This window comes from Chrysochloris asiatica, unplaced genomic scaffold (assembly GCF_000296735.1).
Source record: "Chrysochloris asiatica unplaced genomic scaffold, ChrAsi1.0 scaffold00037, whole genome shotgun sequence".
Taxonomy (NCBI): domain Eukaryota; kingdom Metazoa; phylum Chordata; class Mammalia; order Afrosoricida; family Chrysochloridae; genus Chrysochloris; species Chrysochloris asiatica.
The window spans coordinates 22,853,627-22,925,256 of record NW_006408555.1 but is presented as its reverse complement, the minus strand read 5'-3'; the positions used below and the strand labels follow the sequence as shown (position 1 = coordinate 22,925,256).

The 71,630-nt window shown below is 44.5% G+C and overlaps 2 protein-coding genes across 2 annotated transcripts; one reads left to right on the top strand and one right to left on the bottom strand.

The window, feature by feature from the left end:
- Positions 1-14,981: 14,981 nt before the first annotated feature.
- Positions 14,982-16,604, bottom strand: DDX28 (DEAD (Asp-Glu-Ala-Asp) box polypeptide 28). Its single transcript, XM_006860329.1, has one exon. The coding sequence runs from the start codon at positions 16,602-16,604 to the stop codon at positions 14,982-14,984; it is 1,623 nt and encodes a 540-aa protein (XP_006860391.1).
- Positions 16,605-24,590: 7,986 nt separating this feature from the next.
- DUS2 (dihydrouridine synthase 2) lies at positions 24,591-66,159 on the top strand. The gene is made up of 15 exons (XM_006860226.1): positions 24,591-24,722; positions 34,165-34,210; positions 40,055-40,146; positions 40,847-40,890; positions 42,313-42,373; positions 46,345-46,392; positions 54,280-54,345; positions 54,528-54,598; positions 56,840-56,926; positions 59,464-59,632; positions 61,941-62,062; positions 63,333-63,482; positions 64,508-64,595; positions 65,617-65,690; positions 65,885-66,159. The coding sequence occupies exons 1-15, from the start codon at positions 24,597-24,599 to the stop codon at positions 66,120-66,122; spliced, it is 1,482 nt and encodes a 493-aa protein (XP_006860288.1). The 5' UTR covers positions 24,591-24,596; the 3' UTR covers positions 66,123-66,159.
- Positions 66,160-71,630: the final 5,471 nt, after the last annotated feature.

The window sequence follows — 71,630 nt, the reverse complement described above, 5'->3', positions numbered from 1 at the left end:
TGTGACTGGATACCCAGACTACTCGCTCCCCATGGCAAATGTCCATCCCTTGGGGACTCAAGCCAGAACCTGGGACCAGTGAGGAGCATTAAGTCTCAGTAAAGAGCGCTGCTCTGCCAAGGAGATGTTTCATCTTTACAGGGACATTTGGGACATAAACAGAGCACCTGGAGAAGGTCAGAGAACATTTACTCTACAAAGCAGAAACTCAGACATCTGGGCTATTTTTATTGTTATGTGCCATCAAGTCGGTTCCCACACATAGTAACCCTCTATAGGATTTCCAAGGAGTGCCTGGTGGGTTTGAACCACCAACCATGGGGTTAGCAGCCCAGTTACCCTACAACACCACACCAGGACTCCTGGACTGTTTAGAGGGAAAGAAATGAAGTTATGTCCCAAGCAAAAAAGACCCCCACTCCCTAGCACATTTTTCCTAGAGCTGCTGGCTTACCTGCTGGCCAGGATAACACCTACCTCAAGGTGGAAGCCCTGGTTGGTCAGAAGCCCTAGCAGGTGGGTAAAGTCCTGGCAAAGGGCTTCTGCAGCTACATCCACCTCTCAGGACTTTTGCTCTAGCAGAAAAGTCTAGGGCTGAGTTCCTTTCCTTGCTGGGTAGGCCCCACCCCATTCTTGGCTGATAGCCCTTACTCTATCTGCATTCTCCAGAAACCTCCCCTCCTCACCCACCACACACATTGCTGGGAACTCTGGAATCTCCCCAAGTGGCCCCAACTCCTTCATCCTTAGTGGCCTCTTCCTACTCCCCATAGCCCCTTAGCCTCTCAAAGTTCTGTCCTGAATCTTGGTACCTGCTGTTCCCCACTCTGGAGGCTTTCTCAGGTGACTGAGCTAAGGAGTACATGGGTTACATGGGTATGACCTGAGAAGCAGCTCCCCAAAATGAAAAGAGCAGATCTCTTGCAAAGGGACTGGGAGTGCTGAGTTACCAGGAGGGAACGGGATTCCCAGCCTGGTGGATCTGAGGGGTTGTATGCTTTGTGTTGATAGTGCCTGCTAACCAAGGGGAAGGAAAATCAATGGCACTGTGTGGGAGGTGGGTCATCTCCTGCATCCAACAAGAGTGTCTCTTTGTTGTTGTTAAGGGCCATGGAATCGGGTTTTGACTCATAGTGACCCTGTATGGGGTTTCTGAGGAGCAGCTAGTGAGTCTGAACCACTGGCCTTGTGGATCAAACTGAACTTAGGGTCCAGTGTTTTATCTCACAGTGTCACATCAGGACTTGCGACTGTTTCTAAGTGGACTCAAAGTGGAGTGTGAGTCCCCTAGGACTCTGCCTCAGAAAACAGCAGAAACAGGTTTGTCCCTGCCCAAAGTGGGTCAGGAGGCCCAACCTGGAGCTGGCTCCCTACCCCCCCCCCCACACCCCCAAGCCCACTATACTACTACAGTAGTCCCCTACACCCACCAGCGCAGCCAAGTGGAGAGAAAGGCAAGAAGCTCTTGGGTACGCTGTCTCCAGGGCAAGGATAAGGATTTAGCATGCCTGTTTCACTCTAGATAGCCCCCAGGAAGTAGGAGGGGTTATAGAATGGGGAAGAGGTGGGCAGGAAGTCCCAACAAATAAATAGCAGCTGCTCATAGAGAAGTAGGTCAGAAGAATGTTGATTTTTGAGCTTTTCTCCAAGGGCCAGATGTCTAATACCTAAAGTCACAGGAAAAATGAAACCAGCAGTGACAGGCTCAACTGCACCAGCAAAGGTGGGAATATCTCTGGAGAGTACTGGCCAGGTAGCATGATTGTCCACAACATCCAACTTTGTCAAACAGGCTAATATTGCTGACCAAGGCTTCATGGTATAACGTTCAGACTCTGACACACTCAGGATCCTCATGCCCAAGTGGAAAGCTGGTTGTAGAATTTTCTACAAAGAATCTCTGGTGGTGCCATGGTTAAGTGCTGGGCTGCTAACCAAAAGATTAGTGGTTTGAATCCACCAGCCACTCATCAGGAGAAAGATGTGGCAGTCTATTTCCATAGATTGTTGTTAAGTTCTGTTGAGTTGGTTCTAACTCATAGCGACCCTGTATAGTATTTCCAAGGAGCAGCTGGTGTCTTTGAACTGTCAACCTTATGGTTCAAACCTTGAAACTCCGAGGCAGTTCTACTCTATAGGGTCACTATGAGCCAGAATCAGCTTGATAGCAATGTGGTTGGTTTTTCTTCTTCAAACCCACCAGCTACTCCTTGGAAACTCTATATTGTGTTGCTATGAGTTGGAACCGACTCAACAGCACTTAACAACAACAACAACAAAACTTCCTCTCTAGAAGCCATCCCTGTGCCCTTTTTCTTACAGGGGACACAAGCATTGAAGAGATGAGTCAAGCCTTTCCCTTTAGGAGCTCCCACTATCAACGACACAGATCTGGATGCAGGGACAATTTTGGGGCAAAGGCTATGGATGACAAGTTATCTAGGTATTGGCAGTTGGCAAAAGTAGAAACAGGTGAAGGCAAGAAAGCTCCGGGCCTGGCTTCAGCCTGAAAGTCAGGCCAGATGCTTCTACCTCTTTACCCCCTCCCCACCTACAGCATCTCTAAATCCTGTTGGCCCAACCTCCAAACACCTCCCAGGCATGTCTCCTCTCCTCCCCACAACTTCTAACCCTTTATAGGCCATCCTCACAACTCTCACATATCCTCCTAGTCTACTCGCCTCCATTTCCCTCTTTTCAAAAAACTAATACCATCCCACTGGCTTCCCATTGATATTGTTGTTGTTGTCGTTGTCAAGTTGTTGTCAAGTCGAGTTGATTCCAACCATAGCGACCCTGCATAGGGTTTCCAAGGAGCAGCTGGTGAGCTTAAACCACAGACCTTGCAGTTCAAAAGGCTTTGCATTAACCAACCCAAGGCGCCACCCCAGGACTCCCATTGATATTAGGATAAGTCAAACTCCTGTCTTTGGTTTTCAAGTCCAGGGGAATCAGCTCCCACTGACCTTTCCAGGCTCAACAAATAGCACAAACTCCTTGTCCTTTAAATTCTGGCCAATACCAGCCAAGCTGCCTACAGCCACAGGACCTTGGCACATGCTGTGTCTTCAGCTTCCATTGGTGGGGCTGTTGAGGCAGAAACTCTTGTTGCCAGGGAGGGGTGGGTGAATGGACAGCTTTTCCCATGAATTACCCACATATGTTTAATGCATCAAATCTGTTCTTCAGATGATCTCCAAATTTAGGTGGGATAAATTCAAGGTCATATTTTGGCTCTCGTAGACTTGTTTTCATTTTCTTTAGCTTTAATTTGAATTTGCATATCAGTAATTGATGGTCTGTTCCACAGTCTGCCCCTGGCCTTGTCTTCACTGATGATATGGAGCTTTTCCATCTTTTCTTTCCACAGATGTAGTCAATTTGATTTCTATGTGTTCCATCTGGTGAGGTCCATGTATTTATGGACCTATTATGCTGTCTAAAGAAGGTATTTGAAATAAACAAATCATTTGTCTTGCAGAAATCTATCATTCATTCTCCAGCATCATTTCTATCACCAAGTCCAAATTTTCCAACTACTGGTCCCTCCTCTTTGCTCCCTACTTTTGCATTCCAATCACCAGTAATGAGCAATACATCTTGATTGCATAGTGTTTATATACATAAAGACCTGGAAGAGGCAGTGGAAGAATGAAACTTCTCTCAGGGATAAGTTTATCCTCATGGCAGAGCTGACCCACCTCCAGTGTCCTGTAAGAATATGGAGGGACCTAAGAAGTCAGGCTGCACCAGAGTTACATATAGGCTACTTCACACTTCAGTGTGCAGGGGTAGGGTGGAGATGGGGGATTACTCAGTACCTGGTATTACCCAAATTATGGCCATTTCCATTCAGGGCTTCTTGGTCCTGGACACTCATCCTGCTCCCACTCTTTTTTGGGTGGTGTTCTTCTGGCAGACTACCTCAGTCAAATCTCAAAAAACAACAGTCTCCACAGCCAGAAGGCAGCCTCCTGCAGTCACAAAGCCAAGGCCACACTTCTTGAAATGACGAACAGCTAGCACAATTTTCTTCCTCAAAAGGCAGTCCTGGTTTATCTTGCCAGGAATACAGTGTCAACTAACACGCCTCTGATTCCTGCTTCCAACCCGTTTTCTCCCCAATCCCTTCCTTCCCTTCTATACTGACTGCTTCTCCACCAACTGCTCCACTCGGGAGACATGTGATGGCTGGGGTTCCAAAAGCATGGCTGAGCCCCTCGTGCAGTCATTTCTGCCTGGTTGCAGGCCTTAAAGGAGGATCTGATACACAGTCATCTGGTACACAGTCTCTAGAGCCATCACATACAGGGCCTAGTATGCTTGGAGTGTCTGACTGGGCTGATTCTGGGAACCAGATGTTCTGGCAACTCAGGCGTGAGACCCACAGGGCTTGGCTCACATGTTGTCTGAGTTCCGAGGTAGTGCCGTCAACCCAGGCGTTAAGAGGGGCTTGTTGAGCAACAATTGGACCCAGGAAGGGTGTCCTTGGGATTCAGATAGCACTCCCTGAATTGTATTACTCAATTGCCAGGTGAGAGGCATGTCATGGAGATACAACTACATCCAAACCCTCTCTGGTGACTTACCCTCTCTTAAAATAGTGACAATGGGCAAAATTTGATGCTAGCTCAGGTTCAGGTTTTGCTAGGATTTAGCCTTCATCTGCCTCCTTCTAACATCAGTCCTAATGGTTACACCTTGCCATGACCACAATGTTGCAGCCCATCACCACATTTGTTGCAGGTTCAGAAGGCTGCTGCTTTCCCTCACCTCACAGAACAACCAGAGTTCTGTGTGCCTGGAACTGGGCTACCAATATGACATTGAATCCTCACACCACCTCACAAGGTAGGGTTTTTACCAGCCACATCTGTGGATTCGGAAACTGAGGGTTAGCTGACTGAACCAGGAGCTGTCAGATGGAACAGGAGCTGAAACCTCCAGGTTCTGAAGTCTCCTGGCCTCCAGCTTTTGGGTTGCTCCTACTTCTGTTCTCCAAGGCCACCCAGATAGAAAGCAGTTGCCCCAGGTTCTCATTCCTGACCTCTACACTCCTCTACCCAGAGACTAGATTAAGTCCAAATCCAGAACACAGGGCAGGGGAGTCCTGGTGTTTTGAGGCAGCTTGTGGGGACAAGATTGAGCGTTGGAAAATTTACTCAACCTCTTGTTGTCCTAGGCTCTTTGGGACCCCAGGCCCTACCCACCCAGAATCTCTCTCTCTTTTTGCTCCCTTTCTTTAGATGCTCCAGGCCCTGAGGGGGCTCCTCCTGAAACCAGAGCTTGCAGAGAATGTTTACAAGGTATTGGTAAGGTGCATCCAGTCTGCCCATGTTCCCTTACCTGTTTGTTCATCACTGCCAGGCTCACCAGAATTGGGTTGGACTGGCCCTATTTTCAGTAAGGATTCATGGGACACATGGAAGCCATTTGAGGAACCAACAGTGGTAGGGAGAGTGGCCCTGTCTGGACCTGGCTGGGAGGACAGGGGGCATGTAGAAGACTAACTCCAGGCCATCAGATGGGATCCTCAGAACCCTCAGAACCCTCCACTTCCAGCCTCTGCAACTCTCACTGGGAAAGGCCTCAATTTCCTTACCTGTTTGTCTAGACATCCTTTACTAATCACCCATGGGGTGCTAGCCCTTTGCTGGGAAGGAGCAGTACAGTGGTGGGACAAGCCAGTGATCATATGTGCTGAACATGGAAAGATAAGCTGGCTGGGCACCTGGTGTGGGCATCAGACTTGGCCAAATAAACATCTGTTTCCAGTATGTGATTTCTCAATGAGCCTCAAGTTCAGACTTGCTGCCTCTTTTGCTTAGTCTAGCCTGCCATTTCTGAGACCTGTCAGACATGATTTCTACAACTCACTGTTCCAGACACCCTGCTTCAAGGTTCTGCATGCTTCCTGTTTTCTGTGGGGAGCCAGCACCCCTCTACCTGGCTTCTAGAAGTTTCCACAAACTAGTTGACCCATAAAGCTGATCACCAGAGCCCTCACTGACTACAAACCTACCTGAACATCAGTCTGGAGCTGAGCAGCTTTTATTTTTATTAGGGAAAATTTGGAACATAGAAGAATGTATTGAACCCTTATTACCCAGCTTTACCAATTATCAACTGATAACCTTTCTTGTTTCATTTATACCTGCATCCATGCCCTTCTTCAGAATATTTGAAAAAACAAATCGCAGATATTTCATCCATAAATATTTACGTATGTATCTTTAAAAACACTGGACTGGTAACCACAAGGTCAGCAGTTCAAACCCACCAGCTACTTTTGGAAACTCTATGTAGCAGGGGTGGGGAACATCTGACCCATGGGTCACATAAGGTGAAATCATTTGGTCTGGCCCTGCCAAGGCAACCACAGTTCCAGCCATCACATTGGTATTGTTATGTGCTGCCAAGTCAGTTATGGCTCACAGCAACCCTGTATAGGGTTTCTGAGAGTGGCTAGTGAGGTTTGAACTGCCGACCTTGCGGTTCAAACTGACCTTGTGCATTATCCTGCAGTGCCATCACATCAGGGGTGAGTTAATTAAATGTTTGACCAAATGTAGCTGGCTAATTTTTAATTAGATAATATTGCATGACCTGTGAACGATGTTATAAATTTTGGCAGAAAAAAGGTTTCCCACTCCTGCGATACAGCGTCATTATGAGTAGGAACCAACTTAACAACATACAACATCTTTAAAAGATAAGAGCTCTTATTAATAGCTATAACTACCATATTATCATAAACACATTAACTTTCACTTCTTAATAAAATATCATGCTCACATATTCCTGTCTGCCTAATTTTTCTCAATTGATTTGTTTAAATTATAATGTAGATACGATTCTGATTATTTTTCGTTTTCTTCTTTGCAATTTATTTTGGGGAAAAAAAATCATGTCCTTTGTCTCGTAGTGGTGCTGTAGGATTAGCACTGAAATACTTACTGCAAGGTTGGCAGTTGAAATCCATTAACCGCTCCTCGGAAACCCTCAATCACTATGAATTGGAACCAACTTTACAACACTTTACAACAGGAATCCTAAAATCCTTAGTAGGAATTGGTGTGGGAGTTGGGGAATTCTTATCTTCCACAACTCCTTCCAGGTGAGTTTACTCTCTGCTGGCTGCTCCCCCATCCCCACTTCTCAGGACCAGTTCCTCACAGGCTGAGAGCTACTCCATGGTAACAGCCAGCTCCTCACTGCCATGGAACAGGGTGATCTTAACATCTAAGTCAGATCATATTCCTGCCATGGTTTCAGATCCCTTCCATGGTTTCTCATCACACTTAGAAAACAAGAACTACGCTTCTCATTGGGCTGACAAGGTTGTCCTGGCCCATGATAACTTTTCTAACCATGTTTCATGCTTCTCTTTCAATCATTCCGCCATAATCACACTGGCCTTTTTGCAGCTCCTAGAACCTACCAGGCTATTCCCACCTCAAGGTCTTGTTGTTAAGTGCTGTTGAGTCGGTTCTGACTCACAGTGACCCTATATAGGGTTTCCAAGGAGTGGCTGGTGAGCTTGAACCACTGATGCTGAGGTTCGAACAGAACTTGCAGTCCAGTGCATTAACCCGCAGCGCCACACCAGGACTCCCTGATATTTTCTCCACTAGAAATGTTCTGCCCACAGCTCTTCACATGGCTCCCCATCTCTGTCTTCCCTGACTACTTGTATGTTGGGGTACCTCATCACTCTGTCTTCTAATCCTGCTTGACTTTTTTTTCATAGCAATTACCACAACCTGAAACCATAGGATTTGTCTGCTGCTTCCTTAAGTTTGTGGAGAGGGGTTTAAATAAAATAATTCACCAATGTGTCCCAAGCAACTAGCACAATGATTGGTATGTATTAAGTACTCAGTAGATTAAATAATTTTTAAACTCAATAGATTAAATAAATGGACGGCTGGATAGATGGAACAGTATCTTCCCAGTTCCTCTTCTTATACACACATGGCACACACATACACACTCCCCTTTTCTTGAAGAATCTGCCTGTGTCATGTCCCTGTTTGCACAGGCATCAGTGAGGGAGACACATAATTGGAAACTGTTAGACACATAGTTAGAAATTCCCATAGGACCAAGTCTCCTATGTGGAGCTGTATTTCATGGAATAGGGAGTTTTGGGGCCTGGCCTCAGAAAGATTGAATTTAAAATAAAAAACCATTAACAGAAAAACATTTTATTGATCAATTGGCACCCCACAAGGACCAGAAAGAGCTAGAAGGTGAGTCTAGGGAGGTACTACTGGATTCTCTGGAGCCTCTGCCCGCTCCAGGTAGCAGGTCTCCCTGGGTGTCTGTACTATCTCCAGAGATCTGATGAGAGGTTCCTGGGGGGTAGCTAGAGATTGCTCCTTCCTGGTCTCCTCCAATGACCCAGAGCAGGAGCCCCCTGCTAAGCTACTCTGTACCTTCCCTCTGCACCTGGTTCTTCCTTGGTTAGCAGAGTACAGATTCTCTGTCTTCTGCCCAAGAAGGGACTCTAGAGGATTGAGCACAGGAGTTTCACGTTTCCTCCTAGCCAGCTTCAGCCCCTCATATGTTCATAGAAGCCTGTCATTTTAATCCTCAATTTCTGAGGCTCCTTGCCAGTGGCCAAATGGTATGGAAGGGGGTTTGGGACTTGGCAAGGTTCAAGCCCAATGGCTCAGGTTGTGAGCAGTGGAAATCATGCAAGAAGAAGTCCTCACTGTCTCAAGCAGTTCAATATTTGTCCTTCCATAGAGTGGCTTAGCGGGTGAGCTTCTGGGGAGTTGGCCTCCTGCCACTATGCTGCAAATGCCAAATTTTGGGTTTGGAGCCATCTGAGTCTTGGTCCGACTCTGTCACAGGTCGGCGTTTCTTGGAAGCCTGCCTGGGGGCTGGCTTCTCTTCTTCCACCTTTAGTGGGGTGGCCACTGGTGCATCCCCATAGGTCCGGTAGCCACCAACCAGGCAGTATGTCTCCCCATGCCAACCCACCTGGGTTTCTCCACATCCTCGGTAGAGGACATGGTAGTGACCAGGTGTAGGAAGGTAAGTGGGAGTCACTGTTACTGGGAAGAAAACCAGACTGATCAGTTGTGTTTGTTTTAGAGAGTTGGCTCACAAGACCTCCCCTCTGTTACAACTCCATTTCTGGCTATTGCTTGATATTCAAAACACAATGCTGGCCTATAGCCTCTACGGATTCCCTGCAGAAGGAAGATTGGCTGCAAAAGCCACTCCGTGGAGCCTATGGCAGCAGTAGACTTGGAAATCTATTTCCATTCCTAAAGAAAATTGGTGGTGGTGGTTATGGGCCGTGGAGTCGGTTCCAACTCATAGCGACACTATATAGGGTTTCTGAGGCTGTCAATCTTTACAGGAGCAGAAAGCCTCAGCCTTCTCCCACAGAGAGGCTGGTAGATTTGAACTGCTGACCTTGTGGTTTGCAGCCCAACTTATAACCCACTACGCTACCAGGGCTCCTTAAAGAAAATAGCAGAATCTCAAAATGATTGCAATTAGGGTCCCTCAATCTTTCCCTTCCACAACTCAGAAAACATTTCTTAAAAGTCTGTAACTTCTGAGGTACTAAGGGAAATGCTTTCCATGTTTTGGGGAAAAAAATCTAATATAAACCTGTAAAAAAAATTCCCAAGGAGTCCTGGAAGGGAAGTGGTGAAGCACTAAGCTGCTAAGTGAAAGGTCAGCAGCTTGAACTCACCCATCACTTCACAGAAGAAAGATGCAGCAATCTGTTTCTGTGAGATCTACAGCCTTGGAAACCCTATGTGGTGGTCCTATAGGGTTGCTATGAGTTGGAATCAATTTAATGGCAATGGGTTTGTTGGTTTTTTAAGAACTCCTCCTACCTTGGCTGTTTGGCTTGGGTCCCAATCATATGACCTGTTTCAACCATTTGAGCTCTAGTCTCCTGATACTTTTATGGAGATTAGAAAAAGACAAAGGTGCTGAGGCAGTGTGGCTAGGAGGTGGAGTCAGAGTATGGGTACCAAGTCTAAGTTTGAGGAGCCTCCTTACATCTACCCTGCCTCCAAGGACACTATTTCCTCAGATCCTCACTCTCAGTATTGCTTCATCTGCCCTTGGCTCTTTTGTTCTTTCCAGCTATGACATCACCCTTTCCCGGCACTCAACATCTCAGTTTGCGATGTGTCTGAGGGGACTCATGACAATATAGTGCAAGGGAAGGGTCTGGAGGTAGTTTCATGACAGGCCCTCAGTAGCCCTTCCTCATTGTCAACAAAAATATACTTGGCTTTTGCTGAGAGGCGAATCAGGAAATGGTTTGAAAGGAAGCATCTAGTAGCTTAAAGGCGGAAGACTAGCTTGATAAAGATTGTGTTGTGTGTTAAATGGCTTTGATCAGTTCCAACTCAAAGACCCTGTGTATGGCTTCCTAGGAGTGGCTGGTGGATTTGAACCTGATCTTGTGGTTAGCAGTCCTATACTACAGTGCCACACCGGCACCCTTGATAAAGAGTAGAATCTCATTTATCCACAGAAGATACCTCAATTGCAGTCATCAGTGAGTAGGTACATTGGAGGGCCCTGAAGGGAACTCAGACCATTGGTCCTACTTGTAGTTATAGTGGATAAGCCCAAAAGGAATGGGTGGCAGCCTGGTGAAAATGTACAAAATACCTCCTGTTACCGATGACCAGCCTAGACCTACCTGCTGCACTGCCTTCCCAGGGGACAGAAGACATATTAGAGTGAATATAGAAGATCCGGTCAGACATTCTCTCTCAAGCAACCAAACTAAACGCTGTATTGTAGAGAAATGGTAGGGAAGTATCCCCAGACACATCTGTGTATTTACCCTGCCATGGAAACAAACCTGTGAGGTCATCACTACGCAGTGATGTCACAAAAAGAATCTGTGACTAGAGAGGGCAGACTTTTAGCTGTCTGGGATTTGTGATCAGATTGGGTCAGAGGCACCCTGACTAGGCCCTCACACCAGGAAGTAGTTTCATGAGAGGCCTTCAGTAGCCCTTCCTCATTGTCAAATAGCCACTTCCTGTAGAGCCCACCTGTGGGGCTGGCACAGCCATTGTAAAAACAGGAAAGAAAGAGAAACCCAAATCCTGAGACTCCCTTGAGAGACAAGACCATCCTTAGAGACAGCCAGATTGTATGGCACTCAGCAGTTGAAGATAGACATTCTGACTTGTGTGGATGCGGGGAATCAAGGTTTCTTGGATGTGGGCCTTAAGGACAAATGAGATTTGGATATGTGGAAAAGAGGGAGGACATTCTAGTCAGGAAAAAACAAAAGCAGAGATATTCCATTCTTGGTCTTGTCCTGCTCCAAATGTAAATTTACAGCACCCTAACTTAACGGTGTCCTGGTGTGGTGCTGTGGGTTAATGTGCTAGACTGCAAAGTCAGTTTGAACTGTAAAGTTGGTGGTTCAAGCTCACCAGTCGCTCTTTGGAAACCCTCTACAGGGTCGCTATGGGTCGGAACCGACTCAACGGCACTTAACATTTTTAACAGCTGAGGACTCACGAAAACCCAGAGGTTAAGGGGCCACCCAAGGTCACACAGGTAGTGATGTTTCACTAATGCTAGGGGGGTCACTGATGCTTTATTTTTGGGCTTCAGATTTATAGCTCATAGAGAAGTGAGGATAACTTGATCTGACAAGGATGTTATAGGTGTTCAGAGGCAGAGTGAGGATCTTCAATAAATTCACAGCACAGAGTGGGGATAATCGGCCCATTTTAACATGACATTCAAAACAAACAGACCTTATTACCTTCCCCTCCACTCAAAAAGACAAAAAATGACAACTCCATTATCATGAAAGGATGCGATGGAAGCAAAACATCAGCTCAGGTGAAAACTAGTCAACATTGATGAGGTGCTACTGAAGCAGAGGAAGAAACAGGCAACCCTACTGTTAGTTTCAACAGTTCCACACTAGGGGATGACATTTGAGGCAGCCTTGGACTCACTGTGGCCAAGATTGCCCTGGAAATGTGAGATATCCAAAGATGGAACAGCCTTTCTTAGGAAGGAGCTCCCTGTTGCTTGCCTTGAGTGAGCAGAGATAGTACATTTGTTGACTGGGGTTGTAGAAGGAATGTGCCTAGGAGCTGGAGACTACTATTTTGGAGGTTGGGCAAACCTGGCTGAGATTCACAGCACTTTCTACTTCCTGTTGTTGTTGTTGTTAAGTGCCGTCCAGTCGGTTCCGACCCATAGTGACCCTGTACAGGGTTTCCGAGGGTGTAAATCTTTATGGGAGTAGAAAGCCTCATCTTTCTCCCGCGGAGCAGCTGGTAGTTTCGAACCGCTGACCTTAAGGTTCGCAGCCCGATTCGTAACCACTACGCTACCAGAGCTCCTTTCTAAGTTCCTTTAATTAGTGTGGTGCCTTTAAGGACAGAAGGAAGTCAGATCTAATTAGAATGGATTGCCTGTGGGGAGTGGTAGGAGGTAGTTGTGAAGGTTTGTTCTGGCAGGAGGGCCAGCATGAGACCTCTCAACCTTCTTAATGGCTCTGGAGAGAGAATTGTCTGGGAGTGTCCCAGTAACTTGGTAGGATACTGATCTCTCACCAGGATGTCGGGGAAGACAGCACAGCATGGACAAATGGCTTGTCAACTTAAAAGGCCCTGAGAATCACTCAGGAAACATGCAAAAATAGAGATTCTTGGGATGGTGCTCAGAGAACTTAATCTGACCTGGCGGCAGGCCAAGGAATCTGAATAACAGGCTCTGGACCAATCACTTGGGTAGTTCTGCAGCAGTGGCTCCTACATAGTGACCAAATTATTTGTCTAAATTAGAGTGCTCTTGAGAGTCAAAGTGGGTGGTAATAAAAACACCAGCAGGCAAAGATGTAAACAAGGAATATTGCAGAACAGAATTACAGTTATTCTCTGAATGAATTACATTTGAGAAAAACTGGCAAGTTAAGAATACAGCCCTTGTGAACATCGTATGTTGCTGGTGGGACTGTAAAATGTAGCTGTTGTGGAAAGAGTTTGTGGAGTTCTCAAAAGTGAAATGTAGAATTACCAAATGACAGGAATTTCATTCCTAGATCTATACCGAAAATAACTGAAAACTAGTAGTCAACAAATCCTTGTACATGTTCAAGAAGCATTGCTCACTACAGCCAAAAAGTGGAAACAGTCCAAATGCCCATCAATGGCAATGGGTGAATGGATAAACAAACTGAAATATGTGGGAGATTCAAAAAGTTCAAGGAAAAACTCCATTATTTTTCAATTCCATTTTCCCACTAACCTTATAAAAAAACTTTTATTGTAAATTGGTTGTAGGTTTACAGAGTGGATCAGTTTTCGATTGAACAATTCATACACATTTTGTTTCCTCTCATTGACTGCAATCCTTACAATGGAACATCCTTTAATTTACTTCCTCCCTATCCACAAACTTTTGAAGCCACCTGTATATAAAGTAGAATATTATTCTGCCATAAAAGGGATGATGGGCTACAATGTGGACGAACCTCAAAAATATTGTGCTAAGTTAAAGAAGCCAGATGCAAAAGGTCATACCTTTCATTATTCCATTTGTATGAAATATTCAGGAAAGGTAAATAGAAACAACACAGACTGGTGGTTGCCAAGGATTAAAAGGAAAGGGGGAGCAACTGCTTAGTGGGTAAAGGGTTTCTTTTTGTTTTTATAAGCGCTGTCAAGAGTCAGTTCCAACTCACAGAGAAGCAGCTGGTGGGTCTGAGTTTTTGACTTTGTGGTTAGCAGTCTAGTGCTTATCTTATAGGGCTACATCTTTTTGGAGTGATAAAAATGTTTTGGAACTAGATAGAGGTGGCCTTTGCACAACACTTGAATGTACTGTCACGAAATTGTTCACTTTCAGTTAACTTTTTATGTGACTTTCACCTGAAAGACGGTGTAGACAAACTAGGTTCTGCCCACTTACTTGTATGATCTAGAGCAAGCTTTTTTCTCTCTTTTTGAGCCTCAATTTCTTTACCTGGAAAAGAGAACTAAGATTGTACAATTTGGTCAAGGTTGCCCATGTGGTAATTGGTTGCCCAACTAAGTAGGCCCATTTCTGTTTTGTGCAATTTTACTTATCCATCCTTTTACAGTGTGGAAATATTTTAAGTTGCTCTCTGGAATATCCTATTTGATACATTTTTTGTTTATATAATGCTGCAGAGACTGAATCTAGGAGCTAATGAGGATACTTGTTTATTTAACCAGTTTTATAAAACAGTTTGGGAGTATGGTGACTCTGTATAACCACTAGATTGTGAACCACGAAGTCAGCATTTTGAGCCCACCAGCTGCTCTGTGGGAGAAAGATGAGGCTTTCTGCTCCCACAAAGATGTATAGCCTATGAAACCCTATGAGTCACTATCAGCTGGAACTGACTCAATGGCACTTAACAACATAAAACAGTTTAATCTTTCTCCTTTCTAAATGAAAGATGGGAAATGATTTTAAAGGGAACTCAGTTCCCTTTAAGTAAAACTTACTTCCCCATTATCTTCTGGTAACCAGAATATTTGTCTACAGATATTTGTCAATTCTAGAAATTTTAATGAATACTTTTCTGGTAGCACACACGCACACACATAAATAGTTACAAATTAAAATATCAACTGAAGAACCTTGTTCTACATATAGTTTGGGGTCTGATTCTGCTCAAAGTCCACAAAATTCTGACTCAATAGTCACTAGTATTATGGAAGACTCACAAATTACTACTCTTGAAATTATGTATTAGAAACCATGACATGATACAATTCCACTTTATTTTTTGTGTGTCATGTGAAAGACTACACATAGTTTAGCCTCCAATGCTGGTCAGCAGCAGCTTACCTTGCCAAGGCAGACAGCAGATCATCACATTGGCCCTCAGGGAGGTAAGAATTCCTCCTACTGGCCAATCTGCTCACCCACCCAGGGCACCGGGAAAGACCCTTGTTTTAGCATTACATTTAAGTCAGCCCAAATCACATTTTCTGGGGCAAAGGCTCTCTCACTGCTGACTCTAGTCCTGGAAGGCTTCTCCTCCGGCGAGCCGCCAGTTCAATCTTCTGAACTAGGCTCACATCCCAAGGATGGGTTACAAAGCTTATGACAGTGCCTGGCACCTCACTCCCCACACGGCCCACCCTCCCTGCTCTGTGAATATAGTCTTGCAGGGTGAGTGGGAAATCATAATTGACAACCAGCTTCACATGGGTGCTGTCAAGGCCCCGAGAGGCTATGTCTGTGCAGAGAAGTATGTCTTGGGAGCCCTTCTGGAAGCACTGGAAGATGCCTGCCCTCATTGAGGCTGGCATTTGTCCCTGCAGTCTCAAGTGTTGGATTTTGTGGTCATCCAGAATATATCCCAGCCAGTTCACGGTGGTGGAGCTATTACAGAACACTAGGATAGCTCCCGAGGGGCCAATCCTAGTTGCTCTGTTGTGCTGCTTGAAGATCTGCACCAACTCTGTCACTTTCTCTGCTCCCTTGAGCCTCAAAAATGTCTGTTTGACATGAGGCATGATGCAGTGGAGCTTGGAGCTCGTGATGGTGGCGAGAGAGTGAGGGCTGGCGAATTTACTCAGCAGCTGGCCCACACCTTCAGGAAATGTGGCTCCCACCAGCACCAACTGAGCTTTCGGATTGAAAGGATCTTCTAAGTCGGCTGGGGTTTCTGCTATGTGGCTCTTCTCCAAAATGTAGTCTACAAGTTCCAGGAAGCTTTCGTCCAGCAGTGTGTCTGCTTCATCCAACACCAAGAAGGAAAGCTGCTCCAGGCTAACCAGTTGACTTTTGAGGGCCTTCCACAGAGCCCCTGGAGTGGCCACTAGCACATCTGTTGGAGGCTGTTTGGTAAGCTGCACCCTGAGCTTACTCATACCATGGCCTCCCCCTAATTCCTGCACCTGCAGACCCAAAGAGCTGCCCAATGCCTGAGCCACGGTTCGCACCTGTTCCGCCAATTCTCGGGAAGGCACGAGGACTAGCCCTCGGGGGGCAGCAATACGGCAGGAGTTAAGGTTGGGCCGGGCCAAGAGTCGTTGAAACAGCGGTAGGAGGTAGCTGAGAGTCTTACCACTGCCAGTTTCCGCAGCGCAAAGGATATGGCGGCCTCGAAGTAGAGGAGGGATGGTGCTCAGCTGCACTGTCGTGGGCCGAATGACTTCGGGCGCAGACTCCTGCAGCGCGTTCAGCACCCGCGGCTCCAGGCCTAGGTTCGCGAAGCTGCTCTCCAAGGAGCCGTTGCGCAGCGCTGGCGCCTCCTGTTGAGCACGCTCGATGGAGAAGTGGTCTCCGCGTGCGCGCCGGCTCCTCCAGCCGCGCGAGGCGAGCGGCGCGCGCTCCCAACGGCCCAGCGTCAGGCGCGCCGGCTGGCTAAACTCCGGTCGCCGAGCCGAGACCAGTAGCGGACCAGGTCGCGCTAACACTAGCTGCGGACGACTCCGTCGCTCACTCTGCTGCTGTTCCTGCCGCCGCTGAAGGGCCCGGGGTATACGCACCACAGGCAGGGGATCGTCAGGACAGCGGACCGCTAGGTCCCGTCGGGGAACCAAGAGCTGCCGAACTGCGAGCAGTAAAAGTCGCATTGGCCGCGCCAGAGCCATTTTCCTTTTGGCGAAAGAGCGGCGCACGGCAATGACATCACGGAAGCACAGCGACCGTGCGTACGGTGGCCGACTCGGTGAGACTGGAGCGAGGAGTTGGCGAACCGTGAAGAGGGACGGAAGATCTGTGTGGAGTTCATTTGCGGCGAGGTCTGTCGGGCTGCATAGGGATGGTGACATCCAAATCCGGGTGGCTTTGGGGGAAGGGTGCGCAATAGAAGGACATGGGGAAGGACTGTGAAGCTCAGGTCTTATGGACCAGGAAGGCTTCGGGATACTGGGTGCCGGGACCCTGCGATTCTCCCTCATCGCACTCATTGCTTCTGTGACGGCGAGCCTAGTGCTTGCCTCGCTTCTGTAACCGACGAAGTTTCACCAGTTGTGGTCTCCGTACAACGTCTGGTGATGAATATTTATTGAGTCTTAATGAGTGGTTGGAGTCCTGGTGTGGCGCTGCGGGTTAGTGCGCTTTACTACAAGTAGGTTTGAATCGCAAGGTCGGCAGTTCAAGTTCACCAGCCGCTTCTCAGAAACCCTATACAAGATCGCTGTGAGTCGGAACTGACTCGACAGCACTTAACAACAATGAATAGGTCTGGGGACTAATAAAAGCCTGGGAGTAATAGAAATAGGCTCAAACCCAACTCTCCACCCCCCAGGACTGAAGAGTTCAGAAGGCAAATGGTGGCTTTCAGCATTTTCACTCTGTGAAGTGCAAAGTAAGGTCTACAGGCTTTATTTTAAGTGGACTCATTTCTTTTTTTCATTCAGCCAATTTTCGCTCTTCAGTCATCTGTCACCCCTCACGAATTCTAATCCTGAACCCACCATTCATGAGGCCCAGTCACTTCCATTAACTTCCGAATCAGGTATCTCAAGTTGCTTAAATAGTAGGACCGTTTTCTGCTGCTATTACATAGCCATTGGGAGGTTGATATGTTGTTGTTCTCATGGAGTCTTGGTCAGACAGCATATTTTACTTGAATTCAGATGTTCAAATTGCAAAAACACATAACAAAAACTACTTCATTCGTTCTTCTTGAACGAACAGATTAGGAAAATGGTGTCATCTTTTCTGTGGAGTTCTGGTGTAGCCCTGTGAGTTAAAGCACTGGACCACAAGGTCGGCGGTTCAAACTCACTAGTCTCTCCTTGGAGATCCTATATAGTGTCGCTATGAGTTGGAACCAACTCAACAGCACTTAACAACAATAACAGTTTTCTCTGGTCCCTAGTGCCTGGGATAGGAGGGAAGATAAATGTTTGTGAATTGACCAGTGAGAATTTTTTAAAAACATAAACAGTTTAGAGAAAGTGTTTTAATTTCATTAAATACTATTGAAAATACAAAAAGCTTAAAATTTTTCAAAAGCCATTTTGATACATGAGTAAGTAGACTTTCTGGAGAATCATCAGTTATATCAGGGGAAGAGAGAGTTTCGAGGAGTTACCAGTCTTTGGATAGAGCAGTAAATCTCAAAAGGGGGTGATTTTACCCCTCAGGGTACATTTGACAATGGCAGGAGGGAATTTTAGTTGTCCCAACTAGGGAGATTCTATTGGCATCTAGTAGGTAGAATTCAGAGAAATTGCTAAATACCCTACAATGCTCAGGACAACCCTCACAACAAAGAATTATAAGGCCCAAAATGTCAATTGTGTTCTGTTGATAAACCTTGGAACTAAGGAGGAGGAAGAAGGTGGAGATTCCTCCTAATTTTTGGGAGTATGGTGGCTCCATATGATAAACACAGGACTTCGAATCACAAGGCCTGCTATTTGAGCCCACCAGCCGCTCCGTGGGAGAAAGATCTCCACGGGAGAAAGATGAGACTTTCTCTCCCACTAAGATTTAAAGCCTCGGAAAACCTATGCAGGGTCACTATGAGTCGGAACTGACTTGATGGCACTGAACAACAACACTCACTCTTCAGCTGGACACATTTGCTAAACTCTAGAAGGGGTCGTTCAGGAGGGTGAAACGAGAGAAGACAAATCTAGGGAGAATAAAATTTGTCCTCGTGTTTGAAGAACGCATCCTATGGATGCCCTGTGGGGTGTGCCATTCCAGAAGGCAGTACTGGGACTCATGTGACAGGGAGGCAGATTTGGAACTTGATGTAAAGAACTGCTGCAGCAACTAGGATGACCCAGAGCTGTCTTTAGTTTCCTATCAAATCAAGGTTTATGTGCAGGCTGGATAGTTGCTGGATTTCCGACCTGATAGGCTTGTGCCACTATCTTTCATATGTAAAACAAATAATTGCTTTGCACCAAGCCAGCATAGATATATTGAAGGAATTATCAGAAAATAATACATAGGTATGTATTTGTATTTGTGTTATGTCCAAATATTTGCGGCAGGGTAACTGTAAAAGGCTGCTTTCTCATTATAATTGCGTCCTTATAATATGTTTACCTCAAAAGTCTTCTAGGGCTTAGAACCTGCCTGAACCTGTCTCTGACCATGGCCCCTAATTTCTTCTTGTCATTCCATTAGATACTACCTAGGACATCAGAAAATATCTCTTTTTCTCTGACCACAGTTGTTATTGACATGCACGTGTTTATAGTATTGTGGTTTGTTGTTAAATGCCATCAGTAGGTTCAGACTCACTGTGATCCTGTAAAGGAGGAACAGCTGGTGGGTTTGAACTGCCAACCTTGTGGTTTGCATGCTAGTGCTGATCCTACCAAAAAAAATTTTTTTTAAGCTCTTAGGGGTTAGTGACCTAACTTGGAGTGTTTTCCCGAGAGCTACCTTGGTGATTCCTGTTCCCTGGTGGTTCTGTAAGCTTTAAATAGTCTCGTTTCTTGTGTCTCAGCTGATAACAGTACAGATTCACTTAACAGGTATTGAGTACCATGTATGTACTTTTCAAACAGTGAGCAAAACAGACAAAATTCCCACTTTCATGGAGTTTACATTCTGATCTAATTAGTTGGGCTAAGCCCTGGATGCTAGTATTTTTAAAAACTTCTCTAGATGACTGTAATGTGCAGTCAGATTTGAGAACCTCAGTTATAAGTGATGCACTTTGAGAATTGTTTGTTGTTAAGTGCGCTTGAGTCTGTATGGGGTTTCCAAGGAGCAGCTAGTTGGTTTGAACTGCCTCCTTGTGGTTCACACCGACTTTGTGACCTAATGCTTATCCTTCAGCACCACATCAGGACTCCTTGAGAATTGTAAGACCTTGCAAAAATAAATGGTTATTAGTATTCCTGCTGCACAGGAACTTTTTAAAGTATTGAAGAGCAGAGATGTCAGCTTGAGGACTAAGGTGCGCCTGACCCAAGCCATGGTATTTTCAATAACCTCATATGGATGCGAAAGCTGGACAGTGAATAAGGAAGATCGTAGAAGAATTGATGCCTTTGAGTTGTGGTGTTGGAGGAGAATACTGAAAGTGCCATGGACTGCCAAAAGAACCAATAGATCTGTTTTGGAAGAAGTGCAGCCAGAGCTGCACTTGATGATGCACTTGGAGGCCAAGATGGCTAAGCTTCGTCTCTCATACTTTGGACATATTGTCTGGAGGGAACAGTCGCTGGAGAAGGATGTCATGCTGGGTAAGGTGGAAGGTCAGAGAAAAAGAGGAAGACCCCTAACGAGATGGATTGGTCAGGTGCCATCATTGATGGAGTCAAGTGTGGCAGCGGTAGTGAGGTTGGCCCAGGATCGCACATTGTTTCGTTCTGCTGTGCATGGGGTCGCTGTGAGTTGGTTCCGACTCGATGGCACCTGACAACAACAACAACAGTATTCCTTCACTGTCTCTCCATTTTCTTGTTTGCATCAGGGTTGTTGTGTAAGTGCTGGCAATTCATGTTTGCAGTATTCTGTCGTTACTTTGGTATACAAAGCCCCTGTCTTTGTATGCTTCGACCCTTTCACCATCTATCTAACCCAGCTCCCTACGTCCTTCCTGCCTGTCACCATCTACTCCTACAGCTGTCTCCTTAGTGATTTTATTAAAGCACAGCCGTGCCCCGTCACCTTTTGACTCAAAAGCCATTAATGAACCCCCATTGCCTACAGATTATCTCCTAATCATTGTCCAGAATCTGGCCCCAAGTGTATCTCCTTCTGCTTCCTTGTCTGCATATTGTTTTACTCAAGTGCTGGCTTCTTTGCAAGTTGGATGAAGAGCTTGTAGTCCTTTACTGGGAACTCAAGGAAATTGGGTAGTAATTCTGCTCTATAACCAAACCTGAGGTCTGACAATTTCATTGCAGTTTGACTGATCAGTTCTTCTATGCCTGAAGCACAAACCAGATTGTAGCTCTCACTACCATTTGACAGTTTACTTTCTTTTTATAACAGACACTAAGCCCCTACCAGATGCTGTGCTCTGGTGAGGATCTGGTGATGAGCAAGACCCAGTGCTTGCCCTCACCTTACAGTGGGAGAGGCAGGCTGACAGGATAGGAGTGAGCTTAGAGGAGGAGCATTGTGTTTGGGAAATGTGGGTCAGGGAAGGCTTCCTGGAGAAGGTAACATCTGTGATGAGTTCTGAAAAGCTAGTGGTAATCAGCCATGTGCAGGAATAGGGATGTGGCTCCTAAGTAGGGGCAGCTTGTTTAAAGTTTCCAGAGAGATCAGGCCAGTTTGGAGAGCTCTAAATGCTTCAGAGTAGCTGAAGTTTAGAGTTGGGGAGTTAAGAGGCAAGGGGCAAGTAATGAAAGATGAGCCTTCTATGGAAGGCAGGTCAAAAGCCTGTTTGTTATGTTAAGAAATTTGGACTTTTCAGGGCAGTGGAGGCTTCCAAGGATGAAAATGGCCTTGTTTGTACTTAGAAAGATACCTCTGGCTGTTGGAAGGAGCACAAATTGTAAGATATGAGCCTGGAAGCAAAATGACTGATTCAGAGACTATTGCCATAGCTCAGTTGAAAGGTGATAGAACTGGCAGAGCCAAGAGTTTAGTAATTTCCATTTCTTTGCCTCTAATGCTCCACAATCCCTTTATATTAAAAGAGCTAGTAGATGTTTGTTGGTCTATCAGTAGACTGGAGAGCATGTAGAAGATATAAAAACCTGTGATAGTGAAAACAGTTAACATTTTTAAGCCTTTACTGAGTGCCAGGAACTGTTGTGCTAAAAATGTGCATCATCAAGTTTACTCTCCAGAGCATCCCCTTGACCTAGATTCTGTTGTAGCCTCAAATCCCAGAGGGAGAAGCTGAGGCTTGGCTGGATAATCTGTTTAGGGAACAGAGCTAGGATTCAATTGCAGGCCTGTCTGATTCAAGAGTCCAGGATCTGTACCCTGATATGCTGTATTACCTCTTTGTCTTATAAATGTAATGTGTCATTTTAGTGTTTTCTCACACGTTTTAAGTAGGAAATAGAATACTCTAGAAATATTTAATGATGATTGACTTTTATTCTAATTCTAAATATGTATTTTATAAAACATACATGAATGTTCCCTACCCAGAGAAGCAGTGACGCCAGAGATGGAGGCAGAGATGATGACGTGGAGAGATGGAGCAGCTGGAGACTTTAGTTAGACCCAGAGAGGGAGAGGGGCTGTGTGCTGACAACCGGGGGTCAGGCTTGCAGAGTATACCCTGTGGTTGGTTGATGATGCATGGAGGGGATTATAACCATGGCAAGGAAACTATATATGATAGGATGAATATATAACTAATGTTCTCCCATGTAAACAGTCACGTAATTTACAATAAAACATTAAAAAAAAAAAGAAAATAACAAATGTTGGTGAGGATGTGGCAAATTGGGACTCTTATCCATTGCTGATGCTGTGGGTTAATGCACTAGACTGCAAAGTTGGTTTGAACTGCAAGGTCAGTGGTTCAAGCTCACCAGCTGCTCCTTGGAAACCTTATACAGGGTCTCTATGAGTTGGAACTGACTTGACGGCACTTAACAACAACAAATCCATTGTTGATGGGAATGTAAAATGGTAGTCACGGTGACAAATGTTGCGGTTCCTCAAAAGATTAAAAATACAAGGGAGCTTCAAATAGTTCATGAAAATGGAATGAAAAGATGAATTTTTTTCCATAAACGTTTTGAAGCCCCCTCATAGACTTGCTATATGACCCACTCAAAAGACTAGAAAGCAGAGACATAAATAAAGATACCAATGTTCATTGTAGCACTATTCACAATGGTCAGAAGATGGAAACAACACAAAATGTCCAGCAACAGATGAGTGGATAAACAAAATGTGTTGTACACATAAAATAGAATACCATTCAACCAGTAGGACAGGGCTGGAGAACTTTTTTTGCCAAAATTTATAATGTCATTCACGGCCATACAAAATTATTAACTTAAAAATTAGTCTGCTATGTTTGGTGTTTGAACAGAACATGGGAATACTGAATGGTTTAAAATTAAGAAAGGTGTGCGACAAGGTTGTAGTCTTTTACCATACTTATTCAACCTCTATGCTGAGCAAATAATCCAAGAAGCTGGGTTCTATGAAGAAAAAAAACATGCCATCTGGATTGGAGGAAGACTCATTAACAACCTGTGGTATGCAGATGATACAACCTTGCTTGCTGAAAGTGAAGAGGACTTAAAACATTTACTGACCAAGGTCAAAGAGCACAACCTTCAGTATGGATTACATCTCAATGTAAAGAAAAAAAAAAATAAATAAATAAATAAAAGAAAACAAAAATCCTCATCACTGGACCAATAAACAACATTCTTATCAATGGAGAAAAGATTGAAGTTGTCAAGGACTTCATTCTTCTTGGATCAACTATCAACACTCATGGAAGCAACAGTCAAGAAATCAAACTACGTATTGCATTAGGCAAATCTGCTGCACAAGACTTTTTTAAAGTGTTGAAGAGCAAAGATGTCAGTTTGAGGACTAAGATGCACCTGGCTGAAGCCATGGTATTTTAAATAACTTCATATGCATGTGAAAGCTGGACAGTGAATAAGGAAGACTGTTAGAAGAATTGATGCTTTTGAGTTATGGTGTTGAAGGAGAATATTGAAAGTGCCATGGATTGCCAAAAAGATCCAATAGATCTGTTTTGGACGAAGTGCAGCCAGAGTGCTCCTTGGAGTCCAAGATGGCCAAACTTAGTCTCTTATACTTGGGACATATTGTCAGGAGGGACCAGTCGCTGGAGAAGGATATCATGTTTGGTAAGGTGGAGGGTCAAAGAAAAAGAGGAAGACCCCCAACGAGATGGATTGGCTAAATGGCAGCATCCATGGACTCAAGCATGGCAACAGTAGTGAGGTTGGCCCAGGATCGGGCAATGTTTCGTTCTGTTGTGCATAAGGTCGCTATGAGTCGGTACCAACTCGATGGCACCTAACAACAACAACAACAATATATTTGGTCAAACAGTTAATGAACTCACCCCTAATGTGAGTTAAAGGCGTTCTGGTAGCGTAGTGGTTATGAATCGGGCTGTGAACCGCAAGGTCAGCAGTTCGAAACTACCAGCTGTTCCACAGGGGAAAGATGAGGCGTTCTGCTCCCGTAAAGATGTACAGCCTCGGAAACCCTGTGCAGGGTCGCTATGAGTCGGAATCGACTCCACAGCACATAACAACAACAACATATTTATTTATTTATTTATTTATTAATTATTCAGGAGCGTGGTGACTCTAGAGGATAAGCACTGGACTGCAAACCATAATAAGGTTAGTTTTTGAGCCCACCCACCAGCTACTCTGCAGGAGGCTTTCAGCTCTCATAACAATTAACAGCTTTGAAACTTTCTATACTATGTAATTTATTTATTTGTTAAATTTCTTAGTTTTTGTGTGTGTTCCCCTTTTAAAAATGAAAACTCTACCAGAGCAGGAATCTTTGTTTCGTTCTTTAATGTATTTCAAGAGGCTGGAACAGAACCTGGCACAGAGTAGGCATTTAAAGTAATCTGGATGTTGACAGGAAGAAGGAAAGCCTGCGTGGGTTGATAGATGAGATGGTCTCCAGGTGGATTTCTGACTCTTGTTTCCCCTTCCTCAGGCCAGAGCAGAGAAGGAATGATTGTGAATAATCTCTCACTGTGCTACCACAACAAACTCATCTTGGCTCCCATGGTTCGGGTAGGGACGCTTCCAATGCGGCTGTTGGCCCTGGATTATGGAGCAGACATTGTTTACTGTGAGGTAAGGGGCTCCTTGTTTTTATGGAGGGCTTTTCTATAAGTGCAGCTGCCACCTTTGCATGTGGGCGGTGCCAAGAGTTGGGGGAGTCAGGATGGGAACTCAGAGGGCATTGGCATATGGCCTTCTGTAACTTCAGGGGGAAGAAAGAGAATCACCACCAGCCTCAGCCCAAGTCTGATTCCCATGAGGTGGAGGTCATATTTAATCTCTGTCCTCCGCTTTCTAATGATTCTAACACCAATTCTCCCTCCCACACCACTCTACTTCTTTGTTTGATAATTTGTTGCTATCGCAACACCAAACTCACAGATTATACTCACTGTTATGAGGTTTATTAGGGAAGTAACATGTTGCAACTCAGGATTAGAATCAATAGGCTATGACTGGGAATCAGAATCAGGCAGCATGTAGGCATAGTTTCCTTTCTTCAGTGTAGGACAACGCTCAGCATCTCTTGGCTATTTAGGACTCCTCTTGCCAACTGAGGACAGGTTTCTCTGCTCCTTTGCTTGACTTTGGCCTTTGTGCTGTCTTACACTGTCCCATGAAATGGCTTCGGTTTCTCTGCCATTTCTTCTTACTGTCTTATGCTATCTCTAGTACTATAGCTCTCTCTGTCTCCTGGGGTCTAGGAGGTTCTTACCACAGGAACTCTGAGTCCAAAGGATGTACTCCATTCCTGGATTTTCTTTCTTGATAGTAGAGTTCCCCCTCTCTACATCCTTTAAGCCTAGCAGGATGATAAAACTGATCACTATTCTTGTTAGGGTTCCAGGTACCAGGGTTTTTGTGTGCATAATTCCTCTAAATCAATGTATGGGAATTATAAGACCATGCATGACTAAAAAGACATATTAAGTAAATGTTGTAGAGTAAACATTGGACTACTAACTGCAAAGTTGGCAGTTCAAATCCACCAGCCATTCTGTGAGAGAAAGTTGAGCCTTTCTGCTCCTGCAAAGATTTATAGTCTTGGAAACCCTATATACAGGTCACTATAAGTCAAAAATCGACTCAATGACAATGAAGGAGCACCTGCTAAGTTTTAGGAGCATGGAGAGGAGAGAAGCATCATGGGCTACCCTGGCCAGGTGGATGGATGAGTGTAGTTTCATGTCATTGCCCTGATCCCTAGAGTCAATATACATTCAACCTGTGAATGAACTCAGGGTCAGGGTGACAGGGCAGGCCGGGGGAACTAGGTGAATTTGGATGCGGTAGCTGTAAGATTTTGATGGTGGTAGCTATTGAGTCAGTAGACATACTTGCCTGCTGTTCTGGAGAATATTAGGGTTTTATACCCAGGTTTAGAAAACATCTGCTAGGAAAAATAGAATTATAGGAGTAAATATTAGTAGTAAGGGGGTGGGAGCAATGACTCTCAATTGGACTTTTATTGGAATTATTTGGATGTTCCTCTTCAATCCTGATACGTTCCCATAGTGGGTGGTGGTGGTGGTTATGTGCTGTGAAGTTGGTTCCGACTCATAGTGACCCTGTACAGGGTTTCTGAGGCTAGAAATCTTTATGGGAGCAGAAAGCCTCATCTTTCTCCCTAGGAACAGCTGGTAGTTTCAAACTGCTGACCTTAAGGTTCGCAGCCCGATTTGTAACCACTATGCTGGGTGGGAGTTTAAAAAGAAACTACCTAAGTCCTTCTGGTGTTTCTACTTCACTAAGTTTAAATGGCCAGGGGCTAGGGGTGGGATGAGGAAGAGAGCTTGGCTGTAGAGGGGCAACACAGGGGATCCTTGTGGTGAGGGGACTCTTCTGTGACTTCCCAGTCAGTGTCAACATCCTGGCTGTGAGGTTTTACTATATAGTTTCAACAAGATGTTACACTGGAGAAAACTGAGTAAAATGTACATGAGTTCTTTCTCTCTCATTAACAGCTTCGTGTGGATCTATAATTACCTCATAATAAAAGTTTAATGACAATCACTGGGGTAGAGAGAAGAAACTGCCTTGCTAAGGCAACTGCAGTTCCAGCCTTCACATTGTGTTGTTAAGTGCTGTTGAGTTGCTTCCTACCCATAGCAACCCTGTATAGGGTTTCTGAGGGATGACTGGTGAATTTGAACTGTTGACCTTGCATTTCAAACGGACCTTGTGGTCAAGTGCTTATCCTACAGCACCACACCAGGACTACAGCCATCGTGTTGTTAAGTGCTGTCGAGTTGGTTCTGACCCAGAGCAACCTGTGTATAGGGTTGACGATGAGTGGCTGGTGAGCTTGAACCACCAACCTTGTGGATCAAACTGACTTTGCAGTCAGCGCATTAACCTACGGCATCAAACATCAGGATTTCGAGTATCATGTTGTTATGTGTAATCGAATTGGTTCCTACCCCTAGCGACCTTGTATAGAGTTTCAGAGGAGCAGCTGGTGAGTTTGAACTGCTGATCTTGCGGTTCAAACCGATTTTGATGTCCAGAGCATTAACCCCCAGTGCCACGCCAGGATTTCAGTAAGTGCCGTCAAGTTGATTCTGACCCATAGCGACCCTATATAGGGTTTCCAAGGAGCTGCTGGTAAACTTGAACCACTGATTAGGGGGGTGAGTTAATGAAGTGTTTGACTAAATATAACAGGCTAATTTTTAAGTTGATAATTTTGTATGGCTGTGAATGATGTTATAAATTTTGGCAGAAAAACGTTCCCCACCCCTGCTTTAAACCTTCCACTGACCCCTTCTTTGGGAAGTCTTAGGGTGTTTTCAGGTGGAAGTAATTGGCCCAGGATTTATGCAGTGACCCTTCTAATGAACACGAACTCCAGAGGTCATCTTTCTTTTCAGTGTCTCTCGAGTTTGGAGCAGAAGAAATACTGATTCAAACCCTTTGGCATTAAGGCTCTCTTACTCTAAGAAGACCCTCAGTGAGATGAATTAACATAGTGACTGTAATAAGGGGCTCAAACAGGTGGTGTAGGACTGGGCAGTGTTTTATTCTGTTGTAACATAGGGTCTCATTAAGTCGGAACCTACCCAAAGGAACCTAACAACAATAACAAAAACAATACTTTCGGAGGTTTAGTGTGACTTATGATGAACAAAGGGACCTTTGCCTGAGGAGACCTAAGCCTGCCACCCAGACCTAGCCCTTGTGGAGAGCTTGTTGTTGTTGTTGTTGTTAAGTGCCATCGAGTCGGTTCCGACCCATAGCGACCCAGTACAGGGTTTCCAAGGGGTGTAAATCTTTACGGGAGTAGAAAGCCTCATCTTTCTCCCGCCAAGCGGCTGGTAGTGGAGAACTTGAGGAGGGAAGTATTTGGGGACTGGATCCTGAATGCAGGGCAAGGCACAGCCTGGTATCTAGTGCCCCCTAGTGGATCCATCATTGTCCTGCAAGGTGAAGCAGCTTGGCCTGCACTGGATGATCTTTTTCTGGTTCACCTGAGGTGGCCTTTGCGTGTGGAATTAGATAATCAAGCTGCCCCAGCAACCTCACAGGACCAAGCATAGGCTCTAGGGGCATATGAAAAGCACAGGCTTTTTTTCCCTTTATGTACCCATATTGTTGTCATGTGCGATTGAACTGATTGCAACTCATAGTAAATAGAAGAACTGCCCCATAGGGCTTTTTTTTTTCCTTTCCTTTCCTTTAAATTTATTTTATTTTTTTGAGGAAGGTGGTAGTATATGTAATTTGAAGTTTCATAACCAGTTTCAATTCCATTCATATTAAAACAGCCAAAATTGAAAGTTTTATTTTATGTACAAAGTGTTGGCATTGTTTTTATTGGGTAGATGTGCTTTGGAGAATCCATTCAAAGATGATCACTTAGTCCAACTTTATGAAGCCTAGAGCCTTCACATACTGACGGAATCACTGGTGGCACATATTGAGGCCGTATTTTTGGATGTGGCAAGAGTGGGCACCTGACTCCAGTAAGAGTTGCTGGTGACCCATCTTGCTTTGAGGAATACACCAAGGCAAAAGGTTTATTGTTGTTGTTGAGAATATACATAGCAAAACAGACACAGCAAAAACCATTTCTATAAGTATGTTTCAGTGATACGGACTCTATCCTTCGAGTTGTACAACCATTCTTACTCTCATTTTCTGAGTTGTGATAATTCTGAAAAGAGCAGAATACTCAAGACCGTTTTCAGTAGTTAAGCTAAGCTATTGTTTGTTTTTAAGACTCAGGGAATATTTTTGGTTTAAGTTTTAAAGATTATCTCAGGGAAATAGTTCCAAGAGTTCCATACGATTTAACAAATTTTAAATACACTCTTTTTTTTTTTTTTCTTTAAGAACGACTTAGGTTTACAACAGAAAAGCTGAGCAGAAAGTTGTTGCTGTTAGGTGTTTTTTGAGTTTGCTCCTACTCATAGTGACCTTGTGTACAACAAAACAAAACACTGCCCTGTTCTGTATTACCCTCAGAATTATTATTATGTTTGAGCCTGTTGTTGCAGCCACTGTGTCAATTCAGCTCATTGAGGGTCTTAGTTTTTTCACTGACCCTCTACTTTACCAAGCATGATGTCTGTTTCTAGGCATTGATCCCACCGACAACATGTTCAAAACAACACGTCCAAAATGCCTGAGATGAAGTTTCACTATCCTTGCCTCTAAGCAACATTCTGGCTGTACTTCCAAGACTGATTAGTTTGTTCTTGCGGCAGTCCATGGTACTTTCAATATTCTTTGCTAACACCATAATTCAGATGCATCAATTCTTCTCTATCTGTTGTCCAGCTTTCACATGCATATAAGGCAATTGAAAATACCATGGCTTATGTTAGTTTCAACTCAGTCCCCAAAGTGAAGTCTTTGCTCTTTAAGACATTAATGAGGCCTTTTATAGCACATTTGCCCAATATAGTATGTCATTTGATTTCTTTTATTTTTTAAGCTTTTTATTGTGAATTGAGTGAAGGTTTACACAGCAGATCATCAGTTTTACTTTTAACTAATCATATACTTTGTTTCATTACATGGTTGCAATCTGTTCCACGCACCAACACTTTAACCACTGCATTCCTCCCTGTGCCTCCCACCACCCCCATCTTTCCTCTGCCAATCTCCCTTTGGTTGAATATTGCCTGCCCCATCACCCGTGTCAATGTGTATCTACCCTCTAGCACATGTATCATTTCCTCCTCCCCCCAAAACCATCATAGATTATTTCTTTTATCAAGAAAACCCCCCATTTGTTTTGCTTTGTTCTTCTTTTATGTACAAATCAAAATAACACATGCAGGAATATATAATCGTTTAAAGAACCAAAGGGCATATTCTGGAAGCCAGCCTCCTGGCCACCAACACACAGCCTTTCTTGTCATTTGATTTCTTGACTGCCACTTCCAGGAGCATTGATTGTGAATCTAAGTAAAATGAAATCCCTGACGACTTCAGTCTTTCTTTGTTTATCATGCTATTTATTGGTCCAGTTGTAAGGGTTTTTGTTTTCTTTACATTGAGTTGTAATTCATATGAAAGGCTAGATCAGCAGAGCTTCAAGTCTTCGTTATTTTCAGCAGGCAAGGTCTTGTCATTTGCATATTGTATATTACAATGCTGATGATGTGTTCTTCTTCATATAGTCCAGGCTCTCCTGGATATTTGCTCATTATGCAGATTGAGTAAGTATGGTGAAAGAATACAACCCTAATGCACACCTTTCCTGATTTTAAGCATGCAGTATCTTCTTGTTCTGCTTGATCAATTGCCTTTAGGTTTATGTATAGGTTCCATATGAGCACAATGAAGTGTTCTGAGATTCCCACTTTTCATAATGTTATCCTTAGTTTTCCCACACAGTTGAATAACTTTGCATTCAATAAAATACAAACAAACATTTTTCTGGTATTTTCTGCTTTCAGCCAAAATCTATCTTATGGTCAGCAATGATATCCCTCATTTATGTCCTCTTCTGAATCCAACTTGAATATCTGGCAGTTTCCTGTTGATGTACTCCTGCAACTGTTTTTGAATTATCATCAACAAAATTTTACTTGCATATGGTATTAATTATATTGTTCAGTGATTTTCACATTCTGTTGGGTCACCTTTCTTTCGGGTGGGCACAATATGGATCTTTTCCAGTTGATTGACCAAGTAGCTGTCTTCCAAATTTCTTGGCATAGACTAATGTGTTTTTCCAGTGTTGCATCAGTTTGCTGAAACCTTCCTGTGATCTTTGATCTTCATCAGTAAGTATTTAAGTCCTTTTTGCTTTCAACAAGCAAGGTAGTATCATCTGCATATCATAGGTTGTTTAGGAGTCATCTTCCAATCCTGATGCCACATTCTTCTTCATATAATCCAGCTTCTTGGATTATTTGCTCAGTGTACAGATTGAGTAAGTATGGTGAAAGAATACAACCCTGGTGCATACCTTTCTTGATTTTAAACTTTTCAGGGTCCCTTTGTTCTGTTCGAAGACTGCCTCTTGATCCATGTACAGGTTCTTTATGAGCAAAATTAAGTGTTCCATGTTATCCATAGCTTGTCATGTTTCACATAGTCAAAAGCCTTTGAATAGTAAATAAAGCACAGGTAAACATTTTTCTGGTATTCTCTGCTTTCAGCCAAGATCCATCTGATATCAGCAATAATATCTCTGGTTCTATGTCCTCTTTTGAATCTGACTTGAGTTTCTGGCAGCTTCTTATTGATGTATTTCTGCAATTGTTTTTGAATTATCTTCAGCAAAATTTTACTTTTGTATGTGATATTCGTGATATTGCATTCCATTGGGTCACCTTTCTTTGCAATGGGAACAAATATGGATCTCTTCCAGTCAGTTGGCCAGGTATCTGTCTTCCAAATTTCTTGGCATACATGAGTGAGTGCCTCCAGTGCTGCATCAGTTTGTTGAAAGATTTCAACTTGTATTCCATCAGTTTCCAGAGCCTTGTTCTTTGCCAATGCCTTCAGTGTACCTTGGATTTCTTCCTTCAGTACCATTGGCTCTGGATCTTAAGCTATCTCTTGAAATGGACAAACATCAACCATTTCTTTTTGGTATAGTGACTGTATATTCTTCTCATCTTCTTTTAATGCTTTTGCATCATTCAACATTTTCCTCATAGAACCCTTCAATATTGCAAGTCAAGGCTTGAATTTTTTCTTCAGTTCTTTCAGCTTGAGAAATGCTGAGCGTGTTCTATTGGTTTTCTGACTCCAGGTCTTTTCACATTTCTTTATTATACTAGATTATGTTATCTCGAATCATCCCTTTGAAAATTTCTGTTCAACTCTTTTACTTCCTCATTTCTTATATTTGCTTTAGCATCTCTATACTGCAGAGCTAGTTTCAGAGTCTCTTCTGACATCCATTTTGGTCTTTTCCTTTTTTCTTGTCTTCATAATAACCTTTTGCTTTCTTCCTGTGTGATGTTCTTTGATGTCATCCCATAACTCTTCTGGTCTTTGGTCATTAGTGTCTAATGCATCAGATCTGTTCTTGAGATGTTCTTTGAATTCAGGTGAGATATGTTCAAGATCAAATTTTGGCTCTCGTGGACTTGTTTTCATTTTCTTCAGCCTCAGCCTGAACTTGCATATGAGCAACTGATGGTCTGTTTCACAGGCTGCTCCTGAGCTAGTTTTGGCTGATGATATGGAGCTTTTCCACTATCTCTTTCCACAGATGTAGTCAATTTGATTTCTCTGTATTCCATCTGGTGAGGTCTATGTGTATAGTCATCTTTTTTTTGTTGTTGTTCAAAAAGGTATTTGCAATGAAGAAGTCAGTGGTCTTGCCAAATTCTATTATTCTGTCTCCAGCATCGATCGCTTCTATCACTGAGGCCATACTTTCCAACTATTGATACTTCCTTTTGTTTCCAGCCTTTATATTCCATCTTGGTTGCACATTTGATCAATTTCAGACTGAAGAAGTCAGTAGAATTCTTAAATTTCATCACAACTGGTTTTATTAGTTTTAAGTTTTAATAAGTGTAGTAATTGGTTTTCCTTGGGCCAGTTACAAGAAAGACCAGTTGTGCCTTGATAGCGCATTCTTTTTATAGATGAATAATAATCCATTTTGTAGATAGACCATAGTTTGCTTATTTATTTATCTACTGAAGGATATTTCGGTTCTGTCAAATTTTTGGCATTTGTTAATGCTTTTGTACACATACATGTGCATATTTTTGTATGGACATACACTGTCAAATAATTTGATTCCTTTATTAAAAATTGCCTTTCAAAATGACTATACCATTTTTCACTCCTTCCAGCAATGAATGAAAATTCCTATAACTCCACGTCCTTGTCAGCACTTGGTGGCATCAGTGTTTTGAATTTTAGCTACTCTAATGAGTGGATCAGGAATCCTGCTAGCCTAATGGGTTACGTGTTGGACTGCTAACCTCAAGGTCAGCATTCAAATCCGCCAGTGGTTTAATGGGGAAAAAGATGTGGCTTTCTGCTCCGGGAAAGATTTACAGTCTTGGAAACTCTATAAAGGGTTCCTGTGAGTCGCAACTAACTTGACAGCATGCAGCAGCAGCAGCAATAAATGGGTAGTGGTATTTAATTTTTTTTTTTTCTTCTAAATTTATTTTTTATTGTTGAGAATCTACACAGCGAAACATACATGAACCCAGCAGTTTCTACTTGTACACTTTAGTGACAGTGATTACATCTTTCAAGAATGGTACAATCATTCCCACCTGTTTTTTGAAGTTGTTCCTCTTCCACTGACATATATTCACTGCCCCCTAAGGTTCCTAGCTAATCTTTCTAATTGCTGTTATCAGTTTGATCCCACATACATAGCTAAACCATTGTTTAGTTTTAGAATGATTCCAGGGGGTATATTTGGCTTAAGGTTTAAAGATTAACTCAGTTTCATTCATCCTCCATCGCTCCAGAAAGTGTAGAGGCCATGAAAATTTGAAATTCTGTTCTGCATTTTACCCCTTTTGTTTAGGGTTTTTCTACAGAAACTTTGATCAGAATATGCAGTAATGGTCACTGGGCACCATCTAGTTATTTCATGTAGGAAATTAGCTACACATTCAATATTCTTTTCCTATTTCTGACTCTTCTTCCTCTGTTGTTCCAGATCAGTAGAGACCAATTGTTACTACTTGGATGACTGCCTGCAAGCTTATACATGTCTCTCTGTACCTTACCTTTCCCTTTAAGTAGGATCACTCACTGGCTGCAGGCCATATGTGCTATGCCCTGTCTGCCTCTTGGAACACCACACTGGCTTTTGTTGCTTGGTTTTCTACCATCTTTCTAAACTACTTGGTAATAGTTTTTTCTTTTATTTCTCTGGTCAACCAAGAAGGTATCAGATATTTAATGACACAAGGGTAACTTGGGAAGAGTAGCCACAGAAACACCTAGACTGTGTATTAACTCCGAGAGTGGTAGTAAGGTTGCATACAGTCTTCATTCCCCATCAGTTGTGCAATGTAGATTCTCCCCTGTGCCCAGGACTGACTAATGTCCTCTTATTCTGCCCTAGGAACTGATCGACCTCAAGATGCTTCAGTGCAAGAGAGTTGTCAATGGTGAGTGCAGCTCTGGCCCTGGGATTGTGTGTGTGACTGGTCAGGCCCAAACAGCGCTGCCATTTCCCTTGCCCAGAAGTGACAAGTCCTGCTAAGGACTCTTCCTGCCTGGTGGCATCATGTGGTTTTGTGGATCACATGCTTCCTTAAGAGCAATCACTGCTCTCCAGAGACTATGACAAAAAACTGAATGTGAAACAGGCTAAGAATGCTTCCTTCCCATAGATTTTCTGGAGAATTAGTTGCCATCATGTTTATTGGTAGACTTGGAGCTTGGAAATCAGATGGCTCTTGCACCGGTCCTGACTCTGCTACTCACTAGCTGTGTGACTTTGGGCAAGCCACGTGACTTTTCTCTGCAAAATGAAAACTATAATCCTTGGTTCACTTAAATAATAGAGCTGGAGTTAGGATCAAATAAGATAAAGTATCTGCAAGTACTTTGCACACATTAAGCTTTGTGCAAAGGGAAGGTGATTATGATGAATTGTGGTTTTACTTATCCTTTATTGATGAGAATGATTCTGCTTCGGGTAAAGTTGTATTGTTTGAGGTTTTTGAAATATATATATATAATTGAAATCTTAATATAAGTTTACTGGAAGTTATGACTCAATTTTCTCTTTTTTAATTAAGGAAATTTTGCAACATATCTAAAAGTAGAGAGACTAGTATGCTCCTTCTACGTACCCATCACCCAGTTTCTACATGATCAGCACATGGCCAATCTTGTTTAGTCTAAACTCACTGGATTATTTTGAATCAGACCCTAGTCATATCACTGTATCAGTCTAAATTGCTGAGAAGAAACTGGGGTGGTGCTGTGGGTAACTGTGGGTAAGCATTTGGCTGCTCCTTGGGAGAAAGATATGTTTGTTCCTGAGAAGATCACAATTTCGGAAACCTTCTGGGGCAGTTCTACTGCTTTACATAGTTGCTGTAATTTGGAATTGACAAAATGCCAACAGATGATGTTAAAAGATAAGGACTCTTTGAAAAAACATAATCACAGTAACAGCATCATATCTCAAAAAAATCAATATTAAATCTTAATATGAACAGCTATCTGGTCAGTGTTCAAATTTTCTGCTATAATCTTTAATTTTGTCTTTTATTGTTTCCAATTTATGTTTCCCTTTTTAAAAAAATTTTTATTTTGAGTTGAGTAAAGGTTTACAGACAAGATCATCAGGTTTATAATCAACAAATTGTACACTTTGTTTCATCTCAATAATTACATTTCCCTACCTGCAACAACAGTTAGTGTATTTCCTCACTTTGGCTCCTCATTTACAGCTTGTATTTCACAAATGAACAAAGCAAACATATTTGATGTATACTTGTAAAACAAAAAAATATATATTCACTTAAATGTCCAGAGGGCACATTCTACAACCTAGCCTTCTGCCGGTAGGCACACAGCCTTACTCAGCCCATGGACCTAGACCCCGCAGCAGGTCAGTCTCTCCATGTCAATCCTCAGTTAGCCACCTTCTCTTTTGTCACTGTTTTTTTAGGTAGGGATCTTACTCTCCACTCATGTTCTTCCTTCTTGCTGGTCCAAAGATCATCTGTTCCTGAAATGAAAGATTTACTACTCCCCCTTTTAGTTGAACATCTTCCACAATTAAAGTTGTTATGTTTCCTTTTTCTTTATTAAATATTTATGTATTATAGATCTAGATAACCTAGAAAACGTGAAAACCCTTCCTTTTCCCACATTTCAAGAGGTAATCACAGAGAGAAATTATGTTGATTCCTTGAAATATTTTTAACATACATATTAGTGGGAGTATAAAAATATAACATGTTTATATATATTTTCTACCATTCATCTGTCAGATTGACGTACTGTGGTGGCTTGTGTGCTGCTGTGATTCTGAAAGCTATGCCACCAGTATTTTAAATACCAGCAGGGTCACAAGCTGGAATCAGAAGAGAACATGGAACAAGGAATATCATTACTGTTGTTAGAAGGATCTTGACAGAAAGCAGAGAATACCAGAAAGATGTTTACCCTGTGCTTCATTGACTGCACAAAGGCTTTGGATTGTGTAGATCATGAGAAGCTATGGACAGCATTACGAAGTATGCGTATTCCAGAGCACTTAATTGTGCTCATGAGGAACCTATACATAGACCAAGATGTAGTTGTTCGAACAGAACAAGAGAACACCGAATGGTTTAAAATTAGGAAGAGTGTGCGCCAGGGTTGTATTCTTTCACCATATTTATTCAATCTGAGAAGCTGGGTTATATGAAAAAATATGTGGCGTCAGGATGGAGGAAGACTCATGAACAACCTGCAATATGCAGATAATACAACCTTGCTTGCTGAAAGTGAAGAGGACTTAAAATACTTACTGATGGAGGTCAAAGACCACAGTCTTCAGTATGGGTTGCATCTCAATGCAAAGAACACAAAATTCCTTACCACCGGACCAATAAACAACATCCATATAAATGGAGAAAAGATTGAAGTTGTTAAAGACTTCGTTTTGCTCAGATCAACCATCAACACTCATGGAAGCAGTAGTCAACTAACATATTGCATTAGGCAAATCAGCACAAAACCTCTTTAAAGTGATGAAGAGCAAAGATGTCAATTTGAAGACTAAGGTGCTCCTGACTCAAGCCATAGTATTTTCATTTGCCTCATATGCATGTGAAAGTTGGACAGTGAATAAGGAAGACTGTAGAATTGATGCATTTGAGTTACGGTGTTGGAGGAGATTATTGAAAATATCATGGACTGCCAAAAGAACAAACATCTGTATTGGAGGAATTATAGTCAGATTGCTCCTTGGAAGCTAGGATGGCCAGACTTTGTCACATACTTCGGACATATCAGGAGAGACCAGACACTGGAGGATGTCATGTTTGGTAAAGTTATAGGTCGGAGAAAAAGAGGAAGACTCCTAGCGAGATGGATTGGCACAGTGGTGGCAGCAATTGGCTCAGGCATAGCCACAATTGTGTAATTGGCCCAGGACTGGGCAGTGTTTTGTTCTGTTGTGCATAGGGTCGCTATGAGTTGGTACTGACTTGATGACACCTAACAACCTAACAATAAGGGTCACCCATGGTGGAATGGTATTAGCTGAGCTAAAACAGACTAGGAAGAAGGCACTCACTCACTCATCTGTGCAAGGCATTTGGAAGAAAGCTACCTGGCCAACTGACTGGAAGAAATCCATATTTGTGCCCATTCCAAAGAGAGGTGATCTAATGGAATGCAGATGTCAGGACAATATAATTAATATTTCATCAAGTTAAATTTTGCTAAACATAATTAAAAAGTTGCTACAATAGTACATGGAGTCCTGGTGTGGTGCTGTGGGTTAATGCGCCAGACTGCAAAGCCTTTTGAACTACAAGGTCGGTAGTTCAAGCTCACCAGTTGCACCTTGGTAACCCTATACAGGGTCGCGATGGGTCGGAACTGACTTGATGGAACTTAACAACAATAGTACCTTGGCAGAAAACTGCCAGAGCTTCAGGCCAGATTCAGATGAGGATGGGCAGTGAGGGATATCATTATTGATGTCAAATTGATCTTGACTGAAAACAAAATAACAGAAAGATGTTTACCTGTGCTTTATTGACTATGCAAAGGCTTTCAACTACGTGGATCATGACAAGCTATCAACAACATTGCGAAGTATTTGAAACACTTAATTGTGCTTTTGGGGAAAATATACATAGATAAAGAGACAGTTGTTAGAACGGAACAAGTGAACACTGAATGGTTTAAAATTTGGAAAGGTGTGGCCAGGGTTGTATTCTTTCACCATACTTATTCAATATGTATGCTGAGTACATAATTCAAGAAAATGGATTATATGAAGAAAAATATGGCATCAGGATTGGAGGAAGACTCATTAACAACCTGCGATATGCAGATGATTCAACTTTGCTTGCTGAAAATGAAGAGGACTTAAAATACTTACTGATGAAGATCAAAGACCACAGCGTTCATTATGAATTGTACCTCAATATAAAGAGAACAGAAATCCTCACCACTGGACCAATAAACAACATCCATATAAATGGAGGAAAGATTGAAGTTGTCAGAGATTTCATTTTGCTCAGATAACCATCAACACATATGGAAGCAGTAATCAAGAAATAAAATTGCATTAAGCAGATCTACTGTACAAGACCTCTTTAAAGAGTTCAAGAGCAAAGATGTCAGTTTGAGCGACTTTAAGGTGTGCCTGACCCAAGCCATGGTAGTTTCAGTAACTTCATATGCATGTGAAAGTTGAACAGTGAGCAAGGAAGACTATAGAAGAATTGACGTATTTGAGTTATGGTGTTGGAGGAGAATATTGAAAGTATCATGGACTGCCAAAAGAACAGATCTGTACTTGAAGAATTACAGTCAGATTGGTCCTTGGAAGTCAGGATGGCCAGACTTCCTCGCTCATATTTTTGGACATATTATCAGGCAAAGTAGAGGGTCAAGAGGAATACCCCCAAGGAGATGAATTGGCACGGTGGCAGCAACAATGGACTCAAGTGTGGCAATGATTTTGGGGTTGGCGCAGGACTAAAGCAATATTTTGTTGTGCGTAGGGTCACTATAGATTGGTACTGACTTGATGGCACTTATCAACAACAACACCATACATATATTTTGCCTCTAAGTGGGATCGTATTGTTTACATTTTAAAGAAGTTATTATTATTGTGATATGTAAACTGAAACATTTATAACTTCAACTAATTTAGTGACATTATATCCATTATTCGGTACAACTATCCATTTACACATACTGGTTTGCCACTTCCTTTTCTATTAGGACATATTTCTGTGTCAGTAGCTATAGATGTTTGTATTTGAATTCATTTCATCAGTGCCGTAAAGGTGGTTTCCAATATTATGCTTCATACATAAAACTGTGCTAAAGCACAGCATGTTTTTGTGGTTCTTCTCTCAGACTCTTTACTGCCGGCCACAAGTCCACTCAGGGGTCACTTCTGTTACCCTTACAACATGTCATTGTCTTTGCCCTACACTTTTTAACCTTTTCTAATCGCTTCAGTGCTAGTATAATAATAACTGTTTCCATTTATGGAAGTTCTCATGTGCATTAAATGTCTAATTTATTTCTCAAAACAGCTTTTGAGGTAGGAATATTCTCCATCTGCCCTCTGGATTCTCTTTCACATAGTCTGATACTCATCTTTTAAAACTATCATAGAACTTCATTATGAATGTTATTGTTGTTGTTAAGTGCCATCAAATCGGTTCTGACCCATAGCAATCCTGTATAGGGTTTCCAAGGAGCAGCTGGTGAGCTTGAACCGGTAACCTTGTGGTTCAAACTAACTTTGTAGTCCAGTGCATTAACCCACAGCGCCACACCAGGACTCCACTCGTTGTGAATAGCAGATGAGATAGCATAGTAAATCTCTGTTCCTGGTACCTGGCATGTGGTAAGTAATTAAGAAACAATACCTTTGTTGAACTTCAGAGTAACATCTTGGAAAATTGGGGTAAAATCTGAAACACAAAGTTTGATGTATATACTCTTTTTTTCCAACATTTAAAAATAATAAAGTGTAACAAGCATACAGAAAAAAATACATAAAACACAAACATGTAGTTGAACAAATAACTGTAAAGCAAACAGTCATGTAGCCCTCATCCCGGTAGGAAATAGACCGTCTGCAGCACCAAAGAAGACTTCTTTACGCACACTTTTTCTTTAAGAACGGGTACACTTCTAGGATCCTTTTTTTGTTAAGGTGATACTTTGATTGTGCTATTTTCCAGGGGTTAGGCTAGGTTGAACTTGCTTCTTTATTGGGTGGTTACATGTTTTGTGTTTTCTTGCAGAGGTGCTCAGCACAGTGGACTTTGTCGCCCCTGATGACCGAGTTGTCTTCCGAACTTGTGCGAGAGAACAGAATAAGGTTGTCTTCCAGTTGGTAAGAGAGTCTATGACTGGAAGTTATACTCTAGGAGTCTACTGCGTGGCTCTCATCTCAAATTTAATTCACTTAGTTTTAGCATTTTCTTGTTTGGCACAATTTATATGTATTTTTTAAATCCCTGGTATCATTATTCAGATCATGGTCTTTGTTTTTATGTAGTTTGTATATGTTTCCTTTAAAAAGAAATTAGCTTTTCCTTCAAGACTATTTAGGTTATATGCTAGAAGTGTAATGACCATCTAATCCTCTTCCTTCTATCCTTTTCTTAACCCTTTGCTTTGGGCATTTCTTGGTCATTTTTTAGACGTAGCTCCTGTATAATGTTTAGATTTTTAAAATGGATAACAATGGGTAGATATGTGATAAGGCACATAGAGCAAAATCTTAATTCTAGAATCTAAATGGTGGCCATATGAATGTTCATGATAAAATTCTTTGAACTTTTCTGAAATGTACATTTCCATAATGAAATGATGAAGGGAAATCAGTCATTACAGCATTGGTTTTCTAGGCCCTCAGTGTCTACTACTTCTCTCTGGTAGTGAGCTAGCCCAGTGGGCTCACTGTTGAAGAGAACACCAGGCCAACTGTATTGTTTTGTGCACATGTGTGTGTGTGTGTAGTGTGCTTGGGTGAGTCTGTGCATGGGAACCTATGTTAGGGTGGTGGTTGATGCAGCCTCTTGTGTTCCCAGGGTACTTCAGATGCAGAGCGAGCCCTTGCTGTGGCCAGGCTGGTGTAAGTTCTTCCACTTTGCCTCTTCTGTGGACCGTGAGGCCTAATGTCACTGGTGACCTTGGAGGTGACTCACCCTTCTGCCACTCTTCAGCCCATGACCTCTGACTCCAGATGCCGAGTGTCTGCTTCTTTCTTTGTGGCATTCAAGGACTGGTCTGGGTCTCATATACCCACTGTGCCCAGATCTCCAAGAACCTCTGTATGGGACGTTTTTTAGTGTTTATTCATGAAGCTCCCTTTTCAGGGACTCATGATTATAAATCTGAGGGTGTAAATCATGAAGTGTTATTAAGACTTATTGTTTCCAAAGTGAAGGAAAGGAGCTCTGGTAGTGTAGTGGTTACGAGTTGGGCTGCCAGCCTCAAGGTCAGCAGTTTGAAACTACCAGCGGTTCCGTGGGAGAAAGATGAGGCGTTCTGTTCCCGTAGAGATTTACAGCCTTAGACTAAAGATTACAGCCTTAGGCATTCTGTACCTGTAAAGATTTACAGCCTCAGAAACCCTGTGCAGGGTGATTATGAGTCGGAACTGACTCCGCGGTACTTACCAACAACAACAACAAATTAAGGAAGGCAGGATAGTACAGTGGTGAAAGAGATGGATTTGAAATTAGACTGGGCTGGAATTCTGACTTTCCAACATGTTAATTGTGGTTCCTTAGTCAAGTTACTTAAACTTGCTGAGAACTTAGTTTCCTTGTTGATAAAATGAGACCAATAGCTAGCTAGTAAGGGACTCAGGAGCATAGCTCCATAGCTCTGGTATTGTGGAGAAGGGAGACTGAGAGAATGCATGTCGGTGTCTTGACAGTGTGTGGCACATAGTAAGTGCTTTGTAAGTAGCAGCTATTTTATGTATACAGTAAGGGTAAGGAGGAACTCGGCCAGTAGTTGCTGCTGATCACATAGTGTACATAGCACAGGATAAGGTGAGGGTGCTTTATACATGAATTGTTTGGAGTAAGCCAACTGTGCAGCTCAGCAAGCAGGCAACCCTGGGAACTTTAGCCAGAAGCAATCCTCTTGGAAAAAGCACTAGTGTTCATGTCACTTTTCTGCATTGACAAATGACTCTCATCACCCAAGTCAGAGCTCTGGGGCGGAGTTTAGCATGCCGGCCACTCAGTAGTTGATCGAGTTATTTGATACAGCTCTAAAATAGCCAAGTCCTCTCTGACCAGCCCTTTATATTCTAGCACAGAAAGGAGCTGATTGGAGAGATTTGTCCTTTTGAGCTCTGCTCAGATGAGCAGTTGCACATGATTGGGAGAGGTTTCTTTTCAGCTTTCGTCATTGAGGGTTGATGTTTCTCATTGGGTCAGGGACACAGGGAGGGGTTTATGAGCATCGCTCCATGCATTTGACTCTGTCTTCTCCCTTCAAGGTGAATATGCATTACCTTTCCGCCTTCATATTTTTCCAGAGAAAATGATGTAGCTGGTATTGATGTCAACATGGGCTGTCCAAAAGAGTATTCCACCAAGGTAAAGTAACTTCTTTATACTCTTCACAAATATATGTTCCAGCCTGAAGAGGCTAATAAGACATGACTGCTAAGTGCAGTGCATGACCCTGGACTGATCCTGTCTTGGGTGGTGAAAAGTGCTCGAAAGGACAATGTTAAAGCAACTCGCCAAATTGAAACATGGACCACAGTAGATTAGATCAAAGTAAGTACTAATGTAAATTTATGAAGTTGAAAATTGCTCTTTGGTTATGTAAAAGAATATCCTTATTCTTTGGAAATACAATGAGGGGTAAGGGCTATGAAGTATTTACCAAAAATAACCCAGGCTCACTGCCATTAAATTGATTCTGACATACAGTAACCCTGCAGGTCAGAAGAGAACTGCCTTGTAGCGTTTTCAAGGCAGTAAAACTTTACAGAAGCAGACTGCCACATCTTTCTCCTGTTGATGTATATAACTTGTTGTTGTTAAGGGCTGTTGAGTGAGTTCCGACTCATAACGATACTGTATAGGGTTTCAGAGGAGAAGCTGGTGGGTTTGAACCACTGACCTTGCAGTTAGCAGTCTAATGCTTATCCTACGATGCCACACCAGGTAATTTCCTCATACAGTTCAGGAAATATTATCCACACTCACAGAGAGTGAAAGTGCACTCACACACAGTTATTAAACATTTTAAATCAAAAAGTCACCCAGGCTTTTTTTTTCTTGAGTGAAATTGGGATAAAAATCAAGAACAAATAAAGGATGCTATGTGTATGTCCCCTTTGTCATATCAGAAGAGATCAGACAGTGGTGCGGAAACCTGAGAAAGGAGAGGTAAGGCAGTTCTGAAACATGGGATCTTGTAGAGGTGTGCCCTTGATGGGATTTGGGACCCTGCAGGCTGAGGGGATGGTGCATCAGAGGCCTAGAGGCCAACATGAAGGTGGAAACAACTGTGAGTAACAAGAGTTGACCAGAGAGTTGGGCAGTGGGAGATGAAGAAGAAGCAGTGGAGTACCAGATGGAAAACCTTGGTGGGAACACATCACTGGATGTGGACTTTTGCTGTCTTTTGCTTTTTTTGAGCTGAGAAATGAGCTATAATCAGACTTGATTAGGATATACTAAATTGGTGGGTGACGGGGAAGAGACTTGAGGTTGGATCACAGATCTGGGAGATGAGTATTCTGGACTTCAGGAGAGAAAGAGAAGCCAAACTGCAGCAGAAATTGACAACACTTAACTGGCAAATGACTGGCTAAAGTGTATGATGGGAGCAGAGAGAGGAAAGATTGACAACTTTTGGGGGATAGTTGGTCTTCAGCCATTATCGAGACTATTGGAGGATGAACTTGGGTGGAGCAGATAGCAAAGGCAGTTTAGGGGATTCTAAGTGTTAGGCACTGGGGGACTCCTGCTAAGCCTGCCCATGGGAACCTTGTCATAGGGTGAAAGGTCATGGTCCTCAGTGTAAACTTGCAAATGTCCCTCAGGGCCCACTCTGTTCTCTGGAATTACTTAGCCTTGAGACTTTGGCTGTGGACCAGGAGGTTGTGAGCTGACTTATGACCTGAGGGAATAAGCCCTCTGATGCTTGAAAACCACAGGGCCTTGCAGGCAGCTGCTTCAGGGAACTGAGAAGGTTTTCAGTTGCCTAGGAGGAGCTCTGGTAGAGTAGTAGTTACAAGTTGGGCTGCTCATCTCACGGTCAGCAGTTATAAACTACCAGCAGTTCCACGGGAAAAAGATGAGGCTTTCTGTTCCCATAAGGATTTACAGCCTCGTAAACCCTGTACAGGGTCTCTGTGAGTCAGAACCGACTCCATGGCATATAACAACAACAACAATTATACCTTTGGAACTGCTGACCTGCTAACCACAAGGTTGGCTAGTCAAACCCAACAGCTGCTCCTCTATACAGGGTTGCTATGAGTCAGAACTGACTTTTGATGGCACTTAGCAACAACAATTACACCTTTAGAATCCGAATCCGATGTGGTGCTGTAGGATAAGCATTTGGCCACAAGGTTGGATGAAATGCAAGGTCAGCAGTTCAAACTCACCAGCTGCTATGAGTCAGGATAGGGTTGCTGTGAGTTGGAACTAACTCAGTGGCACAGAACAACAACAAAAACAATTACATCTTTATGTTCCTGAGTTAAGTAAGAAGCAGAGTTAAATTATTTGTAGTAATGTCCCTGATACATTGTAGAGCAGAACTGTGTATTGTGAGTCTCCATTTATATTAAGGCAAAATTAGTATTTATATATAGGTTTACTACTTTATTCATAAAATATATCTGGAAAGTCATATAGGAAACTAATAACACTGATTTTCTTTGAGGAGTAAAATTAAGTTGATTAGTGAGACAGAGGTGATAGACTTTGTTTTGCATTTTTATTTGATTTTGCACAGTTAGTAAATTCTCATTGCAGAGGTTTTATTTACAGCAATTAACAGTTGGTAATTGCCCACTTAATTGCACATCAACCTGTCAGATGCCAACCAATAGGCCATACTGGTACATACCAACCTGATTTGTTCTCTTGGTTCAAAAATTGAAACCATAGAAAAAATATAGATTGAAAATCTGCCATTTCTTCAGGAGGAAGTTTTTAGTTTTTACCTTTAGAGCCTCTTAAATTTTGATCAGTGTTAATATATTACATATTCAAAAAAAGGTCAATGAGTGAAAGATAGAAAAAAAAAAAAAAGGAAAGGAGAAAGAAGGGGAAGGAGGGCAGAAAGGGGGGAAGTAAGGAGGAAACATCTGTTGAGGAATGGGCAGTGAGGCTAGATTTTTAGATCCTGTAACCCATCAGCTGCTCCTTGGAAACCCTATACATGGTTGTTATGAGTTAGAACCACTCATCAGCACTTAGTAACAACTCCACAAGGAAGGGTTGGCTAGTGTCATGGAGCCAAGATGATTGTCAAGGCTTTCTCAAGACCTCCATACTATCTGTGGGCAAGGTAGTCCAGGACTAAGGGTTTTACCACCCTTCCCATTCTCCTCTAAGATGTAACCTCAGCCTGGTCAAGTCTATGGTGGTTTTTAATGTTTTCTCTGATTTTTACTCTTTCATCCTTAAACATGAAATTAAACTGTAACTACTGACCTTAAGCCTAAGCCTTTGAATCCCTGTAGATTCATTCAGTCTGAATACTAACAACATAAATTTATTGAATTTGTTTTTTTCCTTTACCTCATTCTTAAAAAAGAGGAAGTGTACATAATGCCTCTGACAAATGAATTCAAATAAGATTTTAAAATAATATTTTTAAGGATTTCCCCCTGATTATTCAAGTAATTCATAATATCATCCCAAATTTAGAAAATATAGAAACACAAAAAAACAACAGGAAAATCACTAGTAAATTGCACCATCAAGAGACAGCCACTGTTAATAGTCAGATTTAAGTGGCTGCACAGGTTGGTGATCTCTGAGCTGGTTTTCTCTTAGAGTTTGGCAGTGGTCTGGGTACTCAGCACTGGCTTGTTGCTGGCTGGAGAGAAGGACAAGATTTGCAGGTTGGGTGCCTCTTGAGTGCCTTTGCTGGTGGTGGTGGTACTAAGCCAAGTGTTGTGTAGGATAAGGGAGAGGGTACATGTGATCTCATTACAAAGGGAGCATGAGTAATTGTTTTGTTTTGTTTTTTTTACAATCCCCTCCATAGTAATTGTTTTTTAAGAGCATGGGAGATGGTAAGATTTCATTTATTAAGATCCTGAGATCCTGGGGAGCGAGTGGGAAAACCTGAAAAATAACTTTAGATAAGTCCGTGGGTTCTGCTAAAAGGATCAGAGTGATGATATGTAGAACTTCTCCAACACTGATTCCTGATATTGTGGGTACTGATGCTGCTTCCTTCTGACTTGTAAGGAGCAGTGCTGATTGCCAGCAAATGATGGTCCTTTAGAGGCAGATGTGTCCCTCCAGGATGCCATGGAATGGGGCCATCCTCAAATACTAAAACAAATCTTTGTACTTTTTCTTAGGGAGGAATGGGAGCTGCTCTGCTGTCAGACCCTGACAAGATTGAGAAGGTAAGTCCTTCGGGGGTCAAAAACCATCTGCCAACCTTTGCTGTTGAGTTGATTCTGACTCACAGTGACCCTATAGAACAGAGTACAACTGCTCTATCTGGGTTTCTGAGACTGTAAATTTTTGTGGGACCAGACAGCCTCATCTTTTTCCTGTGGATCATTTGGTGGGTTTGAACTACTGACCTTGCAGTTAGCAGCCCAATGCATAATTCACAACACCACCTGAGTGCTTTTGGGTAAAAGCAGGGATCTTAAACCAGCAGGATTTCTAACCTCTTGAGTCCAGTTCAATCATGGCTGATGAAGTGACACTGAAATGGACCCAAATTTTTGAAATTGGGTGAATGAGAACATAACCAGTATGAGAAATTACTGGTCAGAACCCTGCTAGAAATTTAATCTCCCTCTCAGGAAACAACACAGCATAGCAACCAAATCTCTTGACCAACTGAGTGGAACACAATAGTGCTTGGCTCAAAGATGGCTGCTGACTGTACCACTTAGAATGTGAGTCGTTTTCTGCAGTCCTGGTCATAATCCGGTCTCTGGCTTCAGACCCTCCTCAAAGGAAGCCTTTCTTTTCCCATTGCAGGGTTTCAACCTGTAATTTTTCCTGTTCCAATTCACGTTCCAGGCCACCCAATTTTTAAGAACTTAGGTCTGTTCTGGTTTTGCTTCTTCAGCCGTGACTCTGAACTGGTTTGTAGCCTTCCTTTAAACATGGTTGTGAACTAGAGGCACTTGAAACATCCTCAACTCCTACTTCAGATTTGCTGTATCATTCTCTACACTTGGGGCCTGGAACTTTGTGAAAAACTTCCCAGTGGTGTGACATGCAACTAGGTTGGGGAACCTGAGCTAGCTGATAGCATTCTTGGAGTCCCTGACTAAACCAGGGCTGGGGACTATACTTAGCTGAGAGCCAGGGAGACCTGCAGATTCCTTTACAGCCCCCTCTATATTGCCCTAGGTCTGTCTGGGATGATCCTGAGAGAAGAGGTCAGACTGTTTGTGGATTGTAACAGATTCTGTGACTATGGAGGTGGTGAACTGGTGTCTCTGGAGCTGGATGAGAGCAGTTGTGGGTCCTCTGCATGCTGTAGTCTGCCACCAGTCCTTGGAGAGCAGGCTGGGCCAGGGTTAAATGAGGCAAGCTGAAGTTATACTCCCTCTGTGCCCCTTCCCTGAGTGATTCTGCAGGCCAAGCTAACGAGGCTCCAGGGGCAGGTTGGCGTTCGATGCCTAGTACTTTGAGCTGCCAGGGCATGTGGGGTGACATTTGTTGCTATACCATATGCATTCTTTGCTTTCCTGCCTGTCCACCAGCTTTCTCCTTGTTATTCTTCTTAGCTCCATTGTTTTCCTTTGCAGTCTTTATCCCTACTTTATGGACTTTCAGGCTAGGGTAATTTGGGGGTAAGGTGCTGCCAAGAGAAGTCGTTGTTATTTGGGCTGGCTGCTGTATTTTGCGTCTAGGAAAACCACCATGATAATTAGGTCCCTTCTCATTTTTTCCAGGTAGTCACAGATGATGTTCTTTTGTTTTTGTTGTTGTGTGTTGTTGAGCCAATTCCAACTCCTAGTGACCCCATATGACAGAATAAAACTACTCTGGTGTGGCACTGTAAAATCAGCACTGGATTGCTAGCCACAAGGTCAGTGGTTCAAACCCATCAGCCTCTCTTTGGAAATCTGATACAGGATCGCTATAAGTCAGAACTGACACGAAGGCATTTAGTGTAGTGGTTACGAATCTGGCTGCTAACCTCAGGGTCATCAGTTTGAAACTACCAGCTATTCCATGGGAGAAAGATGAGGCTTACTGCTCCCATAAAGATTTACAGCCTCGGAAACCCTGTACAGGGTCGCTGTGAGTTGGAACCGACTCCACAGCACATAACAACAACATATGGACTGCAGGTGTGGTGCTGTAGGATCAGCACTGGACTGTGAACTATAGGGTCAGCATTTCAAACCCACCAGCTGCTCCTTGGAAACCCTATACAGGACCACTATGAGTCGGAACCAACTTGCTGGCACTTAACAATAACAACATATGGAAGAAGCATGGTGGCTCTATAGCATAAGTACTGGACTGAGAACCACAGGTTTGGTGGTTTGAACTCACCCGTATGCTCTACAGGAGAAAGATAAAGCTGTCTGCTCCTGCAAAGATTTACAGCCCAAGAACTCCTTACAGAATTGCTATGAGTTGGAATCAACGCAGTGGTACAGCGACAGCAGATGGCCAGGTCTTTTTTCCTGCAGAGCTACCGGGTAAGTTTGAACTACCAACGTTTCCATTAGCAGCCAGCACTGAGCCATTGCCCCACCAGGTTCTTTAATGCTTGTATCTACCTATACAGGAGGCTTACATTTCATAAAAAGTAATGGAATTTTTCCATAAGCTTTTTAAAGTCCTCTTATATGTTTGTATATATGTATGGTGCTGTGAGCTAATGTACTGGACTGCAAAGTTAGTTTTGTACCGCAATATTGGCAGTTCAAGCTCACCAGCTACTCCTCAGAAACCCTCTACAGGGTTGCTATGTGTTAGAACAGACTTGATGGTACTTAACAACAATAACAATATATATCTATATTGTAATGGTTATGAGTTGGGCTGCCATCCTCAAGGTCAGCAGTTCGAAATTACCAGCCGTTATGCACGAGAAAGTTGAGGCTTTCTGATCCTGTAAAGATTTACAGCCTCCAAAACCCTGTACAGATTCACTATGAGTTAGAGCCGACTCCATGGCACATCACCACCACCAACCATATGCATTTATATAGTATACAGATGTGTGTGTGTGTGTGTATGTTGTTGTTGTTAAGTACCATGGAGTTGGTTTCGATTCATAGTGACTCTGTACAGGGCTTCTGAGGCTGTAAATCTTTATGGGAGCTGAAAGCCTTCTTTCTCCTGTGGAACAGCTGGTAGTTTCAAACTGCCGACTTTGGGGTTAGCAGCCCGATTCGTAACCACTACACTACCAAAGCTCCTTTTATATATATTGTATGTATATATATATATATATATATATATATATATGTATGTGGTGTTGGAGGAGAATACTTAAAGTGCCATGGACTGCCAAAAGAACCAATAGATCTGTTTTGGAAGAAGTGCAGCCAGAGTGCTCCTTAGAAGCCAAGATGGCTAAGCTTCATCTCTCATACTTTGGACATATTGTCTGGAGGGAACAGTAGCTGGAGAAGGATATCATGCTGGGTAAGGTGGAGGGTCAGAGAAAAAGAGGAAGACCCCCAACAAGATGGATTGGCCAGGTGGCATCATTGATGAACTCAAGTGTGGCAGCGGTGGTGAGGTTGGCCCAGGATCGAACATTGTTTCGTTCTGCTGTGCATGGGGTCGCTATGAGTTGGTTCCGACTCGATGGCACCTGACAACAACGTATATATATACTAAAAAAATTGTTTTTAAAAAGTACCTATGTTGTTGTTACATGCCATCCAGTTGGTTCTGGCCCATAGCAACCCAGTATAGGATTTCCAAGGAACAGCTGGTGATTTGAACCACCAACCTTTTCGATCCAGTTCATTATCCTGCAGCACCACACCAGGACTCCTATAATGTGCTCTTACCATTTGTAGAATAACTTCCTTTTTCAAAGTATGCATATTATAATAGTCAATTTGTTCCAAAACCTCTTGGGATAGATGGTGCAGGTATTTATTTATTATTGCCATTTGATCAAGGGCAGGAAAAGAAAAGCACAGTGCTGAGAATAATTGACTTCAGCTGCCCTTTGCTCTCAGTGTGCTGCTGTTCAGGTGACTCGGGCTTTCAGTTACCAAATTGCTTTCCTGGACCTGAGAATGCACATGAAATAAAGAGAAGTACTAAAAGAAGTACTTAGAGACATTTGAATACAGTGCATCAGAAGGAATTTCTGTAAAACAGTTAGATCACACTAGCTGGTGTTGCTCTTTGTTGTCATTGTTAGGTACCATTGAGTCAGTTCCGACGCATAGAGACCCTGTGTACAACAGAAAGAAACACTGCCTGGTCCTGTGCCATGCTCCGTGTACTTGCTGTGTTTGAGCCTGTTGTTGCAGCCATTGTGTTTGTCTATTTGAGGATCTTCCTCTTTTTCCCTGATCCTGTACTGTGCCCAGCCTAATGACCTCTCCAGGGACAGGGCCTTCCTAATAATGTGTCCAGCAGTCCATGGTATATTGAATATTCTTCACCAACACCATAATTTGAAGGCATCACTTCTTCTTTCAGGCTTCTTTATTAATTTTCCAGTGTCATATGTATATGAGATGATAGAAATACTGTGGCTTGGGTCATGGGCACCTTTGTCCTAAAGTGGCATCTTTGCTTTTAACACTTTAAAGAAATCTTTTGCACCAGGATTTGCTCATTGCCATATGTCTTTTGATTTATTGACTGCAGCTTCTATGGGCATTGACCGTGTATCCATCCAAGTAAATCCTTGACAACTTCAATCTTTAGTGCATCCATCATGATGTTGTGAGGATTTTTTTTTTCTTTATGTTGAGGTGTAAGCCATTTTAAAGGCTGTATTTTTTCATCTTCATCAGTAACTGCTTCAGATTCTTTATGCTTTCACCAAGGAAGGTTGTGTTATCTGCATATTGCAGGTTGTTAATGAGTCTTCCTCTAATCCTGAATCTCCTCTTCTTCATATAGTCCACTTTCTTGGATTATTTGCTCAGCATGCAGATTGAATAAGTATGGTGAAAGGTTACAAGATTGCTGGCACACAACCCTCCTGAAGGTTGCATAAATCACTAAAAATCACTAAGTCTGCACTTGCAAGGGAACCTTCCAGAGACAGTATTCTTTTTTTATTTTAATGTTTTATTGTGAATTATATGATAGTGTACATGGGAGAATATTAGCTTTACATTCACCTATCATATATCGGTATATCATTTCATTGCCATGATTATAATCCCCTCCGTGCATCATCAACTAACCAAAGGGTATACCCTGCAAGCCTTCCCCCTGGTCGTCAGCACACAGCCCCTCTCCTTCTCTGGGTCTAGAGTTCCTAGTCGTTCCCTCTTTCCATGTCATCATCTCTGCCTCCATCTCTGGCATCACTGTTTCTCTGGGTAGGGTCCTGTACTCTGCTCTTCTCCCTTGATGGTCCCAAGGACCTCCTCTCCTGGATTGCAAAGTCAATCACTCCCCTCCTTTTGCTACAAAATGTTTACCTTTACATTTCCAACCCTCACAGTCAGTCCTGATAACAATTATTCACTGTTGTACCATATGAGTGCTATCTCCATCTCCTTTCATCAGCCCTGCCCAGACAGATTGGATACTACTCAGTGGAGAGTCTACCTTCCTCCGTGCCCTCTGGATCTAGGCTCCCTCTTGAAAGCTTGTAAGCCAGTCACTTCTTGCCTTTGTAACCCCCCACTTTGGGTAGCCAATGTCCAAGTTGCCCATCCCTGTGTCTACCCTGTGTATCAAGGGGGTGGGAATGATTCTTGCTGTGAAGATTTGTTCCCTCTTTTGAGCTACTGCATCCATAGGTGTAGGTCAAGTTCATCAAATTGTATCAGATTATTCTTTGTTTTCCTCTGTCTTCTCCTAGTTGAGCTCTGATCATCCAGTCATTGAAGCCAGGTCAAGTGGATATTATCTGCAAGTGTGGGTGTTCTTGTGTATATGCCTTCACTTCTTATCAGCTGGATGCTTCACTCTCCACTCCAGTCCTCTGTGGTTATGTCACTGACTCTGGGCTCAGGAATCCCCATGTCTTGCCACACTGCTGGCCAACCAGATCTCCACCTGGGTTCACAGGAGTGTGTTGAACGTAGTAGGGCTTAGCTTGCTGCTTCATTGCTGTTTTTCCCTCACTTCCCCTTATCGGTCTGCTCATGTATTCCCCTGAGTCTTAGTCCAGTGATGGTATTCTTAGCCTGAGGGCTAGGAGTAGAGTAATAATTTTTGCTACCGGTCTTAATGGATCTTAAAGCTCACCTTAAGGGTTTGTTGTTGTTAAGTACCATCGAGTCGGTTCTGACCCATAGTGACCCATATAGGGTTTCTGAGGAGTGGCTGGTGAGTTTGAACTGCCGACCTTGTGGTTCAAGTTGTCTTTGCAGTCCAGTGCACTAACCCACAGCACCATACCAGGATTCCACCTTAAAGGGTAGGTTTCCTTTTAAGTCCTACCAGGAAGAAGGATGAGGCTTTCTGCTCCTGTAAATATTTGCAGCCTTGGAAACCCTATACAGGGTCAGAACTGACTCCATGGCACATCATCATTATCACCACCAGGGTGACCCTAGAGCCTCAGGCCCAGCTCCTGAGGACTACTTTTCCCAGCTATCCCCACTAACTTGTGCCTGGACAAGCAGGCCCTGTCTTGCTCATGACCTGCCCACGTGCCTGTTAACCCAATTCCTTGATCTGATGTATTCTGGGGTGGCCTGAGTGGTCCTGCCCAGCATTAGCCTGTTCATGAGAAAAAGGCCACCTCCACTTACTCCTGCAACTCAGCTCTCTGCTGCCCCCACGTGCTTAGAATCTAGATGGGCAGCAGCTGCCTGGGTATCCCATCTGTTTTGCTCACTAGGAACCCAGTTCTTATAGGAAGACTCTGGGGAGTACCTTTCCTCTATTTTGCCTGGCCTGAAAGAATTCTGATGTGTGAAGAAGATAAAACCGCCACTGCTTAGATAAGCCATTTCCATTACCCCTGTGAATAACTCTCTTAAGGAGTCCTGATAGCATAGTAGATTATAAGCTGGTTGCTAACTGCAAGGTCAATAGTTCGAATCTGCTAGTCACTCTGCTAGAGAAAGAGGTCTTCTGCTACAACAAAGATTTACAGCCTCAGAAACCCTCTATAGGGTCACTATGAGTTGACATTGACTGGATGGCATACAACCACCACCACCATCACCATAGCTCTCCTGATGTCTGATTTCCACATAGATGGGTTTTGCTACCTCCCTGAAACTTTCCCATATAACTTATAGATCTTTCTTTGAGGTCTTTTGGCAATTACTTTCCAAATAAGCACTTTCTAATATGTTGACTGAGGAGCAAGATGAGGTTTTCTGCTCCTTCAAAACTGTGTTGTTGTTGTTAGGTGCCGTCTAGTTGGCTCCAGCTCCTAACAGCCTTATGCACATCAGAACGAAACACTGCCTGGTCCTGTGCCAATCTCACAATTGTTGCTATGCTTGAACCCATTGCTGCTGCCACTCTGCCTTGGAAACCCTATACAGGGTCTCTGGGAGTTGGAACTGACACGATGGGACTTAACAACAACAACAACATGTTTACTATGTTTGCCAATTTTCCTTCTGTGTATTGGAGTCCTCTAAAGAGGGGCACATGAGGACAGGGCCCAGAACCTGTAAGACCTTCTTGCTTTCTCATTGGGCAGTTCCTGGGACAACACTCAGGGAGCTTTCCTTCAGCCTGGAAGGAAGCTGCTGTTCAAGTGTTCTTCACTAGGCCTCAGAATCATCTCAGGGAGAATGGCGGGTAGAGCCTTTTGAAAACACAATCCTAAGCCCCACTCCTAGTAGTTGTTTCAGGAAATGAGGGTGGCATGCAAGATTCTGTTTCTGAAGCTCTCCAGCTGATTTTGATGTTTCCCCTGCAAAGGATGACTGGTCCACACAAGGTGCACACAGATCCACACAGGCGTTCTCATTCTTCACTCAGCTTATTTCTGCGACCCACCATGGACTAGGCAGGGAGCCCCAGTAGAGAACAAAGGAAAACTTGCCTTGTGGAGCTCACACATACAGGCATACAATACATGCACACGCACTGAACTACCCATGCCACCGTAGTAGTGCTAATTAGTTTGAGCTATTGTGGTTGGTTGTTCTAGATGAGGCCCTATGTTCTCTTCCCTGCAGATTCTCAGCACTCTGGTTAAAGGAACACATAGACCAGTGACCTGCAAGATCCGCATTCTGCCATCGGTAAGGACAGTGTGCTACATTTGAAGGCACATTCTCTCTGTGATGTTGAGTTTTGGGGTATGCCTGATTCTTGAGGAGTGGAAGTAGGTTTGGAGGAGAGGGTGGAGCCAAGCCCACTTTAGGAGCTGGCAGCTGCTCCTTCTGGTGCTTCGTTAACCACCCAGGGTGGTCCTTTTCCTCAGCTGGAGGATACCCTAAGCCTCGTGAAGCGGATCGAGAGGACTGGCATTGCTGCCATCGCAGTTCATGGGAGGTGAGTGAGTGGTCGCCTTTCTAGTGACTGACTTTCTGGGTAAATGATAATGTGTCTCTTTAACAGGTGAAGAACAAACTTACTTTCCCCATATTCAACCAACTCAGCCTAACTCGTTGAAATTCTGTAAGGCATGAATCCTATCAAATCATCTCTCTGAGCTTGCATTTATTTGCTTTTGCTTCATTCATTGAGCACTTATTGGGTGTAGATACTGTGCTGAGCTTTAGAAGTACAGAGCGAACAGAAGAAATGCCTCTATGCTTAGGTTGTGTAAGTGGTGGAGACTGAGTGTTTTGCTCAAAGTTGTATCGTGCTGCCAAGACGTAGTGGAACTAGAACTATGACTCTGAATCTCATTTACTCTCTAAATTTTATTTATTTTGTTGGTGTGAAGAAAACACACAGCAAAACATACCAATCCAACAGTTTGTGCATGTACCATTTAGTGACATTGATTACGTTCTTTGAGTTGTACAGCCATTCTTACTGTCCTTTTCTGAGTCATTCTTCCCTCATTACTATAAACTAATGGTTCCCTAAGGTTCTTATCTAATCTTTGATGCTGTAGAGAGAGTTCTTTAAAAAAAAAAAAATGCTCAAGACAGACTTCTTTTTACTAATTAAAATAAACTATGGATTAGTTTTAAGATTATTTCAGAAGATATTTTTGGTTTAAGGTTTAAAGATGATCTTGGGGCAATAGATGATCTTGGGTCCATCCATGCTTCATGGCTCGAAGTCTAAAGTCCTTGATAATTTGAAATTTTGTTCTGCATTTCCCCCTTTTGTGAATCTCATTTACTTTTCACAACATTGAGCACTGACTTCTCAATGGCCCCAGGCATTCTGCTGTTCTTGTAAAGGCACTGTCCCTTTTGTCTGCCCTTGTTGGACTGCCAGCTGTCACAACACTGCACAGTTTTTTTCTCTGTAGGTAATGTGCTCTCTGCTGAGAGCTGAGGTGTGGCTGAAGACTACCCCTGGTGTCCAAGTCAGATTCCCTCCCTGTGTCTAGGACATCTCTCTGTGAAGAAGAATATCAAGTCACCAGGCTCTAGCCAGAGTGACCTCTTTTCTCTAAGTGATGTTCCTTTTGGCCTCAAGGGTCTTGTGGGGCCAGTCCAGGTTGCTGTGTCTCTTATAGCCAGAACCTAGAACCTCAATATGGAAAACAGGGAAAAGCAGAGCTTTTCTGATCAAAGCCGGGAATGGGAGGTGAAGGCCACGTGCACGTGCTCCTCCCTCCCAAGGCAGCAGGCTTTGGGCTCAGATTGCCTGGATCATACCTCTGCTGCTTGTTAGCTGTGTGTCTTTGGGCAAAATACATTAGCTTTTCTGAGATCCATATTCCTTATCCGGAAATTAGATTATTTTTGCCTTACAGAGCTATCATGGAGCTATGAGATTGTGAATGGAAGGCAATGGCACAGTGTCTGACACACAGGTTTAGGTTGATAAATGAAACTAGTACTTTTAGTAGCAATTGGAAACACTAAGAAGAAAGATTTGGGTGGGGGGTGGGCTATAGCTAAATAAGCTGGGAGTATTGGGAACAAGAGAGGCAGAGTGGACCGAGAGGGCCTTGACTCCTGTGTTGAGGAACATAGTCAAGGAGAAAAGCCTAGAAAAGAGCTGGGCAAGGGTTTTCTGGTGACTCTCTCTCCGGCTTGTTCGTGCTCAGGTCATGGTTTATTTCAGTGTTCCTAAGGCTTGCTGGTTCATACACAAGAACTTGTAGCTGACCTTGAAAGGAAGGATCCTGGGATTTGTGGTCCTGCCTCCCTGTGGTTTGTCGTGGCACCCATGGCCTCTTCTGGCTGCTTTGGGCACAGGGTCTACCCTGCACCAGGTGCCTTTCCCCTGGATCAGCTGTGCAACTTGGCCCCAGCATAGGCAGCTGTGTGGGAGGAGCCAGTCTGAATGGTGGCAGCTGTTTCGAGTCTCTTGGGAAGAGCAGGACCAGGACAGTAGGGGCAGCCTTTTACTGGTCCTGTCCCTCATCTGACAGTCAAGGGAGAACCAGGGCAAGGTGGTGAGACCTTGACATCCAACCACACATATGGGTCCCCTGCATCCATGCTGCTCCTGCCCTTATTGCAGTGATCTTGTCTGGAGCTGGCAGAGACCCTTGATGGCCACCTGGCCTTCCCCAGGTTCAATAAAGAGAACAGCAGACTTTGGCCAGAGTAACCCTGTGTGAGATGGCACTCAGTCCTGAACCCTGTCTCTATTTCCTAGGAAACGGGAGGAGCGACCCCAGCACCCTGTCTGCTGTGAAACCATCAAAGCTATTGCTGAAACCCTCTCCATTCCTGTCATAGCCAAGTAAACCTCCCTTCTTTATCATTTACCTTTTTATGCCTGACTCATTCAGAAAGGATTTGAACAGGTTTACAAAACAGGTTTACAAAGGTGTTGGAAGAGGTATAGCCAGAGTGTTCCTTAGAAGCCAGGATGGTGAAACTTGTCTTTTATCCTTTGGACATATTATCAGAAGGGAAGAATAGTCCTTGGAGGACATCATGTTTGTTAAAGTGGAGAGTCAGTGAAAGAGAGGAAGACCCCTAAGGAGTTGGATTGATACAGTTGCAGCAGCAGTGGGCTGAAATATAACAATAATTGTGAGGCTGGTTCAGGTAGTGTTTCTTGCTGTTGTGCATAGTGTTGCTGAGTCAGAACCAACTTGATGGTATGGTGCCTAACAACAACAGCAAAAATGAAATGGTGTAAAAAATGACCTTGAGGGAAAGAATTAAAAGGTGAGACAAAAAGTGAAGTTGAGAACTAGTGTTTCCTGGCTCCTACTAACAACTGCTCTGAAAGGAATCACATTAGAAGGTACTGGATAAAGTGGGAGAAAAATGTGGAACAAAAGTCTGAACTATGAAAGAGACTAGGCTTACTGGTAAACCTCCGAGATTATGGCCCTTAGTCACCCTTTATGTCTGAAATTGAACTTGCCTTTGTGGCTCAGTTTTCAGCCAAACAATAGACAGACCTATAAAGAGAACAGTTGTTACCCTTATAGATTCAGAAAGGATTTGAAGAGGTTTACAAAACAGGTTTACAAAGGTGTTGGAAGAGGTATAGCCAGAGTGTTCCTTAGAAGCCAGGATGGTGAAACTTTGTCTTTTATCCTTTAGAATAATCAACCATTTGAGATCAAAAGTTTACCTAAGTACAAAGTTCAGAAGGATTCGGAAAGAAGGAATTCAGAAAAAAGGATTCAGAAAGAATGGAAATAGGAAATATAGGGAGGGTGTGGTATAAGTGATATTGTTGTTGTTAAATGTTGTTGAGTCAATTCTGACTCATAGTGATTCTGTATAAGGTTTCTGAGGAGCAGTTGGTGGGTTTGAACTGCTGACCTTAAGGGTTTGCAATGCAGTGTTGATCCTACAGCGCCACACCAGGAGTCCATTGTAATAAATGAGATGAAACAAAATGTGTATGAATTGCTGAATGGAAAACTGATGATCTGTTTTGTAAACCTTCACCCAATTCACAATTAAAATGTTAAAAAGAAAAAAGTGAAGTTGAGAATGAAGCTGCAGAGTGCCTCTCCTATAAGTCAGTTCCATCGGCCTCTGTGTGTGCAGGTGAAGATGGGTCCAGGGCATTGTAATGGATGGCTTGAGGGTGGAAGTGTTCAGGGACAGGGAGGAGCAAAAGGCAGCCACCAAAGCAGGCCCAGTGGAGAAGGTAATATCATGCCTAGAGGTAGGTGTGCTGAGTGTAGGGAGCCATGTGATGAGTCCCAAGCCACAGCACATAGGAGGCAGAAGGCAGATTACACTCAGAAGGCAAGACGAGCATTCTGTGCAGCTACAGGATCCAGAAGCTTGACTAGCAGATGTGAGGGACCAGTGACCAGCCCAAAGGCTGAATAGTAGTAAGACAGCTTCCAGCTGCCGCTGGGGAGTTAGCCTGTGCCAAACAGATAGAAGTCCTGCTTTGCATCTTAGGACAACACAGAGGCTGATGGGGTTTTGGGACAGCGCAACTCCAAAGTCCTGACAAGAGGCCTGCCTGACTGGTATGGGAAGGGGTCTGGTCTTCCCCAGAAATTTGGAGAAGGTAGGACTACTCAAACTTCTGGGCCCTGTTGTTGCTACTGTCTCTTAAGGACTACCCTTCATGGCTATTTCTGACCTGTGGCTGACACCTGGCTCCTGATATAATAAATGAGGACAGGAAAATTTCTGAGGAGGCCTTGGAGCCGAAAGGTGGAAAAAGGGAAATTGCAACCAAACTGGGCTCTTCCTCTAATGATTAGTGTGTCTGTTTCCCTCTCCAGGGTTTAAATAGATCCCTGAGTGAGCATAGGTGGCTACACAGCCTAGGGGCTTCTGATGGTCCCAATACTCAGTTATAGATCCATGTCTTCAGATAGGGGTTACCTTTAGCCAGCTATTGTTAGGTGAAATTGAGACAGCTCTTAGTCATAGTGACTTCTTGTAGAGCAGAATAAAAAGTTGCCCAGTCCTGTACTATTCTCCTAATCATTGCTACGTTTAAGTCCATTGATGAAGTCAGTCCCTTGGTCAGTGCATCTTGTTATGGGTCTGCCTCTTTTTAGTTCACCTTCTAGTTTAGCTACAATGTGGAAGAAGGAAAATCAAGTTTCTGAAATATCTGTCTACTAAGTGCCATGCATAATCCACGCTACTGTACATATATTATCTCTCTTGGAGCTCCTAACTACATAGTAATATTATAGTCCCCACTTTGCCAAAGCTTTGAGAGCTGAAGGGGCTAGCTCAAAGCCACACAGCTAACGTGTGACCAATCTGAGAGTGACTCTTTTATGAAAGCACTGATACCATGATGGAAATATTCCTAATACCCTTGTTGGTTTTCAGTGGCGGCTCTCACGACCACATCCAACGGTATTTGGACATAGAGGACTTTCGACAAACCACGGCTGCATCTTCAGTGATGGTGGCCAGAGCAGCTATGTGGAACCCGTCTGTCTTCCTCAAGGAAGGTCTGCGGCCCCTGGAGGAGGTCATGCAGAAGTACATCAGATACGTATGTCTCTACACTTTTCTTACTGCCTGCCTCATTCCTGCAGAAAGCACTTTCTGTGAGCACCTAGCCCCCAGCAGGCTTTGTTGTTTTTGTCTCTTTGTCATTCTTGTAGTAGAGCACTGTATCTCTCCAGCAGCAATATGAAGAGAGGATGCTGGGTACATGTGTCCTTACCATCATTTCCTAAAACTTCTGGAGGTGGTGGTAGTGGTGGTGTGAAGTGCCATGGAGTCGGTTCCGACTCATATCAACCCTGTATAGGGTTTTCATGGAGCAGCTGGTGCTTACCCTAGAGTGCCAGTGGAGGTCATAGAAAATGATCTTCTAGACCCAGGATTCTGATGGAGCCCCAAGCATATGATGTCTTTTTCTCTCTCCACACACAAACTCCACACGCACATGCACATTGAAGTGGGTCTGTCTAACTGAAGACACCTAGGCCCAGGGGGTTAGTACACGACTAGGAGGAGCATTGATGTTGAGGACAGATTGTTTCCATAACGATTCCTCACCTGGTTATCTGTCAAAATCACTTCTAAAAGTTGCTCATTCCCAGGATTCTTTAGTCTGTGAGCATCTCTTTAGGGAATATCCAAACCCACTGCCATGGAGTCTGTTACGACTCATAGAGACTCCATAGGGCAGAGTAGAATTGCTCCATAGGGTGTCTAAGACTGTAAATCTTTACAGGAGCAGAAAGCTTTATTTTTTTCTCATGGAATAACTGGTGGGTTTTATCTCTCAACCTTATGGTTAGCAGCCCAGTGCTTAACCCACTGTGCTACCAGTACTCCTTTGTTAGGGCATAGCTTTTTCTAAATCAGTTTCTCCTCATTGGAAGCTTGAAGGGGCATCTCCTTACAAAATCATTTTTTGATGAGGTCTCCTGCCTTGTGTCTTTGACACTACTCTGGAATTGTGTGGGACTCTGTAATCTAATCAGTGTACCTAGAGGTAGAAATTATGAGTGGTCCTCAAGTCCCTCATGAGGGTTGAGGGTGTGGCCATAGCCCTGAGCGGGTTTACACCCAATCTTCAGTCACACAAGCCCTCTGAAACCCATGGTTGTGGGTGGATAGTGGCTGCCAGGGTGTGTGGGTGTGGCCATGACGCTGCAATCTGGGCCTGGTTGGGAGCCCTGAGGCCCGTGTCCAGGACTGGGCAGCCTCTGTCCTGGTGCCTCTCCTACTCCAGCTGCCTCATCCTCTTGGTTCTGTGTGTTCTGTTGTGCAAGTTGATGCTTGCCAGGCTCTCCATGGCCTGCGTTAGCCTGATGCAGGGGTGAGCAAGCATCACCTGCCTTGGTCCAAGGCAGTAGTCTAGCTCCTCTGGATGCTTGGCAAGTCAGAGGCAGAGCAGACATGTTCAGTAGTGCTGAGCTTGCTCACTGGGTGAAAGGTGATGTTATCGTTTCTGCTCAGCCCATCCCTTGGCAGCTCCTCAAGAGGGTGCGTTGTCCCTGAGAAAGGGAGTGGCTTTCAAGCATAGGCAGGGCTGCTTGCTTCTGGTCCAGCCAGGTGCCTTCTGTTCCAAACAAGCTGAATCAAGGCTTTGCTGCTGGCTGGGGTTTACCCACATATTCCTGTGTTATCCCAGGCACTAAGGGCATAGGCCCAGGAAGAGAAAGAACAGCATGGGAGGGTCCTACAAGGCTGGACAACCTTCACTCACTGCTATAACACTGGGAGATGTGTTCATTTCCCTTCTTTCCTGCCTTGCCCCCAGCCAGCTAGGCTTCTGTGGGACAGTAACGTTGCCTCCATTTCCCAGTCCGTGGAGTAAGGTAACAGCTGCATCTCACTCTACATAGATAAGTGAAGTGACAAGTGACATGTACAGACATGTTTGGTAAATGGTGCTGTGCTTTACCCATGTAAGAGGAAATTGAAAAGAGAATACTTTTAAGATGTGGGAAGGGAAGGTCCCCACTCTGATGATAAGAAGTAGGAAGATCTCCCCACTGTCTTGGGACTGGAGCTGCCAAGTCAAAGTTTGGCTTGTTTCTTCCCAGGCTGGAAGATGCTTGGCAGCAGTTTCTCAGTGGTAGTCTGTGGTGGCTGAGGGACTTTGAACCTCATCCAGGCTGTCCAGTAGAGAGTGCTTCTGACTGTAGGCCTCAGTAAGGCCCTTGAGTTTGTACCACTCCCTGAGGAGCAGATGACAGGGCAAGAGATAACTCTTACAGAGTCAACACCACCTTGGCTGCTGGCCCACCTGTGATGTCTACATGGAGACCCTTTCTCTGCTGTCAGAGCATGTCCTCAGAGTCTCCAGGTCAGCCATTGGCTCATGCCAGTTTTCCTCTTAGGCAGTGCAGTATGACAACCACTACACCAACACCAAGTACTGCTTGTGCCAGATGCTTCGAGAACAGCTGGAATCGCCCCAGGGAAGGTTGCTCCATGCTGCCCAGTCTTCTCAGGAAATTTGGTGAGAGGGGCCATGGGCTGCTCATCTCTTCTGCAGATGTTGCCAAGCTTGTTCTTGAACCCTAAGTTGACTCTACCAGGGGGCCAGGGACCCAGCCTTTGGAGATGGTTGTCAGGGGTGGGGTAGGGTGGACAGCATGTCCTCATGGAAGGGGCGGTTTGGAACTTTCTGTCACTGGACTGTTCTCAGCAGCTGTGTTTTGGGAACCAGGGCACTAGTAGAATGGAGGACTGTGAGGGCTGGGCTTGGGAATTCCTAGGGAGGAAGGGCTTTCCCTAAAATGGATTTGTTACAAGCCAGGCCACCAAGACCCAATGGTCAGGAAAATTGGGTTGTAGAATGTCACCTGTGCCCACAGCCCACCAGGCTGCAATCTGAGAGGCCATCCCTTGGTCATCTAGACCTGGTGTAACTCTCCAACTCAGATGGTTAATGTTTGAAGACCTTTCCAACCTGGCCTAGTACTGCTCATACAGTTTCACTGTCTACCTATCTGCTTCCCTGTATCCAGGTCTACTGCCTTAGGTAGATTTAGCTGTCTATAGTCTAACTTCTTCTTTTCCTTAGGTAGATTTAGCTGTCTATAGCCTAACTTCTCCAAAGAAGCCTTTCCAAACACTCTTGCCCCAAGGGATCTATCTTCTTGAAATTTTTCCAGCCCTCAAGATGCTTCAGAAGAAAAAACGTCTCACCAGAACTTACCTTTCCATACTAGGCTTGTGGTGTTGGTTCTGTCTCTACCCTACATACCTTATGTAGCTTGACCAGGTGTCTTGTGAGCTTAGGAGAAAGTGTGTAACTCTGTAGCTCTGGGTTGCACCTCAGAGGGCACCCAATGTAGACTAGGCCCATGTAACTGTTTGGGTACAAGACAGGAGGTGAGGACCCACTTAGTGGTCAGGCCTGTGTCGCTCATTCTCTCTTATGATGAGGCTTTGCATACTCCAGGTGCTTGATTAGCTAAGATCAATTCAATCACTGCTGGCTGAAGAAACTCACCTATGTGTCCCTCCTCAGGAAGGAGGCTAGAGTCAGAAGGTGACATTTAGAACCTTTTTCTCCCAGCCCAGCTAGCCCATCCTTACATGCACTCTCCATCTTCCAGTTCAGGCTGATTCTATATGTGGGTAGGAGGCATCATAGGTGTCCAGGGCTCGCTTTGGTATATGCGTGGGGAGAAGTTTCTTAGTGGTGGAATCCTGGGCTCCTCTAGTAACTTGGAGGCTGGCTACACTAAGAAACTTGTCCCACTCTACTTCTCCCTCTACAGTGAGGCCTTTGGCCTTAGTACCTTCTATGAGGAGACCACGCGGGAGCTGGATGTTCGGCGGGCGGAGCTCTTGGCCCGAACCCCACAGGAAGCCAGGGAACAAGTTGAAGATGACTGCGGTGTCATTAAGATGGCTGTCAAGTTTGACCGGTGGGTCTCCAGCTTGACCTTGATCTAGGCCAAGCAAGCTGGCTGCTGTACATGGTCAGTGCCAAGCTTAGAGACTAGAAGTTTCCTTGATTTAGATACTTGTTCTCAATTTTCACCATCCCAAAGAAAGCATTTTAGGATGGAGGACGTTTTCTGTAAGCCTAGTCAGCACTGTTAGGGTTGTGTGTGTTGTTGTCCCAAGGGTAACTGAATTCTGCTGGTTCCCAGACCCTGAGAAATTAGCTGCTCACATGGAGCTCCCCAACAGCAGCAGAAACCTGTCCCTCATGTGGCTCTGAAGCCCCTGCCCACACCCTGTCCCGTACCAGCTATGTGTGCCCTCTCTAGGCAGAAGTAGTGTTAGACTGATTGTTGCCTGGGATTGTGAGTGAGCTTTGAATGGTGTCCCCCTTGTTGCCCTTGACATCTGGGATCTGAGCCTTTCTTCAGTCCCTAGGCCCAGACCAGGAGCCAGCTTGGGTGTGGAGGTCCCTGAGACAGCTGTTGAGCTATCGGAGAACTCCAGGTGGGAAGTTGGAGTAAGACTTCTCCCACCGTGTCACTTTGCTGACTGACTCTGGAACCCGAGTCTGCTGGGTCCAAGGCAGCAGCTGGATTGTCCTGACACTTGACAGATGGAGTCAGGGTGGGCAGTGAACCAGATCCCCAAGGCTGTTATCTTGCCATCTGAGTTTGCCACTTCTACCCACTGCCTCCTGATTTTGTCTGACGAGGCAGGTTGGGCCTGCCTTCCTGACTGTTGGAGGCTGTTTTTAGGTCATGGTCCAGAGTGCTTGGAGTTCACTTCCCCCTACCTCCCCTAACTTCCCAAACATCCAGGTCTACTTTTAAGTAGAACCGAGGTCCAAAGCCACTGGTAGGGCAGAGATGGGAGCCTGAAGGCAGCAGGGTGATGTCTGAGGTGCTCCAGTTCCTGCAGCTTCTATTGGGAACTGAGTAGGACCCCTGCTCAGGGAGGGAGTGGTGGTGGTGGGTGGGCCTTGACTCTTTAACCACCTTCCCAGGAGAGCATACCCACCCCAGATCACCCCCAAGATGTGCCTGCTGGAGTGGTGCCGGAGGGAGAAGTTGGCACAGCCTGTGTATGAGACGGTGAGTTACCTGTGCCATCACTCTCAGCATAGCCCCAGCTTCTACCCTGAGCTCTAGATTGCTTGCCTGGAGACTGGCCTTGCCTTCTGTGGGCATGCTGCAACTGCTAGTGGTAGTCCCTCTTCTCTACCAGTGAGCTTGTTGTCCGATTCACGCCACTCTCAGAAAACTGAACTAGGGGCCTAAGTAAGGGGCTTCTGGGCATTGCCAAGGCAGGGGAGAGACTTCTTTGCAAAAGGCTAATTGGTTTAGGAAAGAAACTCAGACCTAAAAGTTAGGTAGTCATGCCTTTGGATCAGGCCTCAGCCAGTGGGGCACAGATTTGGGGCCCCTGGAGTGGATCCCTTAAGGCCATCTTGTTTCACTGCTGTTGGTCCCTGTAGCCATGCCTTGTTGACATTGCTCTGTCTTGTCTGGACTGGCTTCCTGGTCTCCAGCTCTGTGTCCCTCTCTGTTGAGTTACTTTTCCAAAACATATGACCTCTTGCCCTCTTTGTCAGCTCCCCATTGCCTTTAGATCAAGCCCTAGCACCTCAACATATAGCATAAGACTCCTCCACGTGCCTTTCTGCCTCAGTTCTGACCCCTTCAGCCCTCTGCTCCAGCCTCATCACCTGGTCCCTGTGCCAGGTGTGCCTTCTCTGCTCCTGTCCTTGTCCCCCTGACCTGTTTGTTATTTGGTGAACGCTTTATGTTTGGGGGCCTGGTCCATCCAAATGTCAGCAAAGGAGGCTCCATAGTCACATTCAGCCAAGGACTCGATGGCCCTCTACTTGGCCCATGACAGAAATGCAGACACTCTATGAAGTCATTGTCTATTTGTGTGCTTTTCTTTCCTGAAGATGCACCAGGCACTTCTCTGAGGAGAAGCATGTGGTATGGATAGCTTGGCTCTTCACTTGCCTTGGGTTGAAAGTCCTTCCCTTGAACTGCCTACAATGTGACCCTGGCCATAGGCCTCCAGGGCTCTGTCTCCTTGTCTCTTTGCAGCCATCTGTTTCCTTTGCTCTCCTTGCACCAGGTTCAACGGCCCCTAGATCGTCTGTTCTGCTCTGTTGTTACAGTTGCTGAGCAAAAGTACCAGTCCACCTTGTGGTAAGCTCCCTCATCAGTGAGCATGAAGTTCAGGGCAGTGGCCCTAGAAGGTTGGGGGCTGGGAAGCCTGGGCAGTGGCGTCCTTGGGTGATGACCCCTTCCTCCCTTTTGGCAGCATCTCTGCCAAGTGTGGGTAGAATCAGGTCTCCCAGCCTCAGCTCACCTGCTTATTGCTGCATACCTCCTCTGCTCAGGGACAAGTCCAAGAAACTGGCAGAGCAGGCTGCGGCTATTGTCTGTCTGCGAAACCGGGGCCTTCCTGAGGGTCGGCTCAATGAGGAGAGCCCCACCCTGCACAAGCGCAAGCGGGAGGCTCCTGACCAAGACTCTGGGGACTCCAGAGCTCAGAAGCCAGCCTTGTCTGGGGAGTTGTTCAAGAAGACCCTTGTGGCCTTGGAAAGTGGAGAAGATAGTCTGCTGGAAGGCAGGTGACCACTGTCCCTGCCCTGGTCACCTCTTCTGTGGGCCTTACCCTTGGATGGCTGTAGGCACTGGAACATGAACAGACACCACTGGGCAATTTGCTGGCCCTGCCTGGCAGGAGTTAGAGGTCCTGACCTGGGCTGTCACCTGGGGCAACAGCCCAGGAGTAGATGACATGTCTCTTGGTAAGCCTGAATGATAGGACCAACCTCTGAGCAACTTCAGGATTTTCTCTGAAAACAAGAGCTTTTCAGGCAGCACCTTGACATTAGTCCAGTGCAATAAAGACACCCCACCCCCACTCACGGACTGACTGCTGCATCTTTGGGCCACTTAGCACACAGACTTGTGCCCTGGCATAATTATTTTCTTCCCTGCTCTCTGTTTCCTGGAACATATCCCCTACTCATCCTTATGGATCTGAATCGTGTGGGTGGTATATCACCTTTTAGGCTCATGACTTGGGCTAAGCCAGGAAGGTCCAAGAAGCCCATTCTACTGATGGTGAAGCTGAGGCCAAATGAAAAAACCAGTCCCACAGCTATCAAGTAGATTCTGACTCACAGCGATCCTATAGCAGAGTAGAACTGCTCCTTAGGGTTTCTGAGACTGTAAATCTTTATGGAAGAAGACTGCTTCATATTTGTCCTGAAGAACAGTAGGTGGGTTTGAACCACTGGCCTTTCAGTTAGCAGCCCAGTACTTAGCCCACTGTACCACCAGGACTCCTTCAACCTGAGGTTGTTGTTACGTGCCGTCAAGCCAGTTCCGACCCATAGTGACCCTGTATAGGGGTTTCCAAGGAGCAGCTGGTGAGCTTGAACTACCGACCTTGCAGTTCAGACAGCTTTGCAGTCTGGCGCATTAACCCACAGCACCACACCAGGACTCCTCAACCTGAGGTACTAGATATGAATTGACTTTCCTGTTGAGAGGTGGTATGGAATCTGGGGGAAATACTAGGGTATTTAAGACCCCAGAAAGGGGATGACATTCCCCAGACTCCTCCAAGTTTGAAAGCTCAGACCTGATGGGGTGCCAGCTCTGGGCACAGGACACTGGTGGCTGCTGCTGACAGCAGTTTGGGGCTCTTGCAATTTGCCTGCCCCAACTACCTTCCCCCACCACTCCCCCACCATCCTGCTTGGGCCGGAAGGAAGTGGCAGATTTTGTTTAATTTCCTCCTGGCAGTGAGAAGCAAACAACGGCTACCACATCTCCTGGGGCCTCCCCCGCTTATTGGGAGGGGCACTGTGACCAAAGGTTCCTGCCCTGAGCTCCCCTCTTCCTCTGCTGTAAACACACTGCTTCTGCTTCTCTTCTTTGCCAGGGTCTCTGGGAGAGGGGGCGATTTCTCTCCCAGACCTGCTGCCCTATTCTTGTCCCATCCCTGTTCCCGTCATCACCCCTGGGCTAGCTCATTGCTTTTGGCCAGCTGCCAGTGGCCCTGCCGGCCTCTGAGTCAAGAGTTGGGCGGGTAAAGTCTCTGTCTAGTCCTGGTGCTGTTCTTCCCTGCCACCCACACTTAACTCTTCTTTGTGCAGACAAGGACACAGCACTGCCATCTGCCTGCCAGGGGCTCATCACTGTGACCTTGGACAAGTCACATCTAGTTCTGAGCTCAAGGGTGTTCCTTTGAGACTGGGATCAGAGGCTGGTTTGGCTGACTTGTGATAGATGCTGAGGCCACTCTACTGGAGAAGAGGCCCTACTTAGTAAGAGACTGAGGCCTGGTCCAGCCCCAGCCACCAAACTTTAGCCACCATTTCTTTCTGACTTTTCTCACTAAAAACTCTCAAAATGTTCCCAGTGGGTCCCCAAGTAGCCTGGACCAACAGAACTGTGCCAGGGACCCTGTGCAGGGCCAGCACTGAATCCCAAGATTCCACTCTTCCTTGATAGGGCTGAACTCTGTTCTCAAACCTCCCACCAGTGTGGTTTCTCTGAAGTCCCTTCTAATGGTATGGTCAGGGTCATGTCTGGGCTATGGGGAAGGCAAAGCAGGGACAACAGGTCTCATCTAAGACAGAGGCTGAGGGTTAGGGGTTCAGAGGGCCCAGGTTCAGCCACAGGGGAGTCATGTGGAGAGGGGCTAGTATGTGTGTTCTGTGCTGGAGGATATCTGGTAGAGACTCTGGTGGAATATGCTATGCCTTAATAAGTCTCACTTTAGCACCACTTGGGTAGGGGTACTTCCTCCGTGATACTTGCACTGGTCTCAGAGTGGCCTACCCAAAGGCTAGCACCTGCTGAGAGGGTACAGTCAGGCCTGAAAACTCCATCCATTCCTCTCACCATGCCCAAACTCCTCTCTGGGCTAGTAGTCACAACACTTCTCCATCCATCGCAGTCACCTTAATTGAGAGTTTCCACTAGTTCAGTTTTGGGACAAGTGGTTTTGGTGTGGGCATGAGGAGAGAGGAGCAAGGATGGAAGGTCCTCTGAAGGCCACAGTAAAAAGACTGGATTTTGTGCACATTGGGGAGACGTTGCACTTTTAGACCCTTCTAGGCCTCTTGCTCAAGGAGCTCTGGTAGCATAGTGGTTACGAATCGGGCTGCAAACTGCAAGGTCAGCAGTTCGAAACTACCAGCTGTTCCGCAGGAGAAAGAGGAGGCTTTCTGCTCCCGTAAAGATTTACGGCCTCAGAAACCCTGTACAGGGTCGCTATGAGTTGGAACCGACTCCGCGGTACATGACAACAACAGGTCTCTTGCTCAGAGCCCTTCCATTGCTTTCTTCTGTCCTCTGGATCAAGTCCAAATACCTTGGCCTAGTATTTGAGGCCCAAGTGCTGACTTCAGCAACTAACTTACTTAGATAGTAGTTGTCTGTCTTCATCCCCTTGCCCAGATTGGGAGTGGCTAAAGGGCAGTCCAACGAGTTCTGGTAGCATAGTGGTTATGAATTGGTCTGCAAACCTTAAGGTCAGCAGTTCGAAACTACCAGCTGTTCCACAGGAGAAAGATGAGGCTTTCTGCTCCCGTAAAGATTTACAGCCTTGGAAACTCTGTACAGGGTCGCTATGAGTCGGAACCGACTCCATGGCACATAACCACTACCACCAAAGGGCAGTCCTCATGTCCCCTCTGCCTAGTCTTGGCCAGAGAGTAGGAAGTATGCACAGAAGAGACACAAGAGTTTGTGTATGTGTGTGTGTTGCATGGACAGTTTCCTAAACTCTGACTTTCCTCCAAGGCTCCTGGAACAAGGGGGCTGGGCAGGCCCTAAACCATGCCAATCCCTGACTGTGTCTTGACATAGGAGTATAGGCTTGGGGCCAGGCCTGTGGCAGCTGATGAAAGAAATGGACTTTACCTAAACCTTAGGCCTCACAGCCATTTATTTACACAGGAGGGAGAGGTAGGATACAGGGACCCACAGTCCTTGTCCACCAGCCTGGCCCAGTTGGGGATGTCTGAATACTGTACCAGGCCTCTGGTTTCACAGGGCTCCCAGAGGGCTAGGCTGAGAGTGAGTCAGATGACAGCATACAGGAGCTCTGGAGCAGGCCTGAGAAAGAGATTCTGAGGCAGGTCTTGGCTCTAGCTGAGACTAAAGGGGAGAGAGAATGTTTATATAAATGTTTGTGGGGCGGGGATGGGGCTATTGCCTTTCTTTAAAAGATGGTAATACTCCTGCAGTCAGTGCTGCTGACCCTGTCCTAACCCTCAGCACTGCAGGCTAGGGTTTTTGGATTAGGCTAGACCAGGACCTCCACATCCAAGACATGACTCCTGAGTCTTCACAGATGCATCTAGGTGCTTGATGAAAAGTTCAAGCCATCTTCAACTTCTCTGGTTGCTTCTCAGCAGTGGGGCTAACAGACCCAGGGTCTGTCACCTTGGGCTCCCTATTTCAGATGAAGTCATGTCTGGAAGGAAAGGGGACTGGATAAAGGCCTATTTTCTTAATTCAGATGGCAACCTGGGTTGTGTTAAGTGTGAGGAGGGGTGGTTTACCCTGAAGTTGCATTGAGTTTTATACCAGAGGGGAAGGTAGGCTGGCCAAGCTTGTGGGGCTTTTTATTCCAGGATCATGTTACATGTAGTACAGGCGGGCCAACCAAGCCATCTGTTAGGGGCGCAGAGCTGCAAAGCTGGTGTGCTGAGGCTCCAAGTTCCATTCTCAGGTCCTCAGGGTTGGAGATGCTCTGAAGGCTTTTTGGGAGAATGTTTACCTACCTAATGCCATTCTGCCCCTTTCCCTCAACTGCTATTCTGTGTCTATCCTCACACTTCTCCATCTAGTGACCTAGAATTTGGTCATGTAACTCCCCTATTCTAAACTCTTCCATGGCTCCCTGCTGCCTCAGAATAAAGTCCAGATGCCTTGCAGCACTTCACATTCAGCCAGCCTCACTTTTGGCTGCTGCCCACTGCAAGTACTATCTTGTCTTTAAGGAAAACATTTTTTGTGTCTGGAAAGACCTTCCTCATTCCTTGTCACATCTCTTCAATTCCTACTCAACCTCTAGAGGCCCTGAAGCTGGGGATGTTCTCTGAACTCCTGTCACTGCACTCGTCATCCATATTAATGACAGAGTTGCTGGCCTGAGCTGCTCTACCTCTGAAAGGAGACTGATTTATCTCTGAGTCCCCAGGCCCTGCACAGATCTGGGCACAGAGTTAGGAAAAGTATCCTGACTGAAGAAATAAATGAATGGATGTGCTCTGGCCTTTCCCTGTCCTGACCCTAAGCCTGTAGGATTATCCCTTACTAAGGAGCTCTGGTAGCGGAGTGGTTACGAATTGGGCTGCAAACCTCAAGATCAGCAGTTCGAAACTATCAGCTGTTCCGCAGAAGAAAGATGAGGCTTTCTGCTCCCATAAAGATTTACAGCCTCAGAAATCCTGTACAGAGTCTCTGTGAGTTGGAACCGACTCCACGGCAAATCACCACCACCACCAAGGATGGATTACCCAATAAGCAAGGTAAGCACGGGCTTGTGTTTACTAAGCTGTAATGAGAAGTTTCAATGTTTTCACCACATTAAAGATGTACACCACACATTAATAAGTAAGCCTGTGCTTACCTTGCTTATCAGGTACTCTGAACCTGTCAGGGATTGTAAATTTGAAGAGGCCTTTTAATTCTGTGGGGTTGGGAGAGAGAGAAGCCATGCCTAGAAGCAGATTCTTGATGTGAAAAAAAAAAAGATTGATTAGTAAATAAACACAAGTAGGCCAATGCTTACCATACTTATTGGGTAATCAGATAACTGGGGCTCCCAGTAACCAGTTGATGCTCAGGCCTCGAGGCCTTTGAAAGGCTCTTCTCCCAGGGACTTTTTGTGGACCCTGTGGGATGTGCTGTGAGGTTGCATTCCCTGGTCCTCACACCTGCACTCAAACCTCTCAGATACAGTGCCCTGGCAACAAGCCTCTAGGGATGCTCTGCCCTGAGTCTAGAGCTGAGGGAGCAGGTCACCGGCTGCCTCTTGCAGTTCCCAATCCACCTTGCGTCTCAGCGGTGCAATAAGTAAACAAGTATCCTTGGGCGTGGCCTCCACTCCAG

Bases quoted from the DNA above. Each gene is read 5' to 3' on its own strand.
- DDX28 (XM_006860329.1), bottom strand. From the start codon at position 16,604: ATGGCTCTGGCGCGGCCAATGCGACTTTTACTGCTCGCAGTTCGGCAG.
- DUS2 (XM_006860226.1), top strand. From the start codon at position 24,597: ATGATTGTGAATAATCTCTCACTGTGCTACCACAACAAACTCATCTTG. The intron at 56,927-59,463 runs GTAAACCTCCCT...GTTGGTTTTCAG, and splicing joins TCCATTCCTGTCATAGCCAA to TGGCGGCTCTCACGACCACA. The intron at 65,691-65,884 runs GTAAGCTCCCTC...TCCTCTGCTCAG, and splicing joins AAGTACCAGTCCACCTTGTG to GGACAAGTCCAAGAAACTGG.